Raw genomic sequence first — 72,089 nt, 5'->3', positions numbered from 1 at the left:
AACAAGAAAGAAACCGGAGTGAAAACTGAGTACTCCCTTTCAGCGCGCGTCATCGCCAGACCCCCTTCGGTGCCCGGCGATGACGTCATGCAAGCCTGGAGATGGCATAAGAAAGGAGCGGTGTACAATATTACTATTAGGATATATCAAAACTGGGATGGGATGTTTCAGCGAGCAGAAGTACCCGGCATTGCCGGGCGGGGAAGGGAGGGGAGGGGAACGGGGGGGGAGGGGAGTAGAGGGTGGGGAGGGGAGAAGAGGGGGGTAGGGGAGAAGAGGGGGGGAGGGGAAGAGGGGGGGAGGGGAGGAGAGGGGGGAGGGGGAGGGGGAGGAGAGGGGGGGAAGAGGGGGGGATGGGCAGGGGTAGAGGGGAGGGGGGAGGGGGAGGGGCAAGGGGGAGGGGGGAGGGGAGGGGAGAAGGGGGAGGGGGAGGGGGAGGGGGAGGGGGAGGGGGAGGGGGAAGGGGGGGGGGTGGAGGGGAGGGGGGAGGGAGAGTGAAGGGGGAGGGGGGAGGGGGAGTGAAGGGGGAGGGGGGAGGGGAGGGGGGAGGGGGAGGGGAGGGGGGAGGGGGAGGGAAGGGGGGAGGGGGAGGGGAGGGGGAGGGGGGAGTCAAGTCGGAAGTCATTGTCGTCAATTGAATGTCGCATTTATTTTTTATTCCCTGTCAAATGGCATTGGTCCCGCATTCCGAACCCGGAAGTCGGAAGTCATTGTCGTCAGTCGAAAAATTAACGTGACGAAATACACTGATGACGTCATAATTTTAAAACCTGAAGGTTTTTTAAACATTTAAGGTGTGCTGTAGTTGGTCTGGGATGTACTGATTCCGAAAATGAAGTTGAAAAATTAACGTTCCGAAATACGCTGATGACGTCATAATTTTAAAACGCGAAGTTTTTTAAATTTTAAGGTGTGCTGTCGTTGCTCTGAGACGTACTGATTCCCGCATTCCGAACCTGGAAGTCGGAAGTCATTGTCGTCAAAAGTTGAAAATTAACGTTACGAAATACGCTGATGACGTCATAATTTTAAAACCGAAGGTTTTTTAAACATTTAAGGTGTGCTGTAGTTTCTCTGGGTCGTACTGATTCCGAATATGAAGTTGACCCGGCATTGCCGGGCGGGGGAGGAGGAGGGGAGGGGGAAGAGGAGGGGAGGGGAACGGGGGGAGGGGGAGGGGGAGGGGGAAGGGAGGAGGGGGAGGGGAAAGGGGGGAGGGGGAGGGGGGGAGGGGAGGGTGTGGGGGTGCCCGGGGGAAGAAGGGCCCCTCCCCCCTCCCCCCCCCCCCTCCTCTTCCCCCTCCCCTCCTCTTCCCCTCCCCCCTAACACCAGGGGGGTTGACTCAGCCTGTCATCCTACCGAGGTCGGCAAATTGAGTACCAGTTCATTGGTAATTCCCTGTGTGCCGCAAGAGGCCTAACAGGGTTGGCGGCACGAACCCGGAAGTCGGAACTCATTGTCGTCAAATAAATGTAGCATGTATGTTTCACTCTCTGTCACATGCCGTTGGTCCCATGTCAATCGGATGAAGTTGAAAAATTAACATTACGAAGTTTCTCTGGGACGTACCGATTCCGAATAATGAAGTTGAAAAATTAACGTTCCGAAATACGCTAATTATGCTAACAGACGCGCTGGCGCTGCGAAGCGCTAGAGGGAGCGCTGCGCTCCCTCCCTTCGATTCCCTCCCTCTTCTGCTAGCGCTTCTGCGCTAATTTTAAAACCCGAAGTTTTTTTAAATTTAAGGTGTGCTGTAGTTGCTCTGAGACGTACTGATTCCGAATATGCCTTTGGTTTTTCTCTGCGATGAGTAGTTCTCGAGTTATAAGAGGACAAACAAACAAACATACTTTACTGCTATATATATATATAATATATATATATATATGTGTGTGTATATATATATATATATATATATACGTGTGTGTGTGTGTGTGTGTGTGTGTGTGTGTGTGTGTGTGTGTGTGTGTGTGTGTGAACGCAATGCCGCCACCAATCATCATCATCATCATCATCATCATCTCCACTCGCGAGTCTATGGCCGAATAGAGCCTTTCCCGGTTAAACAAGGTATTGTGGTTGATGATACCTTTCGTTTGAGAGCCGCCAATTTATCAACAACTCCATCCAGAAGCGCAACCACAGAGCCAACGGAACCGTCCAGGGCCCTCTCGAGCTCCCCAACCGCACCGACTGCATGACTCGCTTCCCGATCAACCACCTTTTGCGCCGCTCTGAACCTCTTATTGAGAGTCTCGTATGGGACCTGGAGGATAAGAGCGTTCATAGAGCAGTAACACTACGGTAGTGGGTAGTTATATGCATCGTGATAGTAATGACCAGAAATCACTGGCAACCGCGAAATTGTAACGTTCGGGCTGTGAGGAAATTTAACATCTCCTTGTACTGTAAATACCACACACCACGTTAAACATGCGATAAATGCCAATGATCTGAGGCGCTTTAAATTCTAACCACACCAAAGGCCACCCTTGAATCCCTCATCAGTAGAAGCACCTTCAGTGTAGGGTACTCCTGAACCTTGAGCGCCAACCACAACTGCGAATCCGACTCTCGCACCGCCATCACTGCTTAAGCTCTCCTTCCTTATTGTTTTCGATATAATCACGGCGTTTTACTCGATTTCGAATGCAGTTGCAATGGCTGTTATATAAATGACGTAATGATAACATATTATTACTAACATATTAGTATTTATTTCACATAAAAATTTACAAACCTCAAATCGATTTTTATAAAAGGAAGATACCAGCCGGGCTAACTTTATACAGATGTACACCTCCAAAATATTACCAAAAGAAACGCCATCACGGTTGTCGTGGTGTCGAAATATTTAATTTCTACACATTCCACAGACAGGTAAGAAATTGGATAATGTTCATTCAAGGTGGAATCAAAAGTTTTAAGCAGAGCCCATTATTATATGACGAAAGTGTTGAATTTCGTGAATAGATTAGCATTAGTAATAGTAATAGTATAGGCGTCTCCCATTAAATCCACGGTCCCGTTGTGAACCCCAGGTTGTCGAAAGCTGAGGTGTCAAATGGGAGTTCGATTTCCTTCTCTTGATTGTTTTCCTCAGATGGGCTGACAGGGTGACGTAAGAGTAAGACCGAGAGGTACTCACCCTCATCTAATAAACGAAAACCAAGCTATCTTACAGCCCGAGTTCGAATCCCGGTCAATTTTAAACTGTTATCCCGGTGTTTCACAGGCAGATGTGTCGTCCCTCGGATATACATTAAACTTGCGTCCTGTCTGCCGGCAGTAGTTGGTGGACGTTAAAGATCCTCACTGTGTCCTTCGCGAAGAGTGGGCGAGCTAATGCCGGCACCCTGAACAAATTACAAATTCCTGCCCTAATCTTAGTCGAACGTCAGGCCTGGCCAGCCGGTTCGTGAAAGACCTGTGCCAAACTTCCCCTGGACCAAACCCGCAAAACGGTGGGAATAATTGTAGCCGTGAAGAAGAAGAAGAAGCATTATTATTACCTTCGCAAAAGCGGAAGGTTATGTTTTGATCGCTGTGTATTTATTTGTATGTCTGTGTGTATGTTAATCGCATAACTCAAAAAGTATTCAACCGAATTGCATGAAATTTGGTGGGATGATTGGTTATTATACGGGACACATTTGATTAGATTTTGGGAAACAGATTTGCTCAAATTCTGACTATTTTTAACTCGATCGTATTTCACTCAAAGTTATGAGCGACTGAAGAAGAAGATGTCCATCCAGGACGTCATCACTATAACGCGATCTCCCGCGATCATTTCAACCTCAAAAAAAATTATAATTGCAGATTTGACAATAGATGAGGCATATTAACAAACGAATGAAACAGATTTGCTCAAATTCTGACTATTTTTAACTCGATCGTATTTCACTCAAAGTTATGCGCGACTGAAGAAGAAGATGTCCATCCAGGACGTCATCACTATAACGCAATCTCCCGCGATCATTTCAACCTCAAAAAAAATTATAATTGCAGATTTGTCAAGAGATGAGGCATATTAACAAACGAATGAAACAGATTTGCTCAAATTCTGACTATTTTTAACTCGATCGTATTTCACTCAAAGTTATGAGCGACTGAAGAAGAGGATGTCCATCCAAGACGTCATCACTATAACGCGATCTCCCGCAATCATTTCAACCTCAAATGAAATTCAAATTGCAGATTTGTCAATCGGGGAGGCATATTAACAGACGAATGAAACAGATTTGCTCAAATTCTGATTTTTAAAAATCGATCGCATTTCACATAAAGTTTCACATCGCATACACTCCCATGCCAAGTACAGAACAGTAGCTGCGGCGAAGGTATGCGCTCTACCGAGTGCCCGGATTCTAGTTTTAACGTTTGTTTTCCTACCTCCTCCCCCAGCCATCCATCTGTGCATAAATAAATAAATAAATAATATAATTAATAAAAATCGCCTTTGCAGCCAAATCACTTGGTCATTGGCATGTCCAAATATCAGCTTCCGAACTCAAAAGGTGCCTGAGATAATGGCCAGATAATATATATAATTTTCCATTCCAAACAACATAACTCCAATCACAAATATACATTAATATAATAAACTTTTAACAACATTCGTGACATCAACAAATATTTAAATCCTGATGTGAAGTTCCATACGGGTGGGTGAACACAATTACGAATTCAAAATCGTAATTGTATTCACTCAATTCCAATCATCCATTGATACTTTAACAAAACGATTGACACGATTAACGTTTAACGATTAAACATTACAATTTATTGAATGACGGTTGTATTGGGATATTATCAAACCCGCGCATTGCCGGCATCTGTCCACTTCCGCATTCGCGGCAGGTTCGTAATTCTCATCAAAATCTAAACAGTATTTGTAGAATTTCAATAAAAGCCACATCACTGTTCATATCGGTAAATATTATTAGTCCCATACCGGTGTACACCGGAGGGGCCTATAGGTTTGCACGCCGCCCTCCGTCTGTCAGTCCGTCAGTCCGTCAGTCTGTCAGTCCATCAGTCCGTCAGTCCGTCAGTCTGTCAGTTTGTCAGTCTGTCAGTCTGTCAGTCCGTCACGCAAAGAACAGTTTTCCGGACTTTGTTTCTAAACTCTTAATGCTAATGATTTCAAACTTGGCACATGGTTTCCTCATGATAAGTTACAGATCAAGTTCGAACTTCACGACGTTTCGATCATTTTTGACCAAGTTATGGCACTTTGAACTTTGGTAATTCTGATAATTCTGATGCTCCTTAACTCAGTGCCATTTTAAGTTTTAATTTCCTTTACAAAAGATTTTCTCCGCAATAATAGGACCGATTGAGATCAAATTTTCACCGAAGGGGGGACTCAGTCTGTAGAATATTCTAATGGTAATTATGACGTCACAGGTCACGTGGTTTGGCCGCCATATTGTTTTTCGTGAAAACACGAAAACCCCTTTTTCTCTGCAACGGCTGAACAGATCGAGGCCAAACTTTGCAGGCAGAATCGCATACCCATGACGAACAAACAAGTCAGCGAGCATGACGTCATGCATCACATGGTTTCAGAGTTATGACGTTTTTAAGCATGAACCTTTCAAACCGAGCTCCTCTGTCATTTTTTATCCAATCGAGGGGAAACTTCACAGATCTGTTCAGCATGTCAGTCTACTAAAACGTCCTTTTGGAATTTGCGACAGGGCACGTGGTTTGGCAATATCGTTAATTAAACGAAAATATTTTAAAAATGGATATCTCTTGTTTATTCTAGAGTTCTCCTCAAGCCGCACCGCGCGCCCTCAGCCTCGTCTCGCGAACGTCAACAGCGCGACACAGCGCGCGCTTTCGGGAGGGGCGGAGCCAAGCCGAACAACATACATATACACATTGATCATTGATCGTGAACCGGAAAATATAATAATTTACTGATATTTAGCGACTCGAAAGGTTCTTTATCAACAACTTATTTTCTCGTGCTTCTGCTGACCTGTCTGCAAGGTGTATAAATCGAAGTCCCGAGTGCGAATCACAGGTGAGCCCATCCTGAGGTAATTAACGATTGGGAACGATTCAGAACCTGTGGGTAAATAACCCTCGGTAATTTCCCCAACAGTTTTCCGGACAACAGACTGCTGGTAGGGGACCACAATCCACAGCACCACAATGAATCCACACCTATGTTTTCATGGACAAGGATCATGATTAGTCTATTTTAATTTTGATTGGGTAAGAAACTATGGCAGTTATTAGTTAGGGTGTCCATCACGAAATTGGTGTTTGTTTGTTTTTGTAATCTGGCAGCCATATTGGATTTTAAAAAAAAGAAACGTTCAAAAACAGAAGAGTTGGCTCACACCAAGTTGATTGCGCAGGGTAAGTAAGTATTCTTTGAATACCATCTATATATATATATAAAACACAGTTTGTTTGTTTGTGTGTCACCTATAGACTCCTAAACGGAGAGGCTCACGTACTTGATTTTTGGCATAGACATGGCCATTGGGCCCCGGAAGGACATGGCCCACCTAAAAATGACCGCCGATGACGAGATCCATATTTTTTATTCATAGTTAACAAAGCGCATTTCAGCGAGGAACATTATACACTGAATCGCAGCCTGTGCCACAGCAGCGCGCTGATTCGCTCAGAGCGATCACGTGATGATCCATCCTCGCCGCCAGACGCGCTCACGTACTTGATTTTTGGCATAGACATCGCCATTGAGCCTGGGAAGGACATGGCCTACCTAAAAATATTTGACGAGATCCATATTTTTTATTCAAATTTACCTCAGCGCATTTCAGCGAGCAACATTATACACAGAATCTCAGCATGTGCCAGAGCAGCTCGCTGATTCGCTCAGAGCGATCACGTGATGTTCCATCCTCGCCGCCAGACCATTGAACTGAAAATATATAGAATGACCATTGCCATTCACACCACACAGGTGGAGATGCAGCTTCCGGGCGCCATCTTGGTTGGCACTCGATGCTGGGCGATGGTGATTTCCGTCATGTGTTTGCACGTATTTCAGAGCGAAAAGCGATTGCGTTTTTTCACCTTTTGTGCGATCGTGTTTTGTGTCGATTTTTGTCGATTTTGTGCGATATGAATTAAACGTCTTTGAAACAGCTGTGAAACGTCTTTCCACAACCCTTCCGTAACCGAGTGGAGCAGTTTATTGCCGCACAAAATGGCATTTTAACAGTTGTCTGGCTTTTAAAATCTGGGACACGTTCAAAACAAACGAGATCCGCGAAGCGAGTTGGTCGAGTCGTGTTAACCAAGATGGCGACATGGCGGCTACACTTTTCACGGAGTATGAGCAACAACAACAAACAACATGCATTTTAAAGGCCATTTTCCCTGCTAGAGCGGGGGTTAGCCTTGCGGTCCCCATGACAATCTTCTCCATTTTGCCCTATTTTCTGCATCTCTCCTTGTTAACCCCCTTGCCCGCATTTCTTCTTCCACCATCTTTAGCCAAGTCTTTCTCGGTCTTCCCCGTCTTCTACTTCCTTCCACATTCATTTCCATCACTCTTCTCAACCAGTCACTTTCATCCTTCCTCAACACATGACCAAACCATCTCAACCTGTTCCTCTTCACAGCATCAATCACAGGCTCTATTCCCATCATCTTTCGCAATTCATCATTTGTCTTCCTCTCTCTCAACGATACTCCGCACATCTGTCAAACCATTCGCATTTCCACCCTTTCCAACCTTCGTTGCTGCTCTACGTTCATTACCTATGTCTCGCTCCCAGAAATCATAACACTTCTCACACATGCAGCATACACCTTTCCCTTCAGCTTCAACGACACTCCCCTCATCATCAGCACGCCACTAAATTCCCGAAACTTCTACCATGCACATCTCACTCGAGCAATCGTTGCCGAGTCTGATCCACCTTCTCCATTCAGCATGTCTCCGAGGTAGCAAAATGTTTTCACACCTTCCAGCTTCACGCCGTCTCCAAGTTCCAACTCAACATTTCCTCCATCTGCAGCTCCCTCTGTGCACACCTTACATTTGAATGTAGCTGCCACACTGGTTAATGACCCTCTCAGACCACTACATTTTTGATGAACCCACTCAGCGCACATTGTACACTGAATAGAGTTCACTCCGACACCCTTCCTACACACAGCACAGGGCCACTTCCCAGTTCTTTCCACCTCACCACATGCTTTACCACTTGCCATCACCTTCGTCTTTCCGATATTCACCTTCAGACCTTTTGTCTCCATACATTCCTTCCACGTGTTCATCTTTTCCTTCAGTCCATCCATACTTTCCGCAATCAACACCAGATCATCTGCATACAACAACTCCCACGGTAAACCCTCCTTTACGTTCTGAGCCAGCACCTCCATCACAGCTACAAATAGTAGCGGACTTAGTACCGACCCCTGATGCACTCCCACCTTCACCTCAAACTCACCACTGTTCCCGTCCTTCGTCCTTACAGCTGTGCGCGCTCTTTTGTACATTGCCATCACGACTCTGATCAACCATTCCTCCACTCCTAACTTCCTCAATGCCCATGTCAATACTTTGCGTGGAACCCGATCGAATGCTTTCTCCAGATCAACAAACCCAAGAAACAATTTCTTCCTCTTCTCCATGTACTTCTCCTGCAACTGCCTCACAATGAAAAGCGCGTCTGTCGTTCCTCTTCCTGGCATGAATCCAAACTGCATTTCGTCGAACTTCACTTTCGTCTTTATCCTCCTCTCCAACACCCTTTCCAATACCTTCATTCCATGCTCCAATAACTTTATCGCTCGGTACAAGCCACACTCCAGAGGGTCACCTTTCCCCTTGTATAGATGGACGAGGGTACTCAGTTCCCAATCCACTGGAATGCGGCCTTCTTTCACCACCAGATTACAGATCTCTGTCATTTTCTTCACACCCCAACTTCCTGCTGCCTTCAACATATCTCCCACAACTCCCGTCGGCCCTCCCGCTTTTCTACCCTTCATTGCTTTTATCGCTTCCTCAACTTCCTTCTCAGTTATCCTCTCTGCCGGTCCCAAAACTGGGTCACTCTCTATGTTGCCATCCCATTCATTCTCTGTATTCAACAGCATTTCCATATATCTTTTCCATCTTCCTTTAATTCCATCTGGGTCGACAACGATTTGTCCCACTTCATCCTTCAAGCAACTCACCCCCATCACATCACACCTCTCTTTTGCTATCTGCTTTGCAATCCTGAATACTGCTTTCTGACCCTCTTCCGAATCCAAGCGTTCTCCGAACATTTTCCTACATGCCTCCTGCGCCTTTGCTACCTCTTTCTTTGCAGCCTTCCTGGCTGCCTTCTAACTTTCATGCTCTGCTGTTTCTGCTCCCGCACCCTTCGCCTTCTGCCACTCCTTGAACTTCTTCCTCTTCTCGTCAATCCTCTTTCCAACTTCATCATCCCACCACCATGTTTCCGAGTGCCTCGGTGGTCCTTTTGTCCATCCACATACCTGACCAACGGCTCCCAACAGACTAGCTTTCATTGACATCCAACGACTTTCAAGCTCAACCACATCATCCTCGACCCTACTCAGCCTCTCTTTTAATGCCTCCCTTACTGTCACCTCTTTCAACCTCCACACCTTCATTCTCGGTTGGTACTTCACCCGCCGAGCTCTCCTCGCACCTTTCACCCTTACGTCGCAGACAACCAAGTGGTGCTGTGAAACAGCCTCCTCCCCAGGGATCACCTTTGTGTCCCGAAGGTGCCCCCTATCTCGCCTACGCACCATCAGGTAGTCAACGGTTGTCGTCGACCCACCTGACGTGTATGTAACAAGCTTATTATCCTCTTTCTGGAACTGAGTATTACAAATCAACAAATCAGCTCCATCAGCAAACTCCAAAATCCTCTCACCTGCTCCATTTCTCACACCATATCCGTAACCCCCATGAACTCCGTCAAAACCATCCATACTCCTTCCCACATGTCCATTTAGGTCTCCTCCTACCACAACAACTTCCTCATCTTTAACGTTTTCCATCAGCTTCTCTATCGCACACCAGAACTTGTCCTTCTCTTCATCGCTTCGACCAACCTGCGGAGCATATCCCGAGATGATGTTCACCAAGAGCTTTCCAATCATCATTTTCACCATCATCAACCTATCACTCACTCTAGTCACACTCACCACACTGTCTACAAACTCCTCAGAAAACAGGACACCAACACCATTCATGCCCTCGGGGCACCCTTGCCACACAAACTTGTATTTCTGTCCCTGCCTACCCTTCACCATTCTCACACCACTTCCCTTCCATCTCGTCTCTTGCACACAACATATGTCCACTCTTCTTCTGACCAATACTTCCACCACTTCTCCTGATCTCCCTGTCATTGTCCCTACATTCCATGTCCCAAACCTCAGAAACCGATCTCCACTTCGGGGTGTACCCTGCCCACATGTAGTTGTAATTGTCATGGTTCTCTTTTTGAGGCAATGTTTTTATGGCCGGATGCCCTTCCTGACGCCAACCCTCTTAGTCGCCTCTTATGACACGCAGGGATACGGCGTACCTATTCTTATCCAGGGTACACACTGGGAAACGTTTAAAACATGAAAATTCTGGGGGGTGGGGGGGGGGGGGCGGCGTCAGCATCACGGCTGCGGTTTAAACATACTGAAATAAATATTTAAACAAAACCATGAAAAACAATCTGGGAAAAGTCTCTAAGTGAGAACGTGGATTTGAGAAAGCAGGAGCAGAGGTGAAAGAAAAACGAGATATAGGGGGCGGGGCACGTCGAGACAAGGAGGCCGTACGAGACACCAGGCCGCACGAGGCGCACGAGGCGCGAACAAAGAAACGACTAATTACACACAAATTTGCAACAACTACAAAACCAAAACCAAATAGAAACACACAATAACACATACATAACAAAATACGCAGCGGAAATTTGACAAAGAAACGAACGGGAAAACACTCAAACTTTGATGCCGTGGAGAGATCGAAGCAAGCCCCGTCGCTCGAGGAACCGCTCACACGGAGTATGAGCGTTCTATATATTTTCAATTCAGTGCGCCAGACTCGCTCACGTACTTTATTTTTGGCATAGACATGGCCATTGGGCCTGGGAAGGACATGGCCTACCTAAAAAATGACCTCCGATGACGAGATCCATTTTTTTATTCATATTTAACTCAGCGCATTTCAGCGAGGAACATTATACACTGAATCTCAGCCTGTGCCAGAGCAGCTCGCTGATTCACTCAGAGCGATCATGTGATGTTCCATCCTCGCCACCAGACTCGCACCATATATCACGGTGTAATTTGTGCGAGGCTTTTGTCTGAGTGAGCTTGAGTCGAGAGGGCGAATGTACGGGTTGGGAATGTACGGGTCTCCCTTCCCCCACCCAGCAATGCCGGTACTGGAGGGCGTCACAGGATCGGTGAGTTTCCGAAACCCGCTTCGTGCTGTTGTCGTGAAGATGCAGGACGATGTCGCGATTGTTGGACTGCTTTTCTACCATGAGAACTGCAACGTCATTGTTGACTGGCCCTCCCCTCCCCCCTCTCCCTTCCCTTCCCTCCCCATCCCCCCCCCCCTCCGTCCTCCCCTTCCCCCCTCCCCTTCCACCCCTCCCCTTCCCCTCCCCCCCTCCCCTTTCCCCCCTCTTCCTTCCCCTCCCCCTCCCCTTTCCTTCCTTTCCCCCTCCCCTTTCCTTACCCCCCTCCCCTCCCCTTCCTTTACCCCCCTCCCCTCCCCTTCCCAGCCTCTTCCTTCCCATCCCCTCCCTTCCTCCCCCCCCTCTGTCCACCCTCCCCCCCCCCCCCGTTCCCCTCCCCTTCCCTTCCCCCGCCCGGCAACGCCGTGTACTTCTGCTAGTCTAGTTATAATTTTGTAATTATATCTTTTATAATTTATTTACTATATATTTTATAATTTGCATTTTATAATTTATAGGAATCATAATTGATCTACTTCTTGTACATGTCGTTGTATTGCAACTTTGAATAATTATTACCATTGATCTACTTCTTGTGCATGTTGTTGTAATGCTTCCAAATCAAATTTTATAATAATATATTGTTACGGTTTTTAGAACCTTCACTAGTAAATTATAATAAATGTATCCCTTATAAATGTCCCCCTGTAGATATCCCCAGCTCATTTCCTCGCTTACCGGAAGGCGCTGGTAATTAGGTCATAGGAATAATTGGCCTACTACCCTATTCAGCGCTGACCGGAAGTGGCGAGATAGTTCCAGGACTCGGACGGCCAGCTTAAAAGACGAGGGGATTAAACCCCCCTCGGTAAGGGGAGTGCCGTCTCTGAGATCCGTAACAATATTTTAATTTATCTATATATATAAAAGAAAGTTTGTGTTTGTTTGTTTGTTTGTCTGCACCCGCTGATCTCCTGAACGGTGAAAGATATGAGAAAACCTCTAAAACAAAAAATGTCGGGATGGGCCCCGGGAAGGTTATAGGCGAGGTGGCAAGGCCGGTCGAGGCAGCCTCGGCCGGTCTGGGCCCATTTCGTAATTAAAAGCTGAGCTGAATTATAGTAGTCAAGCTTCTACGGCCGTGAGTAAAAGCTGAATTATAGTAGTAAATTCATTCAAAAAGAACCCGGGCAACGCTGGGTGCTTTCGGCAAGTATATTATATATTTTATAATTCACATTTTATAATTTCCTAATTTACAAGAATTATAATTGATCTACTCCTTGTGCATGTCATTATACTGCTTCTAATTATAACTTTATAATTATATACGTATATGTATATATGTTGCTTATTGGGCATTTTTATGCTTGTGTACGTTATACTGCTTATTGTGCATGTCGTTGCCTTATTTGCTGACCTCAACAGGTTTTTTTGGAGATTTTCATACAACACACAACAGCTTGTTAGCAGTTTCACTTTTATAATTGAGGACACTGTACTTGAAGATGTCAACGCAAGTATGGGAAGGTATGAAGATTGCTTTTAATGACACGTCTTAATAAAGACGTCTTGGTGTCTTATTCTGTTTGATGAGGTTGAACACTCTCTGCTCTCCAGCATTGCTATGTTGGCCAATCAGAATCAATTTATCTACTTTTGATAGATACTTCAATCTACCTGAACCATCACAGTTGTTATCGTTAACACCTGATATCTAACCCCATATTACAGTCACGTGAAAAAGTAAGTACACCCCATGAAAAGTTTTGACTTTTTCAACATATTTCAACATACAGCTATTTGATCTTCATTTCAACAATATTGGTAGATAAAGGTGATATAACATAACAAATATCATGAAACATTTACATTTTGTAGTCCATTGTATAATTTAAATAAACATATATGCAAATTTCGCATGTGGAAAAAGTAAGTACACCCCTACATTTATCACTACTTCAAATACCTAAAATTAGAATCAGGTGCACCAGCTCAGGTGCAAATTATGAGACCATCGTTAGAGAGGATCTTGGAGGATTCCTACCTGTCTTATTTAAACCTCAGACATTTAGTTTGGTTTGCTCTTTGTTGTTGAAGTGTGCGGCGTCACCATGCCTAGATCAAAAGAGCTCTCTGAGGCCTTCAGAAAGAAGGTTATAGATGCTTACGAGTCTGGGAAGGGATTTAAAAAGATCTCCAAACGATTTCAAATCAATCATTCGACTGTCCAGAAGATCATCTACAAGTGGAGAAGATTCCAAACAACTGCCAACTTGTTCAGGCCAGGCCGCCCCAGCAAGTTCAGCCCGAGAGCAGACCGCAAGATGCTGAAAGAAGTCTCGAAGAACCCCAGAATGTCATCACGGGACCTACAGGTAGCTCTTGCCACTGTTGATGTCAAAGTGCACGAGTCTACCATTAGAAAGAGGCTGCACAAACTTGATCTACATGGGAGGTGTGCCAGGAGGAAACCTTTGCTGTCCAGAAAGTACATCAGGGCGAGACTAAAGTTTGCCAATGAACACCTAGGCAAAGTCCAGCACTTCTGGAACAATGTGCTCTGGACAAATGAGTCAAAGGTAGAGCTATTTGGCCACAGTACCAGAAGACATGTTTGGCGAAAACCAAAGACAGCATTTGACCACAAGAACCTGATACCAATTGTAAAGCATGGTGGTGGAAATATTATGGTTTTGGGCAGCTTTCCCGCATCAGGGCCTGGGCAGCTCACCATCATAGAATCCACTATGAATTCTTCATTGTACCAGAGGGTGCTTGAGGACAATGCGAGGCCATCTGTCGGAAAGTTGAAGCTCAACCGAAGGTGGACCTTGCAACATGACAATGACCCTAAACACACCAGTAAATCCACCAAGGAATGGCTGAAAATAAAGAAATGGTGGGTTCTGGAATGGCCAAGTCAAAGCCCGGATCTAAATCCCATCGAGATGTTGTGGGGGGATTTGAAACGAGCTGTGCATGCAAGAAACCCCTCAAACATCGCACAGCTGAAAGAATTCTCAATGGAGGAGTGGGCAAAAATTTCTCCCAGTCGATGTCAGAGACTGGTAGACAGTTATAAGAAACGCCTACTTGAGGTTGTTTCTGCCAAAGGGGGCAATACCACCTATTAGAGCCAAGGGTGTACTTACTTTTTCCACATGCAAAATTTGCATTTATGTTTATTTAAATTCTACAATGGACTACAAAATGTAAATGTTTCATGATATTTGTTATATTATGTCACCTTTATCTATCAATATTGTAGAAATGAAGATCAAATAGCTGTATGTCGAAATATGTTGAAAAAGTCAAAACTTTACATGAGGTGTACTTACTTTTTCACGTGAGTGTATATCCATTCTATACTGTAATATTACTTCTCCTCCCCATCTGCTCCTTCATCAAACACAATTGCTTTTCCCCAGACTGCATCAGGAATATCATACTTCTCAAGACGTTGGTAGTCTACAAATTCCATCTGTGCAGGTGTAAACAGAAGAAAGTCTGAGTACTTTGCATAGAAAATTTCCACTGAGTCAAATGTACACTTTTCGTTCCTTTCAAAATTCAAAAATCGTGCATACTATCAAAGGGTAATTTCCCTAAGGCCTGATAAGCAGCTTTCACGTAACTTCCTTTTTTCAAGAAGTTTCTTTTTCCCATCAATAAGTTTATTCAGCTTCTGCTTTGTTACTGTTCCAACTGTGAGTTTGGAGTCATCTATGTAGTTTGTAGTATTTTCAAATTCCACCTTTATTTTATCATCTACCTGTTTGATGGCATGCAACGTAACAAACTTACTACGCAGCTTTTTGAAGACTCAAATTACATCAACTACCAGATAGATACTGGAATCTTCTCACTGCAGAAATAGGTTAATGCAAGTGAAAGTAGGAAACATTGTCTAACGCAAAAGCAAGTTTACTTTGGTGATAGGATCTTCAAATGCAGAAGGCAGCCGATACTGAATCTTGTGTGTGATACATGGTCAGGATTTGAAATAGCTTCGCAAACAAGAGTATAATAGCAAGATTCCATACACAGCTTTTTATAAGCTAAGCCATATATTGAACCCTAAGTATGGGGATATTGGCAGGACTTGTAGGTAGTTTGTTTGTGGATGGGAGATAGATTCTGGGGTTGGTGCAGCACAGTCATGATGGGCCGAATAGCCTCCTACTTCATCAAAGTTCCTTCTGTGGTTTGACCAATCCCCTCCTCTCGCATATGATGTAACCCTCCTCTCCATTACTCCAATTACAATTCAATTACAGTATTGGTGGATTTAAGCGGTATTCAGGATTGCAAAGCACATAGCGAAAGAGAGGTGTGATGTGATGGGGGTGAGTTGCTTGAAGGATGCAGTGGGACAAATCGTTGTGGACCCAGATGGAATTAAAGGAAGATGGAAGAGATATATGGAAATGCTGTTGAATGCAGAGAATGATTGGGACGGCAACATAAAGAGTAACCCAGTTTTAGGACTGGCAGAGAAGACAACTGAGAAGGAAGTGGAGGAAGCGATAAAAGCAATGAAGAGTACAAAAGCGGGAGGGCCGACGGGAGTTGTGGGAGATATGTTGAAGGCAGCAGGAAGTTGGGGTGTGAAGAAAATGACAGAGATCTGTAATCTGGTGGTGAAAAAAGGCCACATTCCAGTGGAAGGGAACTGAGTACCATCGTCCCTCTATACAAGGGGAAGGTTGACCCTCTGGACTGTGGCTCGTGTGGAGTGATAAAGTTATTAGAGCATGGAATGAAGGTATTGGAAAGGGTGTCAGAGAAGAGGATAAGGAAGAAAGTGAAGATCGACGAAATGCAGTTTGGATTTATGCCAGGAAGAGGAACGACAGACGTGCTTTTTATTGTAAGGCAGTTGCAGGAGAAGTACATGGAGAAGAGGCAGAAGTTGTTTCTTGGGTTTGTTGATCTGGAGAAAGCATTTGATAGGGTTCCACGCGAAGTAGTGAAATGGGCATTGAGGAAGTTAGGAGTGGAGGAATGGTTGATCAGAGTAGTGATGGCAATGTACGGGAGAGCGTGCACAGCTGTAAGGACGAAGGACGGGAACAGTGGTGAGTTTGAGGTGAAGGTGGGAGTGCATCAGGGTGCAAATATACTAAGTCCACTACTATTTGTAGCTGTGATGGAGGTGCTGGCTCGGAACGTAAAGGAAGGTTTACCGTGGGAGTTGTTGTACGCAGATGATCTGGTGTTGATTGCGGAGAGTATGGAAGGAGAAGATGAACAAGTGGAAGGAATGTATGGAGGTAAAATGTCTGAAGGTGAATATCGAAAAGACGAAGGTGATGCCAAGTTGTAAAGCATGTGGTGAGGTGGAAAGAACTGGGAAGTGGCCCTGTGCTGTGTGTAGGAAGGGTGTCGGAGTGAACTCCATTCAATGTACAATGTGCGCTGAGTGGGTTCATCATAAATGTAGTGGTCTGAGAGGGTCATTAACCAGTGTGGCAGCTACATTCAAATGTAAGATGTGCACAGAGGGAGCTGCAGATGGAGGAAATGTTGAGTTGGATCTTGGAGACGGCATGAAGCTGGAAGGTGTGAAAACATCTTGCTACCTCGGAGACATGCTGAATGGAGAAGGTGGGTCAGACTCGGCAACGGTTGCTTGAGTGAGATGTGCATGGAAGAAGTTTCGGGAACTGAGTGACGTGCTGACGAGGAGGGGAGTGTCGTTGAAGCTGAAGGAAAAGGTGTATGCTGCATGTGTGAGAAGTGTTATGATTTATGGGAGCGAAACATGGGTAATGAACGTAGAGCAGCAACGAAGGCTGGAAAGGGTGGAAATGCGAATGGTTCGGTGGATGTGCGGAGTATCGTTGAGAGAGAGGAAGAGAAATGATGAATTGTGAAAGATGATGGGAATGGAGCCTGTGATTGATGCTGTGAAGAGAAACAGGTTGAGATGGTTTCGTCATATGTTGAGGAAGGATGAAAGTGACTGGTTGAGAACAGTGATGGAAATTAATGTGGAATGAAGTAGAGGACGGGGAAGACCGAGAAAGACTTGGCTAAAGGTGGTGGAAGAAGAAATGCGGGCAAGGGGGTTAACAAGGGGAGATGTAGAAAATAGGGCAAAATGGAGAAGATCGTCATGGGGCCTGCAAGGCTAATCCCCACTCTAGCAGGGAAAATGGCCTTAAAATGCCTGTTGTTGTTTGTTGTCTACATTACTCCATCTATTCTCCTCCTTTCCCATCTCCTTACACACTACCTCTCCTGTCTTCCCTTCTCTCAATTAATTACTCGGCCAATTAAAGGAACTAGCAGGTTGCCCGTGCCGGCACGGGATTCTAAACAGAGTAAGGATGGAGCTGTAAAAAATAAAAATGGTGTCTTCTGTCATCAAGCCAGCAAGCTGTGAGAAACAATTCCCATTTATCTCCACATCTGATGCAATTTAAATTCTCTAATGGGGGCGAGGTGCTCCATTTGAAATTGTTTGTTTGATATATGAAGCTTTATGATGCCTAGGGTTCATAATAAATAAAACATAGGGGCAATACCCCTGGTGCTCACCTGGTGGAATAAACAGTATACTGCACTGACTAAGGGTATTTTAAACCAATTTCAATGGTTGCTAGACGACAGGGCAGCCTGTAGAATCATGCTAACACATAATCATAAGACTTTAAACAAACAAAGAAAAAAATACCTAATTTGGAGGCCAACTCCCCCTCCCCCAACCCCATATACCTCCTAAGACCCCAATTTTTCTAATGCCTTGAACAAACATTGGTACATCATGGGTGATTGAGGTTGTGGTGAAGTTTCATCGAAAATGCATGTGTAGTTTTTGAGAAGAAAGCAAATACCCATTTTGGGGGGCACCCCCCCCCCATAGACCCCAAAGGGCAGATTTTTTTTAATGCCGTGAACATACTTTGGTACATCACGGGTGGTGAAGGTTGTGGTCATGTTTCGACAAAATTGTGTGTGTAGTTTCAGAAAAGAAAGCAAATACCTATTTTGGGGGGCACCCCCCCCCCCATAGACCCCAAAGGGGCAGATTTTTTTTAATGCCGTGAACATACTTTGGTACATCACGGGTGGTGAAGGTTGTGGTCATGTTTCGACAAAATTGTGTGTGTAGTTTCAGAGGAAAAAGCAAATTCCTATTTTGGGGGGTCAAACCTGGATCCACTTTAACCCCGGTAAACCCCCTTAGACCCCGATTTTTTAAAATTGCCGTGAACAAACTTTAGTCACAACACAACAAATATAATTTGTGCCAAATTTGGTCGCAATCCAATGTATTGGTATCAAAGCCTGTAACCAATTGCAAATCAATAGAAGGATTTTGAGATAGCTGGAAGAAAAACACCCAAACGTCGATATTCTTCCCAAATAATAAAAGTGATGTTAAAACAATTATAATACCCTTCCCACAGTAGTCCAGCAATCACCGCATGCATTGCAATTGTAGCATTTTTATTTTTTAATCAACACCACGGGGGAAGGAAGGGTCGAGGCCAAAAGCAAGGAGCCGTCCTGGGTGACAAAGCAAAGACAGAAGATGGGAGAATGTGATAATTAAACGAGATCTAGATGATTGATTCGTGACTTGAATTGTTGCAAGTTGATAGAAGTCGGGAACACACTGCTGAGGAAGCTGTTCCAAGCGGAGGGAGTGCGGGGGAAGGAGGAGGCAGCATGCCGTTTGATAAGGAGGGAAGGGATGGTAACACAGAACGGGTGACGAGTAGATGCTAGACAGGTGTGTCAAACAGAGTGAAGAGGAGGACGGAGAGAAAGGGAGTTTGATGTGTTCGTGGCGGTCGAAAAAGGCACAGGGAAGAGACTGCTCAAGGGTAGGTTGGACATAAATATAGGGAAACTAGGATAGTTACTCAGCTGGTCTGGAATGCACGATATAAACATGTTTTCAAAGATCATGTCAAATTAAAGGTGCCCCAGGAGAATGGAGATTCCAGGAGAATGGAATGAAGGTGCCCCAGAGTAAATTTACAGCTTACAGTCATGCGACTGTAATGAAGCATCAGTCCTTTGCTAGCTCTGGAGTGAACATCGAGGTAGCAGTGCAGTACGGTACACTCACGATGTCATACATTTACAGAAAATAGGAAAACCAAATCCTGATGGCACACGACATTTACCAACCAGCTCAGTGCATTGACCACGGACTTTTTCCATTTGTTTCTAGTTACCGCTTATCGACTTGGACGGCATTCACACAGCATGGTGTATCAAATCATTGACCCTTTCCTTAAAATGCTCTGCTCTCATTACCCAGTAATTACAGAACATATAAACAACCTATAGACAGTAGGTGTGGGTGACATAAATAGCAAACAAAATTCTAAATTTCATGAAAACCAATATTTCAGTTGACATCACAATTGACCCTCAGTGTTGCGAAATGTTCCACAATAGATACACTATATACAGGGCGTTGAGGAACTACTGGCACCGACATACACCCAAATGCGCATCATGGATATATCGAAGGTTCAGCGCTGCCAGGCAACTCATTGCTGTAGGTCGCCTCGCGATCGCAAGCAACGACGGGAATGTCAGGCATGGGGAGCAGACCCTCGGAATTTCGCCACCGGGGTGTGACTTCCCTCTCCCGCAACCTCTGGACGCGTATGCGGGCAGAAGGGGTCACCCGCGTGGGAGTCGACGGCGATACTCGGCAGATGATGAGGGGTCGTATGAGACGCACCAAGAGCCGCCGACGACAAAGGATGTAGACCCATGGGTCAAGGATGGGGTTAAAACAAGCCAGGCGGAGGGCCTGTATGTCCGGATTAGCAGCCATAATTTTTATGGAGTCTGGTCGCCAAATCTGGTTCACAAAGATGCGCACCTGCAGTACACGAACATGTCAATATAACATCATCTCTCCATTTATGCCACAAAAATTGCTTAAGTTGCTGCAACAATGAAAATGGACAGGGTCGATAACAAATAATTTTATGGTTAAGTTCATCATTTTGTTCCTGTTTCTCTAATGTGTGTATGTATGTACATGTATATACACCCTAAGTTGGTGAAGCAGCAGTGTACAGATCGTGTCCCATATCAGTTATTGCCACACGATCTATTAACAACTAGATGGTATTCATAGAATACTTAACCTGAGCAGTCAACGTGGTGTGAGGCAACTCTTCTGTTTTTTTACCGGTTTTTTTTCTTTGATCCAATATGGCTGCCACACCACATGAGCAATTACATCATAAATTTATATTCTCTAATATAATTGTTGCATAGATCACGCTCAATAAATTTCAAACTGATCAGACTAAGCGTTGCCCCTGTCGGATTATGACATCATAATTATGACACCAATGACGTCATCGTTGACACCACCTATTCCACATGTGGAGTTATTTACAATGAGCCACGTTTCAATTTTTTCCATGGAGCGGTTTTAGAGATATAGAGGTATAACGTTTTTCAGTTTTTCCAAGATGGTGCCTGTAACTGGTTTGGGAGATATAGAGATGTAAACTTTTACCAAGATGGTGCCTGTACTATGTGACATATGATGTCATAATTATCATTGAAATATTATACAGGAGGTGGCACTCCCATGGTACAAATTTCGTGTCCATCAGACTTGCAGTTGCAGAGGAATTTTATTTTTCATGTTGATCAGATCAAGCGTTGTACATGTCGAATTATGACGTCATAATGAAAGCACCAATGACATCTTCATCAATATATCTTATTCCCCATGGGGAGTACTTGACAATGCGCCTTGTTTCGACTTTTTTTCCATTGAGCGGTTTGGGAGATATAGAGGTGTAAAGAACTCTACTCTTAAGAGTTCTACTCTCAAGAATGAACTCTCAAACCTGTCTCCCTCTTCCAAATCCTGGTGGCGTCTTGTCAAATCTGTTTCTGGTGTCTTTTTCCCCTCCATCCCCTCCCTTACCTCAAACGGCGACACAGCTGATGCCGCACCTGAAAAAGCAGAATGCCTCAACACTGTGTTTGCCTCCAAATCTTGAGTCCCAAACCCATCTCTCTCTGTACCCACCGTACCCAGTCGAACCCAGCTGCTCCTGGACTCTGTGTCCTTCTCTCCTGACAAGGTGGAAAAGTTTCTGTCAATCCTCGACTCTCATTCTGCAACTGGCCCAGACTGCATCAGCCCATGGGTCCTACAATCCTGCTCTGCCGCTCTTCCACACCCTCTCTCAATTCTCTTCGCCCTCTCTTTTGCTCAAGATCATCTTCCATCAGCTTGGAAATCAGCCAACATTACCGCTTCACACAAATAAAAGTGCAAAAACAGATCCTTGCAACTACAGACCAATCAGCCTGCTCCCAATTATCAGCAAAGTCATGGACTCCATCATTGCTTCAGATATCAAATCCTTCCTCTTCTCCAATGGCTTGATTTCTGATCATCAATTTGGATTCAGACCAGGTCACTGTACTCTGGACATGCTGCTTCTGCTGTCTCAACAATGGATGGAGGTCCTCAATGCCAAACAGGAAATCAGAGCTGTCTCCCTTGTCATATCACGTGCCTTCGATACGGTCTGGCACCCCGCTATGCTCACCAAACTCTCCTCCTTTGGTATCCATGGAAATCTCCACGCATGGCTTGTGGACTTCCTCTCTGGTGGTAGTGAACGTGTGGCCCTGAATGGGTTTCTCTCATCTCCTCTTCCTGTTCAGGCTGGAGTTCCCCAATGCAGTGTTCTGGGCCCTGTGCTTTTTCTGGTCTTCATCAATGATCTCTCCGATCTCTGGAAAATCCTCTCTATCTCTTTGCTGACGACTCCACTCTCTGCCGCTCCATTCCTCATTCCTCAGATCGGCAGTCTGCAGCCTCCTCACTCTGCAGACCTGGACAAAATCACAGACTGGTCAAACAAGTGGAACCTGTCTTTCAATCCTGACAAATCTCACACTCTTACTATGTCTCTCCGAAAAGACTGTCGCACAAGATCTGCCAGTAACCCTCTTCTGGTGAAATTGCCAAAATCAAGACTCTCTGCTCACTTTCACTCTTTCATTCCTCTTTACTCTCACCTCTGGAACAAACTCCCTCACTCTCTTCAATCACACTCCTCCTTCCAGGTCTTTAAAACAGCTGTTCACCACCATCTCTTATCTTCCCCCATCCAAAACCTTGATCTTTTCTACCCCCCGTTAATTCACCCCAGATCCACTTTTTTTAAATACCGACTTCTTTCCTGGAAATCCTGGCAGTGTCCATGTGTTTCTTACCTCTCCCCCCCCCCCCCCCCACACACCCCTTCCCATGCCTCCTTCCCCCAAGCCCTCTCCCTCCCACAGATCTCCCGATGTCCCTGCTCTCCATCTTGTTCTCCCACCCCCTTTATCATATGTTTTATGTGTCAGTTTGTCTCTTTGTGATCAATGTTAGCTCCTACACGAGCCTCGATCTTGTATACAAAAAAAAAATTACTCTATTCTCGTTTTCTCCCTCTCTTTTGATTCCTGTACGCAGATCCACAAGAGTACCACATTGATGTTGTTGTTGCGGTTCTTGTTGGAGGTGTATTTTTGAATGGTGCATACATTGGTTGGACATCTGCTGGACCCCACCCACATTTATCACTTGACTCCACACACCATGGCACCCAGACAAAATAATATGGCCGCCATATGGGTTTTATGGTAGGCCTAAGACATCAGGCCTGTCAGACTATCCTGATTATACATTGCCCAGGATTGTTGCATTAGATTTCCATCAGCTTTGTTTGGGTCGCGTGTTACTCCCGATGAAGAACCTGAAAAATGTAATTGTATGTCAAACTAGAGCAATGCGACTGTGTCGCCAATATGCCTCCGCATAGTCCCTGCCCGTGACAATTGGTAGATGCCCGTGTTCACTGTCCTAAAAATAAACAAATTTGGTTTAAATCCCTTCAGCTGTTTTGAAGTATCACATTTTTACCACAGAACAGGTTTCGCATCGATCGGTGAAGCATTTTCGGAAAAGGGATTTTTAAAAAATATCAGCTTTCAAGCTAATATGACTGCCACACCACGTGACATGACATCAAAAATGTGCACTCTGCATATGTATGGGGAAGGGATCACGTTTGTGAAGTTTCGTGTTGATTGGATAAGGTTCGTTTTTCTATCCAAGATGGCTGCCAAACCACGTGACCTACGACGCCATCATTTTAAAACTATATGCAACAATGGTGTTCAATGACATTTGTAAAATTTTGCATCAATAGGGGAAGCGGTTTCAGAGATAGAATTATTAAATATTTTCTTTCAATCTAATATGGCTGCCAAACCATGTGACTATGATGTCATAAATTTAACATTTCAATACAAATGCGTCAGAGGTCATGTGCATGCAATTTCAAATTTTTAGGATAAGGAATTCGATTAAAACATTTCTGGCTGGTATACCACTTCATTGATGTCATCATTATCATGCTTTTGTTCCTATTGGGAGCACTTGACAAAGTGCCAAGTTTCAAATTCTTCCATTCGGCGGTTTCCGAGAAATAAATTTTCAATTATATGCGTTTAATCAAAAATGGCTGCCATACCACATGACATATGACGTCACAATTATCAAAAAAACATTCTGCATGGGTGTCACTTCTACCCTGAAAGTTTTGTCTCAATCGGACATATGGTTGCTGAGAAAACGAGGTTTAGCCCGTACGGATGGACGGACGGACGGACAACCCAAAAACATAATGCTTCCGGCCACCTTTTTTTTCTTTTTTTTTTTTGGAAAATTAATCGAGGCTCGTGAAAGACCTTCGGGTGTGGAGGCATAATAAAAGTTATTAGTAACGTTTAATGAAGCTGTCACAGCATGCACGGTATGAGCCTCGCCAAAGCCGTTACTGTAGTAATTTTGTGTTAAACATTATCCGTTTTCCATCGGCTTTGATACTCACGATGCGGTCCACATGCATCTTTTGTTACCTATTGCACAAACAGGTGAGTAAAATGTGCTTCACTCATAAATAACACTGTGTCACCACTTGGCGAAATCATCTGCTCAATATACGTGTTCTTTCCCCATCAAATGTTGTGCACAATCGATTTGTTGTACGTAAAATAAAAGTGCAGTAAACTAAAACCGTGAACGAGATGTCACCATTTCTGCCCGTATTTTGGGTATGTATAGGTAGGGGCCGTTCAAAAATTACATAATGCTCAAGGAGGAGGGAGCTTAGAGAATGTATGTCCAAATGTTACGGAGAGTTACAGCGGGCTGTTTTCATTGGCGTTATGTAACGTGTTATTTAAGTTTTTTTTGTTTTTTTTTTGGTATGCAGAATCGAGGCTCGTGTAAAAGCTAACACATTGAACATGAAAACATGCACAGACACATAAAACATACAATGAAGGGCAGTTTCACCATAAGAGGGTTGCTGGCAGCTCTTGTGCGACCTGTAGGAATATTTAGGGGACGAAGCTGGGGAAGTTAGGCCAGAGAGGAGTCTGTAGAAAACAGAAAGACCACCAACCTGCCTGCGGTGAGAGAGAGAGAAAGGCCCTCACAATCAGCATAATCGCGGGAGATTCCAATAATTCTGAAAGCTTTGGTTTCAACAGCGTGACGCCGAGCTAGGTGTGAGGCCGGAGCACCAGCCCAAAGGGGAGAGCAGTATTCCATTGAGCTGTAGATGAAAGTCTTGTATGTGGTGAGGAGCTCAGGTGTGCCAAGGAAGAACTTCACACGACGGAGGATGCCCAGTCGGTGACTGGCTTTGGAGGCCAGCTTGGGAATGTGGTTTTGGGATGTTGTGTTGGCCATTATTTTAGAATGTCTTCAATAAATGTTTTGGGAATGTGATAGGAGACAGAGGGAGTAATATAGATCACTTATGTCATTAGTAGCTTTTTAGCATAAGCAGTGCGGGCGGTATCGATGTGGAAACAACAGGGAACGTGTCGAAAGATGTATCAGATAATCATTACCAAAGATAATCATGACTACCCTCCCCCTCCATTTGTGTCCAAGCCCCATTATCTCCCCCATTCCCTTCTTCATCTCCCCCTGATCATTGATCATCCCTATGTATTTTATATATATATATATATATATATATATTGCGAATTTGGAATTTGGCCTCCATATCCGCTTGTAAATATTCCCCTATTTTCTCCAATACTCCCCAACTTTCCCCAATCCCCCATTCCCTAGTCCCATTGCATGTAAATAACAATCAGTAGAGCCGACCTTCCCCTTATTCCCCCATTAAATGTCGTGCCCAGGTCCACCGCACCACACGTAGACAACTTTCGGACATCTTCCTAGTTATTCTTATTCTATGTCAGTTAAGGCCTCGTCTCCATTAATTATGACTCTTCGTTGCACCAGAATGTGATTATATGGCATCAGTAGTGAGTTTAGGACCTTTCCCATACCTCCTTCCATCTTCCTCCCCAACAATTACAACAACAACAGAGGAGATGGCGGCGGAGCGGGGGAGGATGCGTCCTCACACCGGCTCGATTAGCTCCAGACCATGCGCTCCACGGGGTTACCACGAAGGGGCTCCTTGTCAGCTCCTCATCAAGGGCGGAGCCTGGTAAACCCCCCGCACGCACCCAATGAGAAGCAACGTGCCGATTCCACGAGGCGGAGCTAACGAGCCGAGGGCGTGTCACTCCCCGCCGGATATACGCGGCCCCGCGCCGGATGTGACGTCAGATGCGCCTCAGCTTGGAGACTGGAGAGAGAAGCCACCGCCACCCCCAGCGCGACGATACCTCCCCGCATCTCTGGACCGGACCGAGTCGATTCTGCCTTGAGCCAAGAGTGCACCTTGAGCCATCGACTGCCTGCCTTTCCTTGCCATCAATCCCCGTGTGAGTCAGCATTTTGTCCCGTTTATCTGTCGTCTGTCCGGGGTTAATATGGGAGTGTGTCTAAGTGCTTGTCTTCCTATGTTTCCCTCTTGTCCCTGTAATCTAACCTTCCGCCTTAATATAACCTCCTCCGGAGGTCTTGAGAACTGAACCCCTGGTGTCGTATTGTGTTATTGTGATCCAGCCAGGTGTCTTCTTTTTCCTTCATTGGTCTAGCATAGCGCGATTAGTCAACGTTCGGGCACAATCGGGTAACTTGTGCAGACGTGGTCATACCATAAAACCGCTCGGTAAATAACATCCAAGCCACGTCTGTAACAATTGGTGTCGGGAGTGAGATTCGAGGCCCGACCAAATTTTGAAGAAAAAAAAAAAAAACGAATAGAGGAAAAAAAAAAAATTTGGTCAAAATTTGGAGCGGCCGAAATTTGTTTTGTTTTACGAAACTCGAATTTTGCAAGTCGCGCTATGGCGGATCAAGACGGCTGGGGTCCGGTAGGGGAGAGTGAAGCAGGGTCGGTCCAGGACCAAATTGAGGGACATGAGGGACATGAGGAGAGCGAAGCAGCGAGGGTAGCAAACGCACAAAATGGCGCCTCGCTGGTCACCGCGCCCGCGACCGTAGCAGCGCCGCCGATGGATTGGGGCCTATTTATGGAACAAATAAAGGCGCTCATGGTCCAGACAAGTGAAGACCTGAGGAATGACTTGGGAAACCAAATGGGGGTAATGGGAAACCAAATGGGGGTAATGAGGGACGAAGCGAGGGGTACCGGTGAGAAGTTAGACAATAACTTTGAGGAGTTAGACAAGAAAATTGGGAAGTTAGACAATAATTTTGAGGGGTTAGACAACGGGATAAAAGAAGTGAAAAATGGGTTAATGGGGGTAGAAAATAGAATGGCTGCCCAGGAGAATCAGATAGAGGGAGTGAAAAATGGGTTAGAGGGGTTAGAAAACAGTATGGAAGGCAAATTGAGGGACATGAGGGACCAAGCGGAAAGGGAAGTTAAACAAATGGAGCAGCAGATAGAGGGGGTCAGAATGGGGGTAGAAACCAAACTGGATGCTCACAGGGAGGAAATGGAGCAGATGAGGGTGGCATCTGGGCAGGAGATGCAAGTGATGGGAGAGGAGATCAGAAGAGGAGTGAGTGAGGAGGTCGGAGGAGTGCGCGAGGAGGTGAGGCACTGTAAGGAGCACATGGAGAAGGAGGTGAGAAAGGGGACTGTAAAGTTACAAGGGGGCATAGAGGACCTGACGCAGGAGGTGGAGCAGCTGACGGTGGGACAAACGGAGTTAGTGGAGCAGGTTCAAAGGAACACTGCGGTATTAGGAGGTTTAAAAGCGACACAAAACGACATAAAAAACGACTTGATAGCGACGAAGAGGGAATGTCAGATGGTACGAGAGGGACTGACAGCGAGGTTGGACGAGGTGGTAGAGGTAATGGAGACGAAGGACCGGCAGGTGAGGACGCACCTGGAAACGGTCAAGGTAGCCTTAGAGGATGAGCTTGAGGATACGTACCGGGGAATAAAAGAGGTGAAGCAGAAATTAGAAGAAGTGGAAGAAGGGATGAGCGAAATTAAGAAGCGACGGAGAGGGGATAAGAAAGAGATAAAAGAGGAGATAAAAGAATTGGTCCAAAGTCTGTGTTTGGATCGTGATGATGTGCTCATTAACCGGATGAGGGATTCGCAGGTGATGGAGGAGAAGCGAAGAGGAAGAGGACCCGGTGTAAGTGGTGACCAATATGGTCGTGCGTATGATGCGCCAGGGGATTTAAGGAGCTTGGGGGTCGAGATGGACCCGGGTGTTCGTGAGAGGCCGTTGGTGAAGTGTGCGACAGGTCTGGTGTGCGAAAGAGGAGGTGTGCGAGAAAGTCCGACTCTGGGGTGTGTGAGGAAAAAGTGCGTGCCAAGGAGTAGTGAGGGTGCTGGCGAGAGTGAGTCGGTCGTAGCATGTGTGCGAGGGAGCACATGGAAGCGCGGTGTGGTAAGTGTTACAGAGGGTGTGACGGGAGAGTGTGCGCAAGAGTGTGCGCGAGAAAGGTGTGTGACGGACAGGTGCATGAGGAAAGAGTGCGCTGTCAGAAGTAAGGAAGAGTGTCCACCTGTGGTGAGTGTTACAGAGGGTGTAACGGGAGAGTGTGCGCGAGAAAGGTGTGTGACGGACAGGTGCATGAGGAAAGAGTGCGCTGTCAGAAGTAAGGAAGAGTGTCCACCTGTGGTGAGTGTTACAGAGGGTGTAACGGGAGAGTGTGCGCGAGAAAGGTGTGTGACGGGCAGGTGCACGAGGAAAGAGTGCGCTGTCAAGAGTAAGGGTGAGTGCGCTGTCAAGAATGGAGGTGAGAGTAGTGAGAGTGACAAGGAGAGTGAGTTTGTTGTGACAGGTGAGCGAGGATGTACACCTGGGATGGAAGGATGCACACCTGGAATGGTAGAGCGTGAGTGGGAATGCACGCTGGAATTGGTGGTGAGGCACGTGGTTGGGTGTGCGAATGAGGGCACACCTGTGATTGTCACAGAGGAGGTGACCGAGGAGGGGGTGCGAAGCGGTGTATTGGTGAGGTGTGCGAGCAACGAATGTGTGCCAAAGTGTTCGGTGGTCAGGTGTGTGACCAAGGCTGTGAGTGGAATGAGGGTACCTGGGTGTGTAAGGAAAGGTACGAGGAGCATGGGCACGGCTGGATGTGTGAGCAAGGAACGGGCTGCGGGATGTAAGCATGCAGGTGAAGCATCGACGTTAGACGGGGTAGAGTTTAGAACGACTTATAGCCGAGTCAGGCCCTCGGTGCGTGCTGGGCCTCGCTTTGAACGGCCGCGTCCGTGCTCCACTAGGCGGAGCTGGCAGCCCGATAGAAAGGGTCGTCATGGCGACCACTTTTTGGTGAGACGTGCCGGCAGGTCGAGATCGGGGCATTGGATGGCTCCACGCCGAGGTGATGCGTGGGATCTCGGCCCGGGTAAGCCCCCGTCCCTGCCCCGAATGCCGGACGCATCCACCCGCTGGCACAAAACAACCAGCATCCATTGCTTGGCTTTACGAAGCCGGGCTTTGGACAGGGATTGGCGCACCGAGAGGTAGTAGTGAGTAGACTGGGTGATGAGGTTAGTGTTTTGGACCCAAAATTAGAGAAAAACAAAATTTGATGATTGGCAAGGGATTGGCAAGGGATTGGCAGTAGTGATTGGCAGATGATGGGTAGTGATTGGCAAATTTTTGATTTGTTGAAATTTGATGTGCAAAATTGGTAGTGAGAGACCCCCGATGTGGTGGGATGGCAAATCCACCATCCCTCACAAGGTGGGGCAAAGGAGCAATAGTTTATGGGGTGTATGGCAGTGAAAACTAGCCCGGGTGGGTTAGGATATTGTGTGTAGGGATCTAGAGAAGATGACATTAGGTGACGTTAAGTTTAGTTAGTGACTGATACCTGTAGTGGGGACGCAGGTAGATTAGTATGGATGATAATGACGAGGGAGCGCAATAGTTTAAAGGGACGACTGGGAAGCGCAAGTTTCAGAAGGGAGTAGTTAGCTGAGATGATGCCGTGTGTGTGTGAGAATTGAACAGGTGTGATTGCACAGGTGTGCAACTGGACAGGTGTGTGGAGCAGTGTATGAGTAGTGAGTGTGTGGATCAGCGCGAATGCGCTTGGGGAGAGAAGGGTGCAGGTGGCACCAGGTGTGAGAGCACAGGTGTGCAGGTACAGGTGTGTGGAGAGAGTTGGAGTGAGTGGTACGGAGTGGTGTGCATGGTGCGAAGGTGTGGATGGGGGAAGAGTGGACCCCTTTCACGAGTACCCGGGGCGGGTAGTGTAAGTGTTAGGTAGAGGGTACAGGTAAATTGTGGTTGGATATTGGCATTTGTGGTGCGGTTGCAGAATGGTGTTGTGAATGGGTGCATTAGTGTTGTGGAAATGGCTGGGCGTGTAGCCTGTTAGTGTGTGTAGTTGGTTGGGCACTCCACCACTGTGAGGATGTCGGCCAGGTGAGGCCGCAGGTGGGCTCTGGGAGCCGGTAGTTGTGAGTGGGTGCCTGAGGATCCCGGGTGTGGATCGGGCAGCCCAGTGCCAGAGAGGGCACGGAGTGGGGAGAGAGCCAGAGGGCCTTCCCCTGGTAGTTAGGTTAGGGTAAGGAGCAGGTAAGCTCGGAGGCAACTGCAGTGGTGGAGGTGTGCAGGTGGGTAGGCCCACTGGGAGAGGTACGCGTCGCAGCCCAGAAATTGTACGAGGGCACCGGGAGATGAATCGGGGGAGTGAGACCCCAAATTGAAGAGCACCACAGTTTGGCCAATGGGAATTGGTTTTTAGAACCCATAGTGTAAGAGGGCCAATGGGTTGGCCGGAGAAAGACCCCGGGTAGTGTAAAGTTGTTAAAGTCATTTAGGAAATAGTTAGGATTGATGAACCTGTCGCACCATACGCAGCCACTTACCTGTGGTGATGATGATGACTCCACACCTGTGTTTTCTTTGTTCTGTGTGCAGGAAATGAGATTGCTGTGGATTTGTGAGACGCATCACGACGTGGATGAGACATTGGGGTGATTCCATCTCTCCCTCCTTAGGAGGGACTGATGATGAATTGGTGATGGCAAATTTTGATGTGCAGTTGGAGATGGCAAATTTTGATGAGAGTTGAAAATGGCAAATTTGATTGGTTAGGAGGGAGAGAAGACGAATTTGGTTTATGGGAGGAACGGGGAAGACAGTAGGGATGTTTGTCGATTTGTAAAGTAGATGTTTATGGGTAGTGTTGTGTTTTGTGGATACAGTAAGGGGTAAGGGAGATGCCATGTAGGTTACCTGGTGGGGGGGGGCGTACGATAGGAACGTACCTGTCTCACCTGGTTCCCATGTGCCCCCAGTGTGCATCACCTTACATTGCGTGCACTTTTGCGCCCTTACCACCTTACTCACTTGTTTCTTCTTTTGTCTCCCACCTCCGAGGATCTGGCTTTGGGGTAGAGAGAGAGGAGAGAGAGGTGCTGGCTGCGCAGTTGTGGGCCTGCACTTTCGCTGTTTGCTGCCGGGATCGATACACCATATGGACCGCAATGTTTGTGGCCACCCACAATGGACCGCAGTTCGTTTGCGGCCAAGCACCACCCGGGGATGGACCTATGGGTCAACGTGGCACCTATGCCATACAGGTGAACCACTTTTAGTTACCACCAAGTGCACCACAAGAAGAGCAAGAGACACCTGCAGGGTTAGGGGTTGTCGAATTTATTTTTATACCAATGAACAATGGTGACTGCACCGGATGGTGCTGACTGTGTGGTGGGGTGGTGCTTTTGATGCTGGGAAAGGGTGCTCTGCACGTTATTAAAGGCCGTCGGCCACAGAGCACTCGTGGGTTGGTGTATCGATGTTGGCAAGCGCGCTCTCTCTATGCATAACATCTGCATGTGTTCCTCCAAAAACAGGTCCTGGATCGTAGTGTAAATAGCAGCGTAGTCTTGTAAATAATGCTCCCTACCGGCTGTATGTTTAGTTTGAGGATTCTTTCCGGATTCGGTTATCCTGTGGGTGTGTTTCTGTGAGGAGAAGGGTGCAACGTCGCAGGGGGACATATTTACTCATTTGTGAATATCTGTAAAACTGTCGCACTCAGGGTAGAGTTAATAGTAGAGGGAACTACATTGCGTGCCACACTAAAGTAGGTAAAAATTTATCGGGTCGGGACGCCCCGAGGGTAGAGAAGGGTGCAATGTTGCGAATATGGAATTTGGCCTCCATATCCGCTTGTAAATATTCCCCTATTTTCTCCAATACTCCCCAACTTTCCCCAATCCCCCATTCCCTAGTCCCATTGCATGTAAATAACAATCAGTAGAGCCGACCTTCCCCTTATTCCCCCATTAAATGTCGTGCCCAGGTCCACCGCACCACACGTAGACAACTTTCGGACATCTTCCTAGTTATTCTTATTCTATGTCAGTTAAGGCCTCGTCTCCATTAATTATGACTCTTCGTTGCACCAGAATGTGATTATATGGCATCAGTAGTGAGTTTAGGACCTTTCCCATACCTCCTTCCATCTTCCTCCCCAACAATTACAACAACAACAGAGGAGATGGCGGCGGAGCGGGGGAGGATGCGTCCTCACACCGGCTCGATTAGCTCCAGACCATGCGCTCCACGGGGTTACCACGAAGGGGCTCCTTGTCAGCTCCTCATCAAGGGCGGAGCCTGGTAAACCCCCCGCACGCACCCAATGAGAAGCAACGTGCCGATTCCACGAGGCGGAGCTAACGAGCCGAGGGCGTGTCACTCCCCGCCGGATATACGCGGCCCCGCGCCGGATGTGACGTCAGATGCGCCTCAGCTTGGAGACTGGAGAGAGAAGCCACCGCCACCCCCAGCGCGACGATACCTCCCCGCATCTCTGGACCGGACCGAGTCGATTCTGCCTTGAGCCAAGAGTGCACCTTGAGCCATCGACTGCCTGCCTTTCCTTGCCATCAATCCCCGTGTGAGTCAGCATTTTGTCCCGTTTATCTGTCGTCTGTCCGGGGTTAATATGGGAGTGTGTCTAAGTGCTTGTCTTCCTATGTTTCCCTCTTGTCCCTGTAATCTAACCTTCCGCCTTAATATAACCTCCTCCGGAGGTCTTGAGAACTGAACCCCTGGTGTCGTATTGTGTTATTGTGATCCAGCCAGGTGTCTTCTTTTTCCTTCATTGGTCTAGCATAGCGCGATTAGTCAACGTTCGGGCACAATCGGGTAACTTGTGCAGACGTGGTCATACCATAAGACCGCTCGGTAAATAACATCCAAGCCACGTCTGTAACAATATATATATATATATATATATATATATATATATATATATATATATATATATATATATATATATATACAGTATATATATATATATATACAGACTTGGCATTTAATATGGAATATTTTTTTTTCTTGACTTGGGTTTACTTTCTGAACTCAGTATATCAATCTGGTGAGTTTCTTTTACGCTTCGGTGATTTCTTTGTTGAAAGAACCATGTCACTGATTGTCTTTCGCAGCAAGAAGTCAATAACAGGATAATATCACAGGTGGCGTGACAAAATGTAAGGACAGGTACATTTGACGATTGGCTTCACAATCGTTTATATCAGGGTTGTTGCGTTCTGTATTAGTAGAAAACAACTGCTGCATGTCTACAAAAGTTATTGCCGCTTCCTCTGGAGATGGTCTGTCAACTCGACAATGCTGTTTGTCATGGAGTGGTGGCTTTACGAAATTCTGGCATGAAACAGCGTGCTATTGCTCGGCAGTATGGCATCACTCAAGGTCAGGTGTCAAAGATCCTGAAACGAAATGCTCAGAGGGGTGTCCCTACTCCAATACTGAGGCCAGGACGTCCCCGCAGAACCACAAGGAGAGATGATCGCCAGCTGCACCGGTTAGTCTGCAATGGCCGTACCAAGTCAGCTAATCGGCTTCGGGCTGAGTGGCAGCAACTGACAAATGTGCCTGTATCCAGAAGGCTAGTCAACCAACGACTGGTTCAAGCAGGCTATCGTGCCAGGCGTCCCCTGAGAAAGCCATGCCTGACCAGACAACACCGCCAGCGTCGATTGCAGTGGGCCAGAGAGCACCGTCAATGGCAGCCAGGACACTGGAATCACGTGACCTTCAGTGACGAGTCTAGATTTCTGGTCTATCATCAAGATGGCCGCATCCGAGTGCGCAGACAAGTGCATGAAGCCTACAACGAAGATTGTATAGTGCCAAGAGTCCAAGCTGGAGGTGGTGGGGTGACCGTTTGGGCTGCTTTTCATGCAGGGGGCAAAACTGACCTGGTTGTTCTGAATGGAAACCTGAACCAGTTCAAGTACAGGGCCATTCTGGAAGAACCATTGCTTCCATTTGCTCATGCAGCCTTTCGAGGAAACTTTGTCTTCCAAGATGACAATGCACGTCCTCATCATGCTCGTATGATCCAACATTTTCTTGCTGACCGTGGTGTCGAGCATATGGAGTGGCCTGCCATGTCCCCGGATATGAATCCGATAGAGAACTTGTGGGCAGAATTAACGTGTCAAATCGACAACTTGGACCAGCAGCCGACCTCTGTGCGTGAATTGCAGCAGGCTATTTTCACTGCATGGCAAGCGATTCCTGTCCAAACCTTGGCAAATCTCGTGAACAGCATGCCTCGACGTGTACGTGCTCTCCTGAATGCTCGTGGGGGTTACACGAAGTACTGAACTGTAATTTTACTGTCCGTAATCCCAGTCATAATTTAACTTTTGTTTTTGTTGAAATTTTTTTTGGCTAATGTGCAAAATAAAGAGATACTTCTGGAAAACGTACAGAAGTTTAACACAGTACTGTCCGTGAATTGAGTTCGATATCAGTTTACATCACTTTCAAGGATCAATTTATTTACTTCAAAATGTCAAATGTGGTTTTTGTTTCTTTTAAAGGTCACATTAACAAAATCTAGAATAATTTCAACATAATTCAAATGAACTTTTGGTTCTAAGTCATCTTGAAAAGTAAGTTCACCCCCACAAAAAAAAATTCCATATTAAACTCCAAGTCTGTATATACTGTATATATATATATATATAGATCAGAATCTATAATTGGTTACTCCCAACCACATCCAGGCGACTCCATATCGTGAGTGGATACCAGAGGTAATGTATTGTGGCATGCGGTGCTTATCGCTCCCATTAAGGTACAGTGATAGCTGTATGGGATACCTTAATGGCGGTTCACCACTGATGGTATGGAGTCGCATAATGACTGGTTTATAACCGAAAGGTTTTCAGAGGCATAAGTGTATGCAGGTCTCACTGCGTTGCCCTGATGAAGCCCCAACAAGGGCGAAACCAGGTCGGTAACTGTGAGTTTTGTATGCACTTGTGATAGTATCTGAACGAAGAACTAAACTAGATGGTATTCATAGAATACTTACCCTGCGCAGTCAACTTGTGCGCAAGCCAATTCTTCTGTTTTGAACATTTTTTTTTTCTTTGATCCAATATGGCTGCCAGACCACGTGAGCGATAACATCATAAATTTATATTCTCTAATATAATTGTTGCATAGATCACGCTCAATACATTTCAAACTGATCAGACTAAGCGTTGTCCCTGTTGAATTACGATGTGATAATTATGGCACCAATGACGTCATCGTTAACAGCAGCTATTCCCCATATGGAGTTATTTACAATGAGCCATGTTTGAATTTTTTCCATGCAGCGGTTTTAGAGATATAGAGGTGCAACATTTTTCGGTTTTTCCAAGATGGCGCCTGTACCACATGACATATTACGTCATGATTATCATTAAAATATTCTAAAGGAGGGTGTGCTCCTATGGTGAAAATTTCCTGTCCATCAGACCAACCGTTGTTAAAAAAAAATGTAATAATGATCGGCGATGACATCATCATTAACATATCTTATTCCCCATGGGGAGTAGTTGACAATGAGCCAGGTCTGAATTTTTTTCCATGGTGTAGTTTCAGAGATGTAGAGGTGCGAAGTTTTTCCAAGGTGACGCCTGTACCACGTGACCTATGATGTCATAATAATAATTAAAATATTGTAAAGGGGGAGGCCCTCCTGAGGTGAAAATTTTATGTCAATCGGACCAACGGTTGCCGAGAAAATGAATTTTTAAAATGTAGACACGGCACACATACTTACGTATTTATGTACCTGAATGCTTAACCTCGTTTTTGCTTCGAGAGCGCAGGGTAATGAGGACGCACTGCTAGATGGCTTCTCCGGAGCTTGGCAGGCAAGGCATACGTACGTGGCGGTGACGTCATGGCGTGCCTCATTAGCTTGGAGAACTGAAATTATAGATTCTGACATGTTCTGATATGTATATACACTGGGACAGAAGTACAAAGTTTCATCGGCGGTGTATAATGGCAGTGTGGTTGGTTCTCTTCCATTCCAGAAGAGGAAGAAAAAAAAGTCAACGTATCAACGTACATTTCAGTCACCTTACTTCATCGAGTTATTATTTTGCTATCAAAGGATATTTATAGCAAACTCCATGTTGATTACACACTCAATTTGAAAAAGATGTTTCCTTGCACACGAAGCCTCCTTTCTATTGCTTGCACTACCTTTTTCTGAACATGTGAGGTGTACAGAAGGATGCTCTGATGATGCCTTGTGTGAGTACAAGCACAACATTTAACGAGCGGTGTATAATCTAAATGTCGCTGTTCCCTCATGTGCTATAAATACAACATAATATAACCCACAAGTAATTCTGTCCAATGAATAATTTGCTTTTTGTCCATTTATTTCACCGAGAAACCTTCACTCAAATTCAAACGATGTCTCTTTCAAATGCAACATGGGACCTTTTACTCATCGAATGTTCCACCATCTTTTCATGTGCATGTGAGCATGGCGATAAGGCTTTGGCCAACAGTGCACTCAACATGGGGGGGGGGGGGGGGGGGCTTGTGTATCCTCCCAAATAAAATCATAATCAATTGAAATAACATCACAGGTGAGTGTTGTTACTTATTTTAAAATAAATATATTGTAGCGGTTGCCGCTGAACATACACAATCGCCTTGCACCTGCCGGGGACGCAACCGGGGAGCGATCGCTGTGCCGGGCTCGCCCAGACCGCCCGGAGACGCTCAGTCTCGCCTTTCCCGGGCATGTCCGGACTCGCCTTTCCCGGGCTCACCCAGACCGCCCGGAGACGCTCAGTCTCGCCTTTCCCGGGCATGTCCGGACTCGCCTTTCCCGGGCTCGCCCAGAACGCCCGGAGACGCTCAGTCTCGCCTTTCCCGGGCATGTCCAGACTTGCCTTTCCCGGGCCGCCCGGGCACGCCCACTCTCGCCGCGTTTGATTGTATATATATACTGCTACCTGATAAACGGGCTTTATAGAGTGTGCTGGGTTCTGTACGAATAAACATGCTTTGAACTCAACCAAATGGCCTCGTTCTCTCGCCGTCCACGACTCCTAAACTGGTGACCTCGTCTACCCCCGAACGGATTCGGGGGCTGCAAACGAACACGGCGGTTTCGATCGCGCTGCCGGAGTTTTGGCACCGACGACCGGCCATGTGGTTCGCGCACCGCGCTCGGCTCCTCCTCTACGACCGGGGGGGGGGGGGCGAGCCCGCTCCAGGACCCTCCGAAGGAACGCAGTTACGCGATATTGGTGGCACTGCTGCTCATCTCTTGCGCGCGCTCTGACGTTCGCGGCACAGCTGCTTCGTTACCTTCGCGCGCACTGCTGTTCGTCACCTTCGCACACCTTCACTCTACAACTACAGCCGCAACTACATCTCCGACCCTGCATCCTCGGGAGGCCCGCGAGGAACCTCGGCAGCCTCACCCGAGGCCTTGACCAGCCCCTCGGTTGGCTCAACCGCTTTTCGCGTGCACCGAGGCCGAGCGCTGCTCGAGCCTTCTCGGCACTGCACCCGTGAACTGCAACCTCGGGAGGCCCGCGAGGAACCTTGGCAGCCTCCCCCGAGGACTTGACCAGCCCCTCGGTCAGCTCAACCCCGGTCCTACGTCCCCCCAGCGCTTCGCACAGCGGAGTACGTCGCGGCGAGGCCGTCCCCCATCCATGGTTCCCCCCGCTCGACCACCCACCACCACACCGGACCCCCCCCCCCCCCACGACCCTCCAGGGGTCGCTTCGGCCGGGTCATCAGGACCCGCCTTAAATTGACCCTGCCGGTGCAAGTCGATTCTGGGGGGGCGCGTGTAGCGGTTGCCGCTGAACATACACAATCGCCTTGCACCTGCCGGGGACGCAACCGGGGAGCGATCGCTGTGCCGGGCTCGCCCAGACCGCCCGGAGACGCTCAGTCTCACCTTTCCCGGGCATGTCCGGACTCGCCTTTCCCGGGCTCGCCCGGGCCGCCCGGGCACGCCCACTCTCGCCGCGTTTGATTGTATATATATACTGCTACCCGATAAACGGGCTTTACAGAGTGTGCTGGGTTCTGTATGAATAAACATGCTTTGAACTCAACCAAATGGCCTCGTTCTCTCGCCGTCCACGACTCCTAAAATATCATTATATGTATTCAATTTTGTCATGTACGCAGTATTTAAACTTGTAAATTTTTTCTTCCAAAAATATTAGCGAGTAAGGTCAGAAAGAACGTAACTATGGTTAATTTAAACACATGTAATCCCTCCCGCCCATAGTAACTACCCACGCGCCCCTATGGCCCCACGTTAATCCATCTCTGCATGTGAAGCATGCAAAAGAACTTGGATGTCAGGAAAAAATTGCCTTACAAAACGAACATGGGGCCCCTTACTAATGCTTACACTGTGACTGTATTTTCATGCACATGTAAGCAGTGTGTGTGTGTGTGTGTGTGTTTCTGTCTATATCGCACCTACCAACCCAACCGATTCGCGCGGTAGCCTACCGATTTTCTATAGCTCCCAACGCATACCGATTTTATTAGTCAGACATACCGCATTTGCAAATTGTTATTGTAAAAAAACTTAATAGTTGTGTTAAAGCGCGGCGTTACGCGCGCTGCTTGTGAGCAAGGAGGAAGCGGACAAGCGGTAACATATAAACGTCTTTATTGTAAGAGCACACTGTAACACTGAACTGCTCCGGGCTGGGCGCTCGGTGTATATCATGAGGCCACGCCTACCCCTCGGGCGTGGCCACCGCCCACTTGGTGCGCGGAATGATGTCACCACGCCAGTGGGCTTTTGTGTCCGCCACACGCGCCCCCCCAGAATTCCCGCGCACCTGGAGGGCCAGTTTGCGGGGCAGACAAATGACCCGGCCGAAGCGCCCCCTGGCGATCGGCGGCGTCCGGGGTGCAGGGATGCCAGGTGGGATGCCCCTGGCTGCCCCTGGGATGGGTGCAGGACCGGGGGGCGGCGTGGCGGCGGGGCTGGTCGGTGCCGGGGGTCCGCCCGCAGGAGGGCGGCCCCGACGTGGGGGTCGGGCCACTGGCGGTGGATGGTCCACATCGAGGTGGGCCGGCTTGAGGCGGTCTACCGAAACGCGGTCAGGAGTACCGCCGATGTCCAGGGTGAAGTGCTTCGCCCCGGTCTCCAGCACGTGGAAAGGCCCGTCGTACGGGGGCCGCAGTGGTGTCCGATGGGCATCGTGGCGGACGAAGACGTACTCCGCCGTGCGAAGCTCCGGGGCGACGTGCGTCGGTGGGTGCCCGTGGCATGCCGTTGGCACTGGGGCGAACCTCTGGGCGGTCTCTTGCAGAGCGGAGCGCTGCTGTGCCGCGGACCATGGTGCCGTGGAGTCGGGGAGGAACTCGCCCGGCACCCGCAGCGGTTGCCCGAAGACCAACTCCACCGCGGATGCGCGCAGGTCCTCCTTGGGCGCCGTCCGGAGGCCCAGCAGGACCCAGGGGAGCCTGTCGACCCAGCCGCCATCGCGGAGGGTGGCCCGGAGCGCGGCCTTCAATGAGCGGTGAAATCGCTCACACAGGCCGTTAGCCTGGGGGTGGTAGGCCGTGGTTCGGTGCAGCCGGACCCCGAGCCCCTGCGCAACCGCCCCCCAGAGCTCCGAGGTGAACTGGGGGCCGCGGTTGGATGAGATGTCTGAGGGGGCGCCGAACCGGGCGACCCAGGTGGCGATGAAAGCCTGCGCGACATCGGCCGCCGTTGTCGACGCCAAGGGCACGGCCTCCGGCCACCGGGTGGTGCGGTCCACCATGGTGAGGACGTAGGTGAAACCCCGCGAGGGGGGCAGAGGTCCCACCAGGTCCACGTGGACGTGGTCAAACCGGCGTTCCGGCACCGTGAACAGGGCCAACGGGGCCTGGGTGTGCCGGTGCACCTTGGCGCGCTGGCACACGAGGCACGTCCTGGCCCAGCCGCGGACGGCCTTCCGGAGGCCATGCCAGACGAACTTGTCGGCGATGAGCCTTTGGGAGGCCCTCGCGCCCGGGTGGGACAGGCCGTGGATGGCGTCAAACACCTGGCGCTGCCAGCCCGCGGGCACGATGGGGCGAGGACGCCCGAGGGAGACGTCGCACAAGAGGGCCGCGCCCGCGCCGTCGAACGGCACCTCGGTGACGCGGAGGCCCGTGACGGCGGTCCGCAAGGCCTGGACGTCGGGGTCAGCGGCCTGGTCCACTGCCATCCGGGCATAGTCGATGCCGAGGTGGACTGCGTGGGCGACGGCCCGGGAAAGGCAATCCGCCACCGGGTTGTCCTTCCCCGCGACGTGCTGGATGTCCGTCGTGTACTCGGACACGGCCGAGAGGTGACGCTGCTGCCGGGCCGACCACGGCTCGGTGACCTTGCCCATCGCGAAGATCAGCGGCTTGTGGTCGACGAAGGCAGTGAACGCACGGCCCTCGAGCAGATGGCGGAAGTGCCTGACCGCCAAGTGAAGTCCGAGCAACTCGCGGTCGAAGGTACTGTAACGGCGTTCGGGCGGGCGAAGCTGCCGGCTAAAGAACGCCAGCGGTTGCCAAGCTCCACGCACCCATTGCTCGTGCACCGCGCCCACCGCGTAGTCCGAGGCATCGGTGGTGAGGGCGATCGGTGCATCGGGCGCCGGGTGCGCGAGCATGGTGGCGTTAGCCAAGGCGAGCTTCGCGCCCGTGAACGCCGTGTCCATCTGCTCGGTCCAGGTAACGTCGCCTTTGCCCGGCTTACCTCGGAGAGCTTCGTGCAGGGGGCGCAGGAGCTGGGCGATACGGGGCAGGAACCGATGGTAAAAGTTCACCATGCCCAGGAACTCCTGCAGCCCTCTGATCGTGCGGGGGCGCGGAAACCCCTTCACCGCCTCCACCTTGGCCGGCAGGGGGACGGCTCCGTGCCTGGTGACACGGTGCCCCAGAAAATCGATTGTGGCGGCGCCGAACCGGCACTTTGCGGGGTTCACAATCAGGCCATGCTGGCCCAGGCGTTCGAAGAGCGTGCGGAGGTGGCGTAGGTGCTCTTCGCGGGACGCGCTGGCGACGAGGATATCGTCCAGGTAGACGTAGACAAAATCCAAGTCGCGCAGGACGCTGTCCATCAGTCGCTGGAACGCCTGAGCCGCATTCTTCAGACCGAAGGGCATGCGCAGGAACTCGAAGAGTCCGAATGGCGTGATGACCGCCGTCTTCGGGACGTCCTCCGGCCTGACGGGGACCTGATGGTAGCCGCGTATGAGGTCCACCTTCGAGAAGAAGGACCTGCCCGCCAAACGGGCGGAAAAGTCCTGAATGTGGGGGACGGGGTAGCGGTCGGGAGTCGTGGCGTCATTGAGACGGCGATAGTCCCCGCACGGTCGCCATCCCCCGCCGGGCTTCGGCATGATGTGCAGCGGCGACGCCCAAGCGCTCTCTGAGCGCCGAACGATGCCGAGTCGCTCCAGGGTAGCGAACCCCGCTTTTGCCACCGCCAGCTTCGTCGGCTCGAGGTGGAGTGCCCGGGCGTAGACCGGTGGCCCGACGGTGGGGATGTGATGGGCCACCCCATGCTTGACGGCCCCCGCCGAGAAGGTGGGCCGCGTGAGGGCCGGGAAGCCGGCGAGGAGGCGGGTGAATGCGTCCGCTGCCGGAAGCGTACAGACCAACGTGGCCGGAACCGAATCGTTCGGCAAGCCGCTTGGCAAGCCGCTCGTTGAGCTGGGCAACGCACAAGCGAGCGAGCTGAACGTCTCGGCCTGGACAAGACGTCTGCGCTTGACGTCAACCAGGAGCCCATTAGCGCACAGGAAGTCCGCGCCAAGCAGTGCCATGGGCACGTCGGCGGTGACGAACGTCCTTCGGAAAACCTGCCCTCCAAACCGCAGAGAGAGGCAGCGTTTTCCGTACGTACGGATGGGCGTCCCGTCCGTGGCAAGCAGCGCGGGGGCCCCCACCCGCGGCGTGCTTGTCTGACGTGCCGGCGGGAATGACACTCACCTGCGCTCCCGTGTCGCACAGGTAATGGCGCCCGGAGAAGGTGTCCGTTATGAACAGCAGGCTGCTCGAACGGCCGGCGCTCATCGCTACTATTGAGCGCCGGCCCGGGCGTTTCCCGGCCCGTTGAAGGAGCACGGCGGATGACACCGCCGAGCTTCGTGGCCGAACTTGGCGTGGAACCAGCACCAGGTGGTGGAGCTGGAGGAGCGTGGCTGGCTCCGCCAGGCGGGTGGAGTTGGCGGGTTTCCCCGCGGTGGCGGTTTTCGCCGCGGCAGTGGGCGGGGCGTGGCGGCGTTCACGAGGTGCGTATCAGCATGCTGCGTATGCTGTAGAAGCTGATGCTGTGGAACATGCTGCTGAACATCAGCGTCGAGGGCCGTGACGGCCACGCTGACGCTCGCCTGCGTGTCCGAAGCGGCGAAGTACCTGTCCGCCTCGGCTGCCAATGCTCGGGGCTCCGTTAGCTCGGTCCTGGCCAACGCGAGGCGAACCTGCGCTGGAAGTTGATGCCGGAAAAGCGCCCGGAATAGCGAACCGGGGGCTTCGTCGCCCAACAGTGACAGCATATGGTCCATTCGGACTGACGGGCGCGTCTCACCGAGCTCGGGGAGATCCAGGAGGCGGTCGGCCCGTGCGTCGTCTGTGAGGCCGAACGTGGCTAGGAGTAGTCGCTTGAGTGCCTCGTACTTGTGGCCGTCCGGTGGGTGGCGAAGGACGGACACAACTCGAGCGGCCGTGCCGGGCCCGAGGGAGGCGACGACATGGCAGTAGCGCATGTCGTCGTTGGTGAGGCGCCGAAGCTGAAATTGGGCTTCGGCTTGAACGAACCAGACTTCGGCCTGGGCCTCCCAAAATTCGGGAAGTTTAATCGCCATTGCCTTGTCGTTGGCCATTGCAATGGCGCCGTGTTCGGAAGGATCGCTACGGCAGATCCAACGTCGAGGGTCACCAGTAAAGCGCGGCGTTACGCGCGCTGCTTGTGAGCAAGGAGGAAGCGGACAAGCGGTAACATATAAACGTCTTTATTGTAAGAGCACACTGTAACACTGAACTGCTCCGGGCTGGGCGCCCGGTGTATATCATGAGGCCACGCCTACCCCTCGGGCGTGGCCACCGCCCACTTGGTGCGCGGAATGATGTCACCACGCCAGTGGGCTTTTGTGTCCGCCACAGTGTTTTTTCAGTTTTGCGTTCGTTTCTCACTGCCAAGATCGTATTACACGCGGCTGCTTCTACATTCTACAAAACTCGTGCCTGACCTTGAGGTCCGAATGTTCTACGTTGGTTCCCTGACCTACATGAGGGACAAATTCCCATTCCAGGACCCTTTGATCAGGAATGCGGTCATCGTGGACCCAGCCTCCTCCAAAACAGCTTCCATGCAGAGCCTACTTACACTGGTTGAACAGCTCCCTGTATCTGTTGCGCCAGAAGAGAACAGAGATGCGCTGTGCAGAGAGTTCTGCACATATCAGTCAGATGTCACCCTGCCAGCATATGACCCAGATGAGAGGGTGGATGTGTTTTGGGCAGCCATGGAGAAGATGACGGACCCTGCCACCAGCCAGCCCATTTACCCATCGCTCTGTAGACTGGCCAAACACGTCCTGCTGATCCCTCACAGTAACGCCTACTGGGAGTCCCTTTTCAGCATGGTCAAGAAAATGACCACTGATCAGAGGAGCACGTTGGGACGCGGCAAGGAAGGTCACGCCAAGTCAAGCGTGTACGAGGACAGCCATGGCGTCAGAAACACTCTGTGTGGTTTGCTGGCAGGGAAGATTAACATCTTCAAGCCGGGTGGAGTCAGCTGCTTCTCGTGGAAGCCAGATGCCGACCTTCTTAAGAAGGCCAAATCTGCCACCTACCAGGCTCTGAATAGCTAAATGTGCATCTTAACTGTTCAAACCTGAAAACTGTAAATATGTGTGAAACTGTAAATATGTTATGAAACTGTAAATATGTGTGAAACTGTAAATATGTTATGAAATCAGAGTGGCCAGTCATTTCATTCATAAAGATGTATCAGTGAGTTTATGTAAACTCTTGTGTACATGTATGGGCACATACATGTAGAGCTTGGACAGTGAGTAATTTATGGAAACGTGACTGATGATCATGATGTCTTAGAAAAATAAAGATTGGTGAGTAGATCAACCATGTTAAGTTTTCTCTTTTTCACTCTAAAAATATGTTGATATATTTCAGCTAACTGTGGTCTCAAAATGCAGGAGATTGCACCATTTTGCTTCATTTTTTTGAAAATTTTCCGGGGGGGCATGCCCCCGGGTCGCACGCCAGCCTACCGATTTTCTTTCAAAAAAGGTTGGCAGGTATGGTCTATATATCTATCTGTCTATCTGTGTGCTCTCTATCTATCTCTGTGCCAGTCTGTATATCTATCTGTGCATGTTTGTTTGTCTATCCCTCGGTGTCTGTCTATTTATCAATCGTGTGTGTGTGTGTGTGTGTGTGTGTGTGTGTGTGTGTGTGTATGTGTGTGTGTCTCTGACTGACTGACTGACTATCTGTTTGTGTGCCTGCCTGTCTATCTATCTATCTGTCTATCTGTATATTGTTATGAATTAGGGGTAGAGGAATATCTAGATCCAGGTAGATCTGCATAGGTAGGTGTCCGGCTGTCGTGATAGGGAACCTCACCTGTAATAAGTTCTGTGTGTAGCCCGAATGTCGGATTAAGCTTGTATCTTTGTCCCCACCACGAGGGGCAGGGCATGCTAATTAGTACAGGGATTATGGGTAAAATTCCCTTGTGTGCCGTTCCCTCGGTGAGCATCACAGTGTCCTTTACGGCAATACATACCATAGACATTAGATAGGCCCATTAGCGCACCACACATTAAATAATTCCACGCCGCCACAATGACTTTGGAAGAACCAACAAGCAATAGCCACGCCCAGGAGAACGTGTGATTGGTTGGGGTAAGAAGCTGGCCACTGATTGGTGAAAGGAAGGTGGAAGGAAGCGGCACACTGATTGGCCACCGACCGTGGACACCTCGGCCAATCAGTGCGGAAGGTGCAAAACCACTACTTAAAAGCAGGTCGCTGATTAGAGGGCAAGGGCCGGTGACGTCAGAAGGCGGGAAAGACTACAAAGAAGCGAGGCACTGGTTGGTAGAGGGAGAGAGCTGACATCACACCGCAAGTGACAAGACGACTCGCTCGCCGGCATTTTGTCTCTCGCTCTCGCTTTGGTTTCTGCCCTTCCCAGACCTTCCTTCTGCCCTTGCTTTTCGTTCCGTTTGGACTTTTCTTCCTGTGCCATCTGCGAATTTGCCTGCTTGACGACGGACGTTAGAGCGCCATTGATTCTCCTCCCTGGCGTCCACGTACGAGCAAGGCTTGCTGCTGGAGCAGACGAAACCAGGGCGAGCGGGTGGCTCGGGGCCTGGCCGTGGGAGAGCGGGGGCACATCGAGGCCTTTCTTCACGCCAACCGGAGCCGCGTTGGACGACGGACGCTGCACATCCAGACAGATAAGCACAGATGCGCAAACAATGGTTCCTTTAATTCGTTCTCCCATCGTGTGTATTTGAAGTGTGTGTGTAAGAGCGCTCAATAAGGGGTTTAGTTTTTATCGTCGCGTTCCATTGTTCTCGGGTTCCGTAATAAATCTTTCTTTCTTGAACATTTTACCCCCGTGTTCGTTTTGAGTTCATTTCCTACAGGATCGGAGCTGCCAGTGAGATCGCTACAGGTAAGAGCTTTCGCTGCTTCTTCCTCTTCCTTCCTCCTCCCGTGCTAGCATAGTCGAATCTGTCATTGAATAAACGCCCCCATTAAAGTTCGTTTGGCCATCCGCGAGCCCAGGGTATTAACCGAGGGCATTCGCGCGACAATATCGATCTATGTGCCCCTGTCTGTCCGACCTATCTCTGTGTGTATCTGTCTATCTATCTCGATGTCTGTCTATCTATCTATGTGTCTGTGTGTATGTCTGTCTATCTTGTCTATTTATCTGTCTGTGTTTATCTATCTACCTGTCCATGTATGTGTGACAGTCTGTCTGTAGTAAGAATGCCCTTGTGTAATGTCTGTGTAATGCAATTTTGTATTGTCTGTCTATCTAGATCTGTCTGATGTAAGAATGTGCTTTTGCATTTCTGAGGGAGGGGGGGGGGGGGGGGGGGAGAAGGACAGGTGGTTGGGGGTCGGAAGGTGTAGGGAGAGAAAATATGGGCAGAGTGAGGAGGGCGAGGTTTATATTTTGGGGGTGGGGTTGTGGGGTAGGGCTTTTGGTGAGGGAGGGGGAGGTTGGGTGTTGTGGGGGTGGAGGAGTTGTGGTGGGGTGGGGGTTTGAAGGCTTGAAGTGTGGATGGCAGGAGTGGGATTGAAGCCTTCGGGTTGGAAGGAGAAGGTCGAGGACTTGGAGTTTGGGAGTGGAGCTTGATGATTTGGGGTTTGGGAGGAGGGTTTGAAGAAGAAAGGGGTATTGAGGACTTGAAGTCACATTTTACATTATGCCCAATTTCCACAGTTCCTTGTCATTGTGCTGCCAAAGGACATTCCTGTCAAACTCCCTAAATATTCCACACTATAATAGGAACCAATTCCTCTGGAACAGCCCGGTGGATCCGGGTTTTCTGCTCGTCTGTCCTATATGTCTTCCATGACCAAACTGACAGAATAGGCCCGCCAGCAAGTGTGCCCTGATTCACGGCATGGCTTTCTTAACCCCTCTCAGCTGCACGACGTGTGCAAAGGCCGCTGTGGTTACACTCAGCAGTGGTGGGCGTATCTTGGCACGGTTCGATTCATATGTTGGGCTAATGAACAGGTTGTCGCTGGGTAAGTGGGTGTGAAGGGGCATGGCAGGGAACAATAGGGGAGAGCTGCAGCCATGTTGTGTCGTTGTGGTTATCCATCTATTGGGTTGGTGTTGGAGTGTTGGAGTTGGTTGTTATGTATCTATCGGTTTGTTTTGGGTCGCGATTTGGTTGTTGGCATTGGAGTTTGAGGTGCTGAGGTCCATGCCAGCAAGCACGGGTGTGCCGACGATCGCGGCAGGGGCAATTTGGCAAGGACCGAACTCAGTGCCATGGCCGACTCCAAGTCATGGCCGACCCCAAGCCACGACATACCCCAAGCCAACTCCGGTGTGAGGAGAAGCTTTCTTGTGTCCTGTCTCTCCTATCTGTGGTATGAATGGGATGAAGTTACGGTTAAGCTAAATGTGATATTTTGGGCACGTGGTAATTTAAAGGGACTGTTTATAAACTGTAATACATGCTTCTTCTTCTTTTTTTTTCTTTCCTCCTCCTCCTCCTCCTCCTCCTCATCATTCTCATCCACCTTTTCCTCCTTTTTCTTCCAGCCTTCCCTATTATTAAAACCTGTTCCAGCATTGGTGTGTGTTGGCTGTGCTTGGTTTGGTTTGTTGGCATTATAACCCCCATGTGGGTCGGTTGACGACCGTTGGAGTTTTGGCGCCAGGTCTGAGTGGCTCATCAAACGCAATATGATTATTCAGGGGTCGCTCGACACAAGTATTAACAAAGAAGGAACGTATCGCAGCGGCAGACTCTCAAGTTAGTTTTTTGCGCACCGGAAACTGCAGTAAATAACTGTTTGATTTTCCCTATGGACGGTGCATGGTCTCTTTCTGCAGTCGTCACTAACAGGAGATCGTGCAGGTGGTATATTTGTTTTTCTGAGGGAGAGGGAGAGAAGAGCACAGCCACGGTCACAGAAATAACAAATTAATTATAAATGAATAACAACACACCATCGGGACTTTGACGGCTTAAATGGATAACTTAATTATTCCATGCAGGGAAGACGAGACACAGCAGTCGATTGACGAGACAAAATAACCTGTGGCGCGAGCTCTGCTTCCGGGCAGTCTTGGTGCCCATGGGGTCGGCACACTCCGGTCTAGGTAATCCGACGGGAGCCGTTCCTCCCTCTGGGCATGGAAACAACACAAACCACTGCACCACAAACCAACAGGGACAATGCACACAATCAGGCATGACAGAGAGAGATGCAGCCAAAGAGAAAGATCACCAGGAACCCGTAACCAGCAGCAACCACGAGTGGGGATGGGGGCTTCGGGAGAGCAGTGGTATGCTCTCATTGGCTGTGCATCAGAGGGCGCCCCACCATTCCCCCACTCAGGCCACATGGTTCGCTGTCTGCTCTGAGATGGTTTTATTGCTGCTGGTTGTGGAAAAATACATTTTGGCTGATACACATTGGGGAAATGCGGCAGAATGTAGGGAGGGGGGAAAGGTGGGGCTTAGAGTCTTAGACACAAACACTCTGACAGGGGAGGACAAGATCTTCTGAACACGTGCTCAACATTACCTCTTTAATTACAGCATTTACAGGACACCTATTCCAACACGCACTATTAAATAACTATTCGAATCTATTCCCAATTTTACCCGCCAGGCGAGATCCATTGGCATCCATGTACATATTGTAATAGTCACCAGATTCAGATCAGTGTCCTGATCCAGGTCCTGACTAACCAATGTAACGGTGGACTAACCAATGTAACACTATCGAGTTCCCGTTCCCCAGTGAAACAGCTTTCCATGAGACAACTGGTGGGCATGTGGTCAAGTCTTCCACCTGAACTATCAAATTTAGAAACGGATTGTCCTCAGAGACCTTCCGTAATTCGCAGGGAAAACTGAACAGATCTTTTTTAGGTTTCTGACCTCCAACGAGATCTGCCGCCAACGGTAATTTCCCCATTGTAGGGGAAAGTGGTACAAAATGGACCCCTTGGGTCATATGGACCCCTTGGTATATTCCACCAGCAGCCGAGAATGGTAGGGGGTAGGAGGATACAAGGAGGAGGTAGGAGGATAGGAGGTAGGAGGATACAAATGGTAGGAGGTAGGAGGATACAAATGGTAGGAGGATACAAGCTGCTGCTGGTGGAATATACCAAGGGGTCCATATGACCCAAGGGGTCCATTTTGTACCACTTTCCCCTAATTAGGATTTGGGGCCGAGCGAACCCCGGGGTAGCAATTTTACAGCCTCGTGATGAGGATTTTGTGCCAAATTTCCAACAGCTGCAAATTTAACTCTTTAATTTTGCGGTTATTATTCCAAATTGAACCGCACACGAGGCTGACAGACCAGTGGTGAGAAAAAGGTTTAATCAATAATCGAAGGCAAAGGGGGATGGGGAGAACAAGAAGAGAAGACACACATACCTGTATTACAATTCTTACTCTTTGTATAATAAATCTCGGACGGCATCGAACTGTGACGGCTTCCTTAAATAATTAATACCATGTAGTTTTAGGGGGAGGTTACAGCGGCAATCTGTCTCGAGAGGTCACGAGACAATGTGAAGAAGAATCTGATCCACGAGTTAGATGGTGAGGCTTTTGGTGGGAAGAGACGTATCTGGCAGACTGCGTCAGGGCTCTGTAGCCTCTTGGCATGCACTCACTTGTCGAGCGTTGCTAAGACTTTGCTAACCCCTAAACCGCTGGACGGAATGAGTTGAAAACTGGTGGTTGTACTCGAAGTGTGGTTTGAGGTGGGGGGGGGGGGGGCACGGGGGACGGACCATGAAGCGCAGAAGAGTTTAGACTTTAGGGGATAAAAAAGGGTCATAGTACCAGGGTTCAGGTTTGAGAGAGCATCCTGACTCTCCATGTAAATTTGGATCTTATTGTGTCGTTCCTTGCTTTGGGGTATCAAAAGTAATCCCATCCATAATTCTGATTTAATTAACCCACTCGTAAGAACATGTTCTTTGCCAGTTGGAAAAATAAAACTTAAAGGTTTTTGTATTTATAGACACTAGCAATGGTACCCGCCCTATGGGCGGGGCTTCAATTGGGAGGCCCCAATGAAAAGGCAAAATATCAGAAATTGAAGGCTTTTTTTATTTTAAACGATTTATATAAACATCCGTTGAATCATATCACACGCAATTCATCAAAATCTAAACGGTACATGGCGCCCATTTTGAAAAAAGATTGAATTCTGCAAAACGGAAGCGGCCGCTACACGTCTTTCTCAGTCGCACGTTTATGTGTGAAGAGTGCGCGCCGAATCTGTAACACGGAAGTGGCCGCTGCACGTCTTTCTCAGTCGCACGTTTATGTGTGAAGAGTGCGCGCCGAATCTGTAACACGGAAGTGGCTGCTGCACCTGTTTCTCAGTCGCTTTGCACACGCTGCCATGTTACTTCGGAGCCGCACGTTTATATAGGAAGAGTTCGTCAGGAGTCAATATACTCTCTCCTGGTACGTAGAATAAACAGTATTTGTAGAATTTCAACAAAAGCCACATCACTGTTCATATCGGTAAATACTTGTACCCGACTGCAAAGCCGCAATGAGCCGGCGAAGCCAAAGCCTCTTGCCACTATTTTCCCCATCACGATGGCATCAGTAGGTTAGGTAGTTGATAGTAGGTCGGTGTAGGTACCGTACCTGGTAAGACTTGGTAAAAGAGAAGAGCAGACAGTCCTCCCCAATACCTACATACAATAAATGTCACAAGAAGCTTAAGGAAGTAACTATACGATGTGCTAGCTTAAGGCCTATTTTAAGAAATTTTAACTGGGCTTAACATACGTTTTCACAGTATGTGTGTAGTCTTCTAACTTCAGTCGCTGTCAGGGCCGGTTCTCTCCAGGCACGGCGGCTTCCTCCACCAGAAGAAGTTAGCTTGCAGTAAGATCAGTGCCGACAGATCAGACGATAGCGCCGTTGCAACGGCAATGTGTGACTGTCGTTAATCAAACCGAGCTTTCTTTCTTTATGTAAACCGCTTATACCGTATTTCTGGCCGTGAAAAACTATCCCCTACGGCCGCGAGACTTCTAAAAAATAATTCGTCAATTTTAGAATATTTGACGCCGTTTTCAGCGTCCGAAACGCGTAATAAGCTTTTAAAAAATATTTTTCAAATGCTCGAATCTCATTGGTTCCGGTGTTTGGTGACGATTTTCGTTGAAGATAACGAGGTTGGTCTTAACGTATTTTAATTGCAAATTGGAGGTGCATTAGATTGTGAATCAAAGAAAGACAGGTGAAACAAACTCCTATTGAACTTTTTCGCAATTGTTTTATGCAAACTTCCGCATCCGGTCGATGGCGGCCTCCATTGCGTGATTTGGTTTTAGAAATATTTTTTCAAATGCTCGAATCTCATTGGTTCCGGTGTTTGGTGACGCTTTTCGTTGAAGATAACCAGGCCCGTGCGGGCCGTGGTTGGTCTTAAAGTATTTTAATAATAAATTGGAGGTGCATAAGATGGTGAATCAAACAAATACGGGTGAAAGAAACTCCTATTGAACGTTTTTCAATTTGTTATGCATACTTCCACATCCGCAAGATGGCGGCCTCCATTGAGCTTCGGAATTCTCAAGCCAAGGCATAATCTGGTTTTCGACATAATACGTACGCGTTTATTGACAACACCGGCTTCGCTGGCTACAAGTACCCGACTGCAAAGCCGCAATGAGCCGGCGAAGCCAAAGCCTCTTGCCACTATTTTACCCATCTCTGTGGCATCAGGTTAGGTAGTTGGTAGTAGGTAGGTGTAGTAGGTACCGTCGGTGTAGTAGGTGTAGTAGGTGTAGTAGGTGTAGTAGGTACCATTTGCATTCTGGATGAGATTAATATTGATAAAATTTACTTCTTGATTAATTCGGTGAATTCCGTCTCAACTTCGGATATTTCCGGCCGTGAAAAACTATTCCCTACGGCCGCGAGATTTCTAAAAAATAATTCTTCGTCAATTTTAGAATATTTGACGCCGTTTTCACCCTCCGAAACGCGTAATAAGCTTTTTAAAAATATTTTTCAAATGCTCGAATCTCATTGGTTCCGGTGTTTGGTGACGATTTTCGTTGAAGATAACGAAGTTGGTCTTAACGTATTTTAATTACAAATTAGAGGTGCATTAGATTGTGAATCAAACAAAGACGGGTGAAACAAACTCCTATTGAACTTTTTAGCAATTGTTTTATGCATTCAAATGCTCGAATCTCATTGGTTCCGGTGTTTGGTGACGATTTTCGTTGAAGATAACGAGATTGGTCTGAACGTATTTTAATTGCAAATTAGAGGTGCATTAGATTGTGAATCAAAGAAAGACGGGTGAAACAAACTCCTATTGAACTTTTTCGCAATTGTTTTATGCAAACTTCCGCATCCGGTCGATGGCGGCCTCCATTGTGTGATTTGGTTTTAGAAATATTTTTTCAAATGCTCGAATCTCATTGGTTCCGGTGTTTGGTGACGCTTTTCGTTGAAGATAACCAGGCCCGTGCAGGCCGAGGTTGGTCTTAAAGTATTTTAATTATCAATTAGATGTGCATAAGATTGTGAATCAAACAACGACGGGTGAAAGAAACTCCTATTGAACGTTTTTCAATTTGTTATGCATACTTCCGCATCCGCAAGATGGCGGCCTCCATTGCGCTTCGGAATTCTCAAGCCAAGGGATACAGCATAATCTGGTTTTCGACATAATACGTACGCGTTTATTGACAACACCGGCTTCGCCGGCTATTATTCCATCGTGTTCGGAAAAACTCGAAAATTGGAAAAACAATATAGCCTATTTTACTCCCAGTGGTTCCAGGAATATCCACCCAAAATATCGTTGCGATCGGTTGAGCCGTTTTTGCGGTACCTTCAAACGGACGGACGGACATTTGGTGAATTATAGTAAGATAAGAAACAGCAGCAAAGCTTGGCCTGTCTAGCATTCCAAACTAAATACATATGCTGGGATGCCAGTTTTGAATCCCACATAGACAGTTCTGTTTTGATTTATGCATTGCCTCTTGTTATCCTCTCCTCAGGAGAAGGTATTGCATTTGGGTCCGTTTGTCTGTTTGTCCGCTTGTCCGCACATAATGTGCCAACGTCGAACACAATTTTTTACACGTTTCCTTTGTTCAACAGAGTACATCTATAAGGTATGTACAATTAGAATGTGAGTAAGTTGATACAGTATGTACGGTACAGTTATAATGCAAGTACGTCTATAAAATACGTACTATAAAACCACAACCACACAAGTCCTGGTAAGGGACTGAAATCTTTGATTTCTCTTTCTAGTTGGCCTTGTTAGAACATGTTCTTTCCTGGAAGTCCTTGCAGTGTCCTTGTGTTTTATACTTCTCCCTCCCCCCTTCCCACGCCTCCTCCCCCCAAGCCGTCTCCCTCCCACAGATCTCCCGATGTCCCTGCTCTCAAATGTTGTGTTTGTGTCCTTCCCCATCTCTCCCCATCTTGTCTACCGCTCCCCCTTATTATATGTTTTATGTGTCTGTTTGATTTTTTTGTGTGATTAATGCTAGCTCTTTCACGAGCCTCGATCTTGTATACAACAACAACAACAAAAAAATGTTATGTGAGCAAGCTCCTCCAGGAGCCTTTAATCACTATAAATACACCTCAATAAAAGCTACCGTACATTTTGGTAAAACCCATCAGTCTAAGGGAGCTTTAGGTGTGCCTTAATTTACTGAAGCTATGTAAGGTAACAAGCCTGGTATTCCCATGTAATTCAAGAGGACATATTTTACGATTCTCCAAAGAAGATGGAAGCGATGGTGTAAAATAAATTGCAGCATTTACTGGCAGGAGAAAATGTTTTTTTTCCTTTGAGTTCCGATCAGAGCAGTAACTCATTTATGTGATGCGCGAGAGCCCATGGAAAGTGAATTGCATGAGAGCACGAAACACTTTAGTGGTGACATCAGTGTCAACCGGGTAATAAAGGGAAGGAAAATGATTAATTATTAGGGCTTAATTTTTTATTTTTTTAACAAGCAATTATTACTTACGACGAGAGGTGTGGAGCAGATGAGGAAAGCTACTGTCATGAGGAAGAGCAGCCAAAGCATCTGACTTTCCTCGGCGGAGGGACGATGTGTACACTGCTGCCTCCACTTCATGACCTCACGGCTCAGCTTGTTTGCAGGTAAGGGGCTGCTTAGAACACAGAGACATATATATATATAGCACATAGGCTTATAGTCACGTATGTAGGCATCATATGAATTATAATCGGAGCACGGTAATTCATAATACTCGAATCGCCTACCTCTCATATTCCTGCTTAACCCATTGAAGTAAGGAAAATATTGCTTGCACCGATTATATAGCCATCTGTATTTTCTATGTCATGCTGTTTAAAAGCCTCACAAGTATTAACTATGGGGCCTTGTATATGTGTTTATTATGTACAAATTGAGAAAATTAAAATTGAGGGAAGGAAGAGAAGGGAGGACGACGATAAGAGAGTGAAAGGAGGTTTAACAAGTACAGATACATTCAGAGTACACCGCCCCCATGCCGAATAATTACATTTCCTGCCGTGCGGCATTGCCGGGCGCCTAAAATAAATATATAATTAATAATGAAAATAAATAAATAATAATCCAATTTTTTTTTAAATAAGTAATCAATTGGCTCATATAACACATAAACCACCGCCATTTCATCCGAATCATATTTTATATTTCATCCAAATCACTTGGTCATTGGCATGTCCAAATATCAGCTTCCTAACTCAAAAGGTGCCTGAGATAATGGCCAGAAGAGAAAGGAAATGTTTAAGTACTTAATTAATCGCTGATAATTAAATAACATCAATTAATTGATTAATCAAAAAACAAAAAATAATATTTTTGACAAAGTACTTGCTCACTATTGTGCCGAAATTTCAGCTTCCTAGCTCAAAGGATGGCTGAGATATCGCCCGGACAAACAAGAAAACAAGACAAGTACAGATACATTCAAAGTGCGTACACCGCCCCCATGCCAAATAATTAAATATCCTACAGCGCGGCATTGCCAGGGCGCCTCCGGCGCCTGGCAATACCGCAGTGCAGCTCATAGAGGCTGCATTGGGAGGGAGAGGTGTACGCTAATTGATTGATTAATCGTATAATTAAAATCAATAAAAGGTTATCACAAAATATTTTCTTAATCAATTGGCTAATAGCATAACTAAACCACTCGTGCTTCATCCGAAGATGTATCTTTTAGAAATTTAATTAAATAAATCATTAATAAAAAATAAAATAATTAATTGATTAATCAATAAATAATTAATCGATTAATCAATAAATAATTAATCGATTAAATGATTAATCAATAAATCAAAAATATTCTTGATAGCCACATCACTTGGTCACTGTCATGTCCAAATATTAGCTTCCCAGCTCAAAAGGTGCCTGAGATATTGGCCAAATGAGAAAGAAAATAAATGATTAATAATGAAAATAAATAAATAATAATCATTAAAAAATTAAATTATTAATCAATTCGGTCACAGAACACATAAACCACCACCATTTTATCAGAATCTGTAACTTTTTTTTATTTATAGTAATTAATCGAATAATTAAATAATTAATCGATTAATTGATTAATTAATAAATAAAAAATAGCCTTTGCAGCCAAATCACCTGGTCATTGGCATGTCCAAATAACAGCTTCCTAACTCAAAAGGTGCCTGAGTTAATAGTCAGAAGAGAAAGGAAATTTAATTATTTAAATAAGTACATAATTAATCGCTAATAATTAAATAACTCCTCAATTGATTAATCAAAAAACAAAAAATAACGTTTTTGACAAAGAACTTGCTCACTATTGTGCCGAAATTTCAGCTTCCTAGCTCAAAGGATGGCTGAGATATCGCCCGGACAAACAAGAAAACAAGAAAGAAAACAAGTACACATACATTCAAAGTACACCGCCCCATGCCAAATAATTAAATATGCTGCAGCGCGGCATTGCCGGGGCGCCTCCGGCGCCCGGCAATACCGCAGTGCAGCTCATTAAGGCTGCATTGGGAGGGAGAGGTGTACACTAATTGATTGATTAATTGTATAATTAAAATCAATAAAAGATTATCACAAAATATTTTCATAATCAATTGGCTAATCGCATAACTAAACCACTAGTGCTTCATCCGAAGATGTATCTTTTAGAAATTTAATTAAATAAGTCATTTATAAAAAATTAAATAATTAATTGATTACTCAATAAATAATTAATCGATTAATCAATAAATAATTAATAGATGAAATGATTAATCAATAAATCAAAAATATCCTTGATAGCCACATCAGTTGGTCACTTATGTCCAAATATTAGCTTCCCAGCTCAAAAGGTGCCTGAGATATTGACCAAATGAGAAAGAAAATAAATAAATGATTAATAATGAAAATAAATAAATAATAATCATAAAAAAATTAAATTGGTAATCAATTTGGTCAGAGAACACATAAACTACCACTATTTCATCAGAATCTGTAACTTAAAAAAAAAAATTTTTTGGGTCATTAATCGAATAATTAAATAATTAATCGATTAATTGATTAATTAATAAATCAAAAATATCCTTTGCAGCCAAATCACCTGGTCATTGGCATGTCCAAATATCAGCTTCCTAACTCAAAAGGTGCCTGAGTTAATAATGGTCAGAAGAGAAATGAAATTTAATTAATTAAATAAGTACTTAATTAAACGCTAATAATTAAATAACTCCTCAATTAATTGATTATTCAAAAAACAAAAAATACCGTATTTGACAAAGGACTTGCTCACGACTGTGCCGAAATTTCAGCTTCCTAGCTCAAAGGATGGCTGAGATATCGTCCGGACAACCAAGAAAGAAAACAAACAAGTACACATACATTCAAAGTACACCGCCCCATGCCAAATAATTAAATATGCTGCAGCGCGGCATTGCCGGGGCGCCTCCGGCGCCCGGCAATACCGCAGTGCAGCTCATTGAGGCTGCATTGGGAGGGAGAGGTGTACACTAATTGATTGATTAATTGTATAATTAAAATCAATAAAAGATTATCACAAAATATTTTCATAATCAATTGGCTAATCGCATAACTAAACCAGTAGTGCTTCATCCGAAGATGTATCTTTTAGAAATTTAATTAAATAAGTCATTTATAAAAAATTAAATAATTAATTGATTACTCAATAAATAATTAATCGATTAATCAATAAATACTTAATAGATGAAATGATTAATCAATAAATCAAAAATATCCTTGATAGCCACATCACTTGGTCACTCATGTCCAAATATTAGCTTCCCAGCTCAAAAGGTGCCTGAGATATTGGCCAAATGAGAAAGAAAATAAATAAATGATTAATAATGAAAATAAATAAATAATAATCATAAAAAAATTAAATTATTAATCAATTTGGTCAGAGAACACATAAACTACCACTATTTCATCAGAATCTGTAACTTTAAAAAAAAAAATTTTTTTGTCATTAATCGAATAATTAAATAATTAATCGATTAATTGATTAATTAATAAATCAAAAATATCCTTTGCAGCCAAATCACCTGGTCATTGGCATGTCCAAATATCAGCTTCCTAACTCAAAAGGTGCCTGAGTTAATAATGGTCAGAAGAGAAATGAAATTTAATTAATTAAATAAGTACTTAATTAAACGCTAATAATTAAATAACTCCTCAATTAATTGATTATTCAAAAAACAAAAAATACCGTATTTGACAAAGGACTTGCTCACTACTGTGCCGAAATTTCAGCTTCCTAGCTCAAAGGATGGCTGAGATATCGCCCGGACAACCAAGAAAGAAAACAAACAAGTACAAATACATTCAAAGTACACCGCCCCATGCCAAATAATTAAATATGCTGCAGCGCGGCATTGCCGGGGCGCCTCAGGCGCCCGGCAATACCGCAGTGCAGCTCATTGAGGCTGCATTGGGAGGGAGACGTGTACACTAATTGATTGATTAATTGTATAATTAAAATCAATAAAAGATTATCACAAAATATTTTCATAATCAATTGGCTAATCGCATAACTAAACCACTAGTGCTTCATCCGAAGATGTATCTTTTAGAAATTTAATTAAATAAGTCATTTATAAAAAATTAAATAATTAATTGATTACTCAATAAATAATTAATCGATTAATCAATAAATAATTAATAGATGAAATGATTAATCAATAAATCAAAAATATCCTTGATAGCCACATCACTTGGTCACTCATGTCCAAATATTAGCTTCCCAGCTCAAAAGGTGCCTGAGATATTGGCCAAATGAGAAAGAAAATAAAGAAATGATTAATAATGAAAATAAATAAATAATAATCATAAAAAAATTAAATTATTAATCAATTTGGTCAGAGAACACATAAACTACCACTATTTCATCAGAATCTGTAACTTTAAAAAAAAAATTTTTTTGTCATTAATCGAATAATTAAATAATTAATCGATTAATTGATTAATTAATAAATCAAAAATATCCTTTGCAGCCAAATCACCTGGTCATTGGCATGTCCAAATATCAGCTTCCTAACTCAAAAGGTGCCTGAGTTAATAATGGTCAGAAGAGAAATGAAATTTAATTAATTAAATAAGTACTTAATTAAACGCTAATAATTAAATAACTCCTCAATTAATTGATTATTCAAAAAACAAAAAATACCGTATTTGACAAAGGACTTGCTCACTACTGTGCCGAAATTTCAGCTTCCTAGCTCAAAGGATGGCTGAGATATCGTCCGGACAACCAAGAAAACAAACAAACAACCAGAGTGAAAACTGAGTACTCTCTTTCAGCGTGCGTCACTGCCGAGCCCCCTTTGGTGCCCGGCAATGACGATTTGCAATGCCTGGAGATGGCATAGGAAAGGAGCGGTGTACAACAAACAACCAGAGTGAAAACTGAGTACTCTCTTTCAGCGTGCGTCACTGCCGAGCCCCCTTTGGTGCCCGGCAATGACGATTTGCAATGCCTGGAGATGGCATAGGAAAGGAGCGGTGTACAACAAACAAGAAACCAGAGTGATAACTGAGTACTCTCTTTCAGCGTGCGTCACTGCCGAGCCCCCTTTGGTGCCCGGCAATGACGATTTGCAATGCCTGGAGATGGCATAGGAAAGGAGCGGTGTACAACAAGAAAGCAAGAAAACAACCAGAGTGAAAACTGAGTACTCCCTTTCAGCGTGCGTCATTGCCGAGCCCCCTTCGGTGCCCGGCAATGACGTTATGCAGCGCCCGGAGATGGCATAGGAATGGAGCGGTGTACAATAGGGAAGTGTGGGTGATGGGGAGAAAATAGAAAGAGGTTTGGGAGGAAATATGGGTGGAGGAAGGGGCAAGTATGGAACATATGGAAGGGAGCTGGTGTCAAAGATTCCAACATATATTTGTAAACATAATAAATAAATGGCCTCTAATTTTGGAAAGATCGGACATGGGCCCAAGCAATTTGAAAATATTATGGAAACTAGTGATTGCAGATTGAGATAACACCAGTCCCAACTGGCACAACAACATTGGGCCAACAATGGCAATTCTGTTGGGCCAACGTCAAGTCGATCATCAGTCCAACGTCGGTCCTTCATTGATAGACTATAACCCAATGTTGTAAAATGTTGACCGAATATCATCCTTATACACAAGGCTAACGGTCAATTTCCATCGAAAAACCAATGTGGAAACAATGTACTGTATATGACTAATGCAATGTGTGTTTGTGTGAGCGAGTGTGACCAACACCGACAATGCCAACCCAAGCGCAACGCTGGCCCAATGTGGCTGGGACAGCTGCCATCGCACTTCATTGTTTAATTTATGGCAAACTTTTCACCTGGTTTGAGCAATGTCGCTCTAATTTGGTAATAAGCACATGTAAGGCCCATGTAAGGTACCAGCCCACAATTTTTCACTATTATTTATATTTGTTCTTGTAAATGCAAAGCAATTAGATTAATGAACAGGATTAAATAATTAAATTGATATATGTGGGAAAATTACATACCCCGACCAGTAATCGAATCCAGGTCCTCTGGAAAACCGTACCAGTGCTCTGCCATCGAAGCTATCTGGGCAACCCTGACTGAGCTTGCAATTTTCCAAACAACACAACAACATGCATTTTAAGGCCATTTTCCCTGCTAGAGCGGGGGTTAGCCTTGCGGGCCCCATGACAATCTTCTCCATTTTGCCCTATTTTCTGCATCTCCCCATGTTAACCCCCTTGGCCGCATTTCTTCTTCCACGTCTTTCTCGGTCTTCCCCGTCCTCTACTTCCTTCTACATTCATTTCCATCACTCTTTTCAACCAGTCACTTTCATCCTTCCTCAATACATGACCAAACCATCTCAACCTGTTCCTCTTCACAGCATCAATCACAGGCTCTATTCCCATCATCTTTCGCAATTCATCATTTGTCTTCCTCTCTCTCAACGATACTCCGCACATCCACCGAACCATTCGCATTTCCACCCTTTCCAGCCTTCGTTGCTGCTCTAAGTTCATTACCCATGTCTCGCTCCCATAAATCATAACACTTCTCGCACATGCAGCATACACCTTTCCCTTCAGCTTCAACGACACTCCTCGTCAGCACGCCACTCAGTTCCCGAAAGTTCTTCAATGCACATCTCACTCCAGCAACCGTTGCTGAGTCTGATCCACCTTCCCCATTCAGCATGTCTCCTAGGTAACAAAATGTTTTCACACCTTCCAGCTTCACGCCGTCTCCAAGATCCAACTCAACATTTCCTCCATCTGCAGCTCCCTCTGTGCACACCTTACACTTGAATGTAGCTGCCACACTGGTTAATGACCCTCTCAGACCACTACATTTTTGATGAACCCACTCAGCGCACATTGTACATTGAATGGAGTTCACTCCGACACCCTTCCTGCACACAGCACAGGGCCACTTCCCAGTTCTTTCCACCTCACCACATGCTTTACCACTTGCCATCACCTTTGTTTTTCCGATATTCACCTTCAGACCTTTTGTCTCCATACATTCCTTCCACGTGTTCATTTTTTCCTTCAGTCCATCCATACTTTCCGCAATCAACACCAGATCATCTGCATAAAACAACTCCCACGGTAACCCCTCCTTTACGTTCTGAACCAGCACCTCCATCACAGCTACAAATAGTAGTGGACTTAGTACCGACCCCTGATGCACTCCCACCTTCACCTCAAACTCGCCACTGTACCCGTCCTTCGTCCTTACAGCTGTGAAAGCGAAAGAAATAGAGTCTGTATTTCTTTTGAGGCCGAATCTAAAAGAGTAGAGTATTCATAAAATATGCATGGACTACAATGAGAACACCTGAGTTCGCTTGAGGATCATAAAAAATTTAAGAATACTCTTGCTCATAATTTGTAAACAATATATATATATATATATATATATATATATATTCAAATGGGACTGGGAGGGTGGTCTCGAGATACGCACACTCGCCTCTAAGCTGTCCAGTCTGGGTTCAAATCCCGACCCAATTATAAACTGTCATTCTGTTGTCATCAATGTGTGGGCCATCTCTCGGATGGACGTTAAATGGGTGGCTCGTCTGCCGGCATTTAATGGTGGACGTTAAGGATTCCATGGTGTCCGTCATGAACAGGAAGTGAGCTATTGCTGGCAACCTAACCAAATTTGCTAATTCCTGCTCGAGCCTACTTAGTCGATCCTCAGGCTGAATGAGCCGGATCCTGAAAGACTTGGGCCTAACACGAGAAGTTGAGAATAATTGTGGCCGTGAAGGAACAACATCATTTATTCAAATGTCCAATGCTTTGTATCTAAATTGATATATGTGCGAACATTACATTGCCCAGACCAGGAATCGAACCCAGGTCCTCTGGAAAACCGTACCAGTGCTCTGCCATCTGAGCGATCTGGGCGACCCTGGCTGAGCATGAAATTTTCCCACACATATGATTGCCACTCTCTTTCCGTCACTGCTTCCGGAGCATTCGCTGCCAACCATAGGAGCACCAATGGTCTGAACACGAGAGGGTCTTCCTCCAATGGGGGGTTGGGGGGGAGGGGGGACAAATCCATGTCCTCTATTATAAACACCACTGGGGGCGTAGTGAAACAATTAGATTAATGAACAGGATAAAATAATAAAATTTTTATATATGGGAAAATTGCAAGCTCCTGTGATGGATGCTGTGAAGAGGAACAGGTTGAGATGGTTTGGTCATGTATTGAGGAAGGATGAAAGTGACTGGTTGAGAAGAGTGATGGAAATGAATGTAGAAGGAAGTAGAGGACGGGGAAGACCGAGAAAGACTTGGCTAAAGATGGTGGAAGAAGAAATGCGGGCAAGGAGGTTAACAAGGAGAGATGCAGAAAATAGGGCAAGATGGAGAAGATTGTCATGGGGACCGCAAGGCTAACCCCCGCTCTAGCAGGGAAAATGGGCTTAAAATGCCTGTTGTTGTATTTCTTTCGCTTTCTCTGTAGCCTGAATGAACGTACCAACTAATCTTTCTGTTTGCATCCTCGGCTTCATGTTCCAGGCCCAGCTGAACTGAAATGGAATTAAGATTGTCCTTTTAGCATATTGGACTGAACCATGCCAAGCCAAATTCTACCTTGCATTCTCTGAATCATGCAGGATAAAATCTTTTATCACTAAGAATGATAAAACAACAACAAATAGTACATGTTAATGGAGGGATAAAATAACAGAAACCAGAGAGTTCACAAAACACATTAACCTATGCAGTCAACTCTTGTGCTGTGTTTTTGAGCACGATTTGCTTGTTCGTGAACTTTCATTAACACATGCGATGGCAACCGTAGGAATCCAATGGGTCAAACTGAACAGTCCAGATTTGAACCTTCTGCCTCGGAGCGAGTAGCAAATGTGATTGGTCAAGACGGCGTAACATTTTTCCCAAATACTGCTAAATTGAACGTTTTTGGAAGTGCAAACAAGATGATTTCTGTTCTGCAGTGTTCAAGTATATAGTTAAATTGAAATAAAATAATAATTTTAAAGGCTGTAAAAAAAAAACGTTTTTACCGCCGTTGAAGCACCCTCTATTACACCACTTTATTTAACACATTAAATTCGTTATTTGTGCATGTTGTTTGTTTACCTTATGACATCTAAAAATAGTAAGTTTCCTGTTTGGAATGACTTTAAATTTTGTTTGACTGCCGGAAAGTCAAACAGACAACCAATTAACTTATTGATCATTTGTGCTCATGCGTGCTCAGGGCGGCATTCTGTACAATTTGTCGAATTCATAGCCAAAGTACTGCTAAACTGCAGGATCGTGTTCCGATTCGTGTTCAAAATATGACATTCAATTTAAATTAAGTAGTTCCTCGATCATGGACTGATGTCTGCAGAGAGATAGACAGAGTGAACCAATTACTTCATCCTGCTTTGCACGATGCGTGGGGTAACAACTAACAACCCACAGGCCACGCACAGCAGGATTCAATCCAGCCCGACATGGCTCAGTTTGTCGCGCAAAAAGGGAAGATTAGGCCTATGGCTGATGTAACTGAGCAAAGCTACCTACGCAAACGGTATATTTCTCGTAACTCATTCATAACCATCACCACCATCTCTTATCTTCCCCCATCCAAAACCTTGATCTTTTCTACCCCCGCTAATTCACCCCAGATCCACTTTTTGAAATTCCAACTTCTTTCCTGGAAGTCCTTGCAGTGTCCATGTGTTTTATACCTCTCCCATCTTCCCCCTAAGCCCTCCCCCTCCCACATTTCTCCCGATGTCCCTGCTCTCAAATGTTGTGTTTGTGTCCTTTCCCCTCTCTCCCCATCTTGTCTACTGCTCCCCTTATATTTTGTTTTATGTGTCGGTTTGACTTTTTTGTGATTAATGTTCGCTCTTTCACGAGCCTCGATCGTGTACACACACAAAAAAAAAACAAGCATAAAAAAACTGTTGAGTTCCACATTGTCCCTTTGAGCTCACCTCGTTTCTCCACCAGAATGCATGGCTGCTACTGTGGCAGAGAGCTGGGCAGCTCGACGTCGCAAGCCCAAAAGAGCGACAGCCACAGCGACATTACACATCAGTGTGATAAGAACGAGTAGCGAGCACACTCCTGCATACAGAAAGCTGCACACAACACAACGGAGGTACGTGCATCGTTACCATATGATAATATATGCTTGTGCAGCTATAAACACCTTCCGATATATGGATGCCTGCATAATTAACATTGATGCGGATATGAATTAGATATTGAACAAGTGAATGCAGACGTAACAGAGGAGGCAAGACCTGTAGAACATTCCGGCGGTGTCTCGGGCCTGCCAGTCCACAAAGCACCAGGTGCCAGGGAAATGCTTCACATTTTGGCCAAAGCCAAACAGCGGTGGGACACACAGTACGAGATTTCCCAGCCACACGGTCACCAACACTCGGCGACCCCAACCACGGGTCACGCAGCCGTCGTGGTAGAACGCGTGATTGAGGGCCAGATAACGCTCGACTGCCATGGCGCACAGCAGAGAGATGCCGGTTGAGCCAAAGAAGAGCAACGTGAAGGACAGGAAGTCGCAAAGCGGTTGTCCACCGCGCCAGGATCCAGAGGCATGCGAGACAAGTACCACAGGGCTGGCCAAGCAAGTCCCAAGGAGGTCGGTGAAAGCCAGGCCGAACACCAACGTGTAGAAAGCACTTGCTGGGTTATGGATGGATGAGGTTAAAAAGAGGTGAATCATAAGCCCTGTTTTTATCATGAAAATAGTACAGATATGTTATTCGGATCCATATATCCTTTTGAAACTGTGGTCATTCTACTACATAAAATAGGGCAAGTGTGTGTGTGTGTGTGTGTCTGTCTGTCTGTCTGTCTGTGTGTGTGTGTGTGTGTGTGTGTGTGTGTGTGTGTGTGTGTGTGTGTATATGTCTGTCTGTATGTGTATGTGTGTGTATATATATATTGTTGCGGTTTTGAGTCTGTCAAGTGAGTTTAATAAAGGTTAAAGTCTGTCCCCCATAGTTAGTCACACAAGCAACATGTAGCCTCGCGATAGTATAGTTATGTCTTAGTATTTGTGAGCTTAGTTCCTTTCCTTTGTTAGTTCTGCGTTGAGTAGGAGCCACGAAAATAGGCCCTACTGCCACCGATCATCTTACGTCCGTAGCCTCAATCCCGTTTGCGTTAACGTTGGTTCATATTGGGCGAGTTAACACGAGGCAGGCAGAGGAGGATCGGGGTGGAGTCGAGGCGGAGCGGCAGAAGCAATGACGGTAAGCACGAGCCGCCAATCAGAGCTCGAGGGTGGTGGCGGCGGCGTGGCGTCAGAGGGCGTGGTGAGAAGAGTCGGGTGAGTTCCAGAAGGTTTCGGGGGGCGTAGCTATAAGAACCGCTGCGCAAAAGCCCTCGACAGGACTCGCAGAGGAACGGAGGACTCGCAGAGGAGAGAGAAAGAGAGGACTTTGCTGCGAGAGGGAGAGAGAGATAAAGGACTCGCGTTGTGATGAACTTAACGAACTTGCACGAGAACGCGCGCTAACCAGCTCGGAGTGTATTGAAGAAGACGAGTTGGCCGTGTGCGCGGATGGTACAGATACGCGGATGCAGCCAGATGCATTTTGAACGAATACAGCGCATTAGAGACGCGCGAGTGAACTAGGCTGAGTAACCGCCAGCCGCACTAAAGTCCGCCCTCTACCGTTCCGCCCCATCATCTGCTTGTTCGAGAGATGCGCTACGAGTCCCTGCCTTCGCCTGCCACCATCTTCGCGGGACGTGCCGGGGACCGTGGAGAGCTGGACGGAGACCATCTCTGGATGCGTTGGGGAACACCTGCCCATCTGCAATCCCCCGTGTGAGTGTGAGATGGGCCCGTTGTCCAAGGGATAAGTTAAGACTGCTTAAGGATTGCTCTGTGTCTCTTTGTCCTTGAACTTGTAAATACGTGTGGGAATAACTAAACCCTTGTTCTTTCTTTCTGATTCGATCGTTCCTGTGGTTTCCTCATTTGACTAAGTGTGGCATGAATAAGATCGCTCCAATCGGGTTCCACTGAGTAAGACTGCGCGGACCACGTGTATGCAATCCGCTCGGCGTACTAACATCACACGTGGTTCGTGCGAGGCTTGTCTCCTCGCTCCCAGGGCAGCGCGGGGACTTAGGTACGAGTGAAAAGTTGTCCCGAAACCCTATGCCGTGTGTGTCCGGGAGGGACGTAATAAGTCTCGCTCCCGCCAGGCCCAGTAAAGACAAGGGGATTAATCCCCCCTTGATAAGGGGAAGAAGGCCGGCATCGAGAACCGTAACAATATATATACAGTCACGTGAAAAAGTAAGTACACCCCATGTGAAGTTTTGACTTTTTCAACATATTTCAACGTACAGCTATTTGATTTCATTTCAACAATGTTGATAGATAAAGGTGATATAATATAACAAATATCATGAAACATTTACATTTTGTAGTCCATTGTATAATTTAAATGAACATAAATGCAAATTTCGCATGTGGAAAAAGTAAGTACACCCCATGAAATGTTTTTTAAAATCTTTTTAACATATGTGGACATATCAATATTTGATCTTCATTTAAACAGTATCTATAGATAGAGGTGATCTAATTGAACAAAAAACAATGAATCATTGACTTTGCAATAATTTATTCAACAAAAAATTGTTGCACAGCATGCACAATTGCATGCACAGCTCGTTTCAAACCCCCCCACAACATCTCGATGGGATTTAGATCCGGGCTTTGACTTGGCCATTCCAAAACCATCCATTTCTTTCTTTTCAGCCTTTCCTTGGTGGATTTACTGGTATGTTTAGGGTCATTGTCATGTTGCAAGGTCCGCCTTCGGTTGAGCTTCAACTTTCCGACAGATGGCCTCACATTATCCTCAAGCACCCTCTGGTACAATGAAGAATTCATAGTGGATTATATGATGGTGAGCTGCCCAGGCCCAGATGCAGCAAAGCTGCCCCAAACCATAATATTTCCACCACCATGCTTTACAGTTGGTATCAGGTTCTTGTGGTCAAATGCTGTCTTTGGTTTTCGCCAAACATGTCTTCTGATACTGTGGACAAATAGCTCTACCTTTGACTCATCTGTCTGGAGCACATTGTTCCAGAAGTGCTGGTCTTTGCCTAGGTGTTCATTGGCAAACTTTAGTGTTGCCCTGATGTTCTTTCTGGACAGCAAAGGTTTCCTCCTGGCACACCTCCCACGTAAATCAAATTTGTGCAGCCTTTTTCTAATGGTAGACTCGAGCACTTTGACGTCAACAGTGGCAAGAGCTACCGGTAGGTCCCGTGATGACATTCTGGGGTTCCTCGAGACTTCTTTCAGCATCTTGCGGTCTGCTCTCGGGCTGAACTTGTTGGGGCGGCCTGGCGTGAACAAGTTGGCAGTTGTTTGGAATCTTCCCCACTTGTCGATGATCTTCCGGACAGTCGAATGATTGATTTCAAATTGTTTGGAGATCTTTTTAAATCCTTTCCCAGACTCGTAGGCATCGATAACCTTCTTTATGAAGGTCTCAGAGCGCTCTTTTGATCTACGGATGGTGACGCCGCACAATTCAACAACAAAGAGCAAACCAAACTAAATGTCTGAGGTTTAAATAAGACAGGTTCCTCCAAGATCCTCTCTAACGATGTTCTAATCATTTGCACCTGAGCTACACCTGATTCTAATTTTAGGTATTTGAAGTAGTGATAAATGTAGGGGTGTACTTACTTTTTCCACATACGAAATTTGCATTTATGTTTATTTAAATTATAAAATGGACTACAAAATGTAAATGTTTCATGATATTTGTTGTATTATATCACCTTTATCTATCAATATTGTTGAAATGAAGATCAAATAGCTGTATGTTGAAATATGTTGAAAAAGTCAAAACTTTACATGGGGTGTACTTACTTTTTCACGTGACTGTGTGTGTGTGTGTGTGTGTGTGTGTGTGTGTGTGTGTGTGTGTGTGTGTGTGTGTGTGTGTGTGTGTGTGTGTGTGTCGGTGTACTTGTGTGTCGGTGTACTTGTGTGTCGGTGTACTTGTGTGTGTGTGGGTGTGTCTGTATGTGTGTGTATATATATATATATATATATATATATATATATATATATATAATTATATATATATATATATATATATATATATATATATATATATATATATATATATATAATTATATATATATATATATATATATATATATATATATAATTATATATATATATATATATATATATATATATATATATATATATATATATATATATATATATATATATATATATATATATATATATATATAGATATATATGTGTGTGTGTACGTGTATATGTGTGTGCATGTGTTTATGCATCTAAAAATCATAGGCAGAAAACATGACGGCCAGTCTCCACCAAATTTTGCATACGTGCTGGGTTCCCAAAGCGAACTCCTGGGTATTCCAAGCGTTTGAAAGCAGAGCTCATCATGTGATACCCTATATTGTGTTACTGATGTATATCTAAGACACCCTTCCTGTCTGATGGAATGAAATTGTGGCTGTTTTTTTTCTTCGTACCTCTAATAACATATCTAAATAAATAATGAGTGTTCACTCTCCTCCACTCGGTCCATATCAAGGGGGAGGTGAGATCACCTGATATATCGCTTTGTTAAGATGAAGTCTTGTTGGGTTTGGCGTTAACACTTTCTTTCCCACTTCAAGATCCTCCTGATCGACCGCACATCGCTGTCCACACACACGCGTTAGTAGCGAAAGTAGCGATGACAATGGTAGCCAATATAATGTCTGTCTCGGATGGTCGCCCCAAAGAAAGGTTCGGTGCTGCCAGAGCAGTCTCATGGCACGAACGATACACAGGGTGGTTTGCCTTTGCCTTCCTAGCTTTATAGTCAGGGCAGGAATTTGTCATTGGTTCAGGACGATAACTCACCTACTCTTCGCAAAACACATTGTGGGATCTTTAACGTCCACCAATAATGTCAGCAGATGAGACACCCGGCTTAACGTCCACGCAAGATAAAGCTTATAGTTTGTAGTCGGGTCGGGAATCGAACCTGGACACGAGAGCCCAAAGGTGACCTCTGCACATAACTGCCAGACAAATAAGATTGCATCGTACGTAAGTGGTACATAATAAATAGAAGCTTTATGATTATAGGCAAGCATCACGGACCTGATGCTAGATATCAATTGAGGTTTATTATTTTACAGACTCGTTTACGGTTTTAACGTAAATTTTCATGGATATTTTTATTTCACAATTTACAGTTATACAAATTAAAATTTTCACGTGCTAGATATTGAGGTTGTTTTTTGTTGTTGAAGGACGCGTTTACGTTTTTTTACGTAAATTTTCATTGAGATTTTATTTCACAGTTTACACGTACAAATTACAATTTTCACGTGCTAGATATAATCGGGACGCTGCAATCGGGAGTTTACAGTTTACAGATTGAGGTTGTTGTTTTTTCGGTCGCGTTTTTATGCAAATTTTCATTTACGGACGCTTTTTCTTTCATTTACGGACATAATTATTGTCATGTTTATTTCATAGTTTACAGTTAAAGAAATTACAATATTCACATGCTAGATATCGATTGAGGTTGTTTTTTTTTGGACACGTTTTTATGCAAATTTTCATTTACGGACGCTTTTTCTTTTTTTTCATTTACAGACATTATTGTCATGTTTATGTCATAGCTTACAGTTAAAGAAATGTAATTTTTCAAATGCTAGATATCGATTGAGTTTTTTTTTTTTTTTTTTACAGACACGTTTATGGTTTTTAATGTAAATTTTCATTTACAGGTGCTTTCTGACGGTTCTGTGATTTTTCCCGGTGTACAGGCTTCGATGTCCGTTGGCATGCCAGATTTCAGCTTTCTACGACCAGGAAATACCAAACATTAACATCAGTCAGTGAGTCAATCAGTTAATCATTCTGTCAGTGGTTAGAAAGATGTTTATATATCAGATGAAGGATGAGGTGTGAGAATAACAGGATATGCATTTTACCTTTTTCCCTTCTTGTGGCACACAGTGCTGCCAAGGCCACCACATTTCCAATAACGCCAACCAAAAACATGACTGCTGGAGCAGCGATATGTGCAGACTTCATCGTGATGGGATCATGAGAAGGTTTCGAAGTTTGGTTCACAGTGAATAAGTCATCAGGCCGTGAACTTAGCAGCCAGTTAACCTCCAAAGTGGAGCTCGGAGGAAAGACAGAAGCTTCTGAAAGGCTCAGAAGAGTCGAAGACTCAGCCATGTTGCATTTCACGAATCGGCATCCAATGCAAATGATAGCAACAAGTCCGGATCATGTAAAATCTTCAAGGTGGTAAAAGCATTATTTTTTTTCAACACTGATCTAGAGACCCCCAGCGTAAAAAAAAAAAAATCTCCAAAAACATCAAGAAGGAAGTTCAAGAAAAAGTTTTGAAAATGAGAAATAAATTCAGCGACTTGACTGCAAAAAAAGAAAGAAAAGAGAAGAGCATTTCTTGCTGCACAACAGGATTTAACGTTTCTTGAACTCACAGATGAGTTGCTTTTCGTGGTTCTACCGTGAGAGTAGAGGGAATGGCTTCACAAAGGACTCCAAAACGAAAACTACATCCTTTCCTCGTACATTCTCATTCCTGTTGAGGTAGCAGCGTCATTGTCTCATTGGCATGAAGAATCTAGATAGTTCTAACTGAACTACGTCCTCTCTCAATCTCTCCCTCTCTCCTATTGCCCTGTACATGCTCTCCCCCTCTCTGCTTGTCTCCGCCCCTCTGTGTCATCTGTCTCCTCCCTCGCTGCCGGTAACTCCGCCCCTCTCATTTCAGAGCGTATCACATTTACCCCAACAGCCTAACAACGGTTCTCGGACGGACTTATTAGCCCCGCGGAAAGCTCACCATGATCATTCGGACACAGACATTGTGCCGTTGTGTCATTTTACCAACATTGGTACCAATACCTGTGGAAACAATTGGATGCTGGGAATCCTGGAATAGACATCACAAAGGGCATAAAGTGTGCACATTAACAACGAAGCTCCCATCTGGAGCGGAGCGCGGTCACCCACCGAGCATCTGTTGGCTTTGCGAACGTAAATGGAGCTTCTCATTAATCCGTCATTTATATTATGAGATGTACAAGGTTTTATATATATGTGTGTGTGTGTGTGTGTGTGTGTGTGTGTGTGTGTGTGTGTGTGTGTGTGTGTGTGTGTCGATTGATGACGTCAGCTGTCTCTTCCCGCCAAATTCCATGTAAATCTCTGTTTTTCTCATCTTCTTAATTTCTCCATTTCCACGAGGTGTTTCTATCACCTTTTCTTGCGTCATATCTTCATAGATCACTCACCTGCAAAGCTTGTCAAGGTGAACACCGCAGCGTTTCAGTTCCATATTTAATACACTTCTTTCGTCTTCATACCAAGTGTTGATCTTAGGGTCTTCAGTTCGAGCACGTTTTGGGCCGTTGAATTAACACCAGGTGGGTTGACCCAGCCTGTCATCCCTCCAAGATCTGCAAAAGGAGTACCAGCTTGCTGGGAACAGGGGGCACTGCATCAGCGGCATAGCTGTGCTTCCAGAAATGATGCAACCAACAGTCACGGGCTGCATACGAACCAACAACCCTCATATACCCTGTAGTGTTTACGTCACTTCAACCTTGTCAAGAGAACTTGCCCACACCTCCAATATCTGCCTCCGTTGCCCCGAATCCCAATAGGATAACGATCAATGGGAATCTGAGTCCGTAATTCCGTTTTTGTCCCCCGTCGCACCGCGGAGCGAAAGGGGGACTATGGTTTTCCTCTCCGTCCGTGCGTCCGTCCGTGCGTGCGTGCGTCCGTTCGTCCGTGCGTGCGGGCGTGCGTGCGTAAGCGAAGGACCGAATTCTAATCTGGTGTGTGGGTGTATTTACGCATAAGGAAGAACGCTATTGGAAATTGGGTCGCCACGTCAAAATCCAAGATGGCCGCCGCCATGTATGTCTGACGCCATGTATGTCTGAACCTTGTGAGCGGAATATCTTGAAAAATAAACGAACTACTAACTCCTAATCTGGTGTGTGGGTGTATCTACGCATAAGGAAGAACGCTATTGGAAATTGGGTCGCCACGTCAAAATCCAAGATGGCCGCCGCCATGTATGTCTGAACCTTGTGA

The 72,089-nt window shown here is 46.2% G+C and overlaps 1 protein-coding gene across 1 annotated transcript; it reads right to left on the bottom strand.

Moving 5' to 3' along the window:
- Positions 1-18,873: 18,873 nt before the first annotated feature.
- LOC137438053 (prostaglandin E2 receptor EP4 subtype) lies at positions 18,874-70,670 on the bottom strand. Its single transcript, XM_068132930.2, has 5 exons — positions 69,938-70,670; positions 64,198-64,600; positions 63,886-64,032; positions 53,929-54,073; positions 18,874-20,289 (listed from the first exon to the last, which is right to left on the bottom strand). The coding sequence occupies exons 1-5, from the start codon at positions 70,188-70,190 to the stop codon at positions 19,912-19,914; spliced, it is 1,326 nt and encodes a 441-aa protein (XP_067989031.2). The 5' UTR covers positions 70,191-70,670; the 3' UTR covers positions 18,874-19,911.
- Positions 70,671-72,089: the final 1,419 nt, after the last annotated feature.

Source organism: Myxine glutinosa, unplaced genomic scaffold (assembly GCF_964187855.1).
Source record: "Myxine glutinosa unplaced genomic scaffold, kmMyxGlut1.1 SCAFFOLD_1914, whole genome shotgun sequence".
NCBI lineage: Eukaryota > Metazoa > Chordata > Myxini > Myxiniformes > Myxinidae > Myxine > Myxine glutinosa.
The sequence above is the reverse complement of the archived record's forward strand: the minus strand, read 5'-3'. Positions and strand labels throughout refer to the sequence as shown.

Coding starts and splice junctions, on each gene's coding strand:
- LOC137438053 (XM_068132930.2), bottom strand. CDS start 70,190: ATGGCTGAGTCTTCGACTCTTCTGAGCCTTTCAGAAGCTTCTGTCTTT. Junction 64,601..69,937: donor TGCCACAAGAAGGGAAAAAG/GTAAAATGCATA, acceptor TCCATAACCCAG/CAAGTGCTTTCTACACGTTG. Junction 54,074..63,885: donor CATTCTGGTGGAGAAACGAG/GTGAGCTCAAAG, acceptor TGTTCTAAGCAG/CCCCTTACCTGCAAACAAGC.